At 29.6% G+C, this 72,089-nt stretch overlaps 2 protein-coding genes and 2 pseudogenes across 3 annotated transcripts; all 4 read left to right on the top strand.

The window, feature by feature from the left end:
• The first annotated feature begins 3,920 nt into the window (after window positions 1-3,920).
• LOC108338805 (putative disease resistance protein At3g14460) lies at window positions 3,921-7,661 on the top strand (annotated as a pseudogene).
• A 13,425-nt stretch (window positions 7,662-21,086) lies between these two features.
• Window positions 21,087-24,851, top strand: LOC128196773 (putative disease resistance protein At3g14460; annotated as a pseudogene).
• Window positions 24,852-45,670: 20,819 nt separating this feature from the next.
• Window positions 45,671-52,485, top strand: LOC108340267 (cellulose synthase A catalytic subunit 3 [UDP-forming]). Its single transcript, XM_017577519.2, has 15 exons — window positions 45,671-46,038; window positions 46,558-46,743; window positions 46,865-47,060; window positions 47,567-47,787; window positions 47,881-47,995; window positions 48,111-48,288; window positions 48,435-48,701; window positions 48,809-49,154; window positions 49,262-49,399; window positions 49,648-49,773; window positions 49,872-50,084; window positions 50,196-50,460; window positions 50,594-50,796; window positions 50,969-51,319; window positions 51,686-52,485. Exons 2-15 carry the CDS (start codon window positions 46,720-46,722, stop codon window positions 52,268-52,270), a joined length of 3,228 nt encoding a protein of 1,075 aa, XP_017433008.1. The 5' UTR covers window positions 45,671-46,038; window positions 46,558-46,719; the 3' UTR covers window positions 52,271-52,485.
• A 443-nt stretch (window positions 52,486-52,928) lies between these two features.
• LOC108340118 (uncharacterized) lies at window positions 52,929-54,116 on the top strand. 2 transcript variants are annotated; one of them, XM_017577343.2, is made up of 3 exons: window positions 52,929-53,099; window positions 53,566-53,784; window positions 53,893-54,116. In XM_017577343.2, exons 1-3 carry the CDS (start codon window positions 53,043-53,045, stop codon window positions 54,013-54,015), a joined length of 399 nt encoding a protein of 132 aa, XP_017432832.1. In that variant the 5' UTR covers window positions 52,929-53,042; the 3' UTR covers window positions 54,016-54,116. The 2 variants fall into 2 exon arrangements, with proteins under 2 accessions (XP_017432832.1, XP_017432831.1); XM_017577342.2 differs by having other exon boundaries at window positions 52,939-53,099; window positions 53,881-54,116.
• Window positions 54,117-72,089: the final 17,973 nt, after the last annotated feature.

Below are 72,089 nucleotides of genomic sequence, written 5' to 3'. Positions count from 1 at the left end.
AAAAATTGCACTGATTTTCATAAAGTCAAACTGCACTGCATCACAATTTAAATAAATGCCAAAAGAATTTCAACAAGGACAAACCAAAATATGCGTCCATCAAAGCAATTCATGCACATTAAAAAATACGTGTTAATCATACCATAATTTATAGAGATAAAGACTAAGGTTTAGCTCTCTTTATAGGTTTAATGTCTCCGTAGGTTCTTATTTTGGTAATGAATTTTAAATAGGTCCTCTTTCTTTTCGACGTATCAATTGAGTTTTTGTTTTTGTAAAATTAAATCAATTACAGGCCTGCCGTTAAATTGGACAAACGACCGTTACAGTATTGGTTACGTGGCATGGTCATTGCAGTTACTAAGCAGACGTGGTATTTAAAAACATTTTTGTATTAAATAAAGAAGAAGGAACAGAGGTATAATCACTTTTGGGTAAGGACATACTAGGGAAATTGAAAAACTTTAAGGGCAGCCCCCTTTAATTGAGAAATGCAACTGGGGAAACAAATTGGGGGTTCTTACTAGTAGGGTTCGCGTGAGGGAAAAAATCTCATTCTTTCTTTGATTCAAACTGTCAGTGTTCGTGGGTGAAGATTATGTAGTTGGAAGTGGGAGGATGCGCGTTTTTTCTTCGATTGGAACTGATGGATAATGAAGTGCAGAAGTCCCATTCTTGTTTATCTTCGACATGCAATGGGTGGCGGAATCAAAACTCTGATTTCATTTTTCGTGGTGGTGGAGTATCTACGATTGATGGTGTATCACCCCTTTGCCTGTGTGGAGAGAAAACAGTGGTAAGAACAGCTAAAACTGCTAAGAACAGAGGGAAGCAATTCTGAAGCTGGTCATCCTCCCTCGTCTACCGCTCGTCCAACTACCTCCCTGCTCACTACTGTTCGATCTGGTCGTCCACCCTCCTCTATCGCTCGTCCAACTACCTCCCTGTTCTCGACCGTTCGGTCTGGTCGTCCTCCCTCTACCGTTCGGTCACATAGCTCCCCACCTTCTACCGTTCGGTCCCCCACTTTCCAGCCCCTAACATGTGCTCCCTGCCTTCCAACGTTCGACCTTTACGATCGATACCGTTCGACCTCACTTCCCTCCTACCTTTCTTCTCCTTCTCATTACCTCCCACCTTATACCCTAACATATACAGTATCAGATATAAGACCTGCAAAATTTCTAAACATAACTGTGCCCACCAAACTATTAAAAAACAGTACTTATGCTTTAGTGATACAGCAATGGAAATACAGTTCCTGGTCATTGTAATATATAAGACGTCAAAGAAGGAAATTCTAATATATCCAAAACATTGTAATACATCCAAAACCATACATAGTTGGCATCATTGTCATTCATTAAATTACATAGCAGTAAAACCATAAACATTGTTCCTTAGACTATTACATAATAAGATCCTTAAACTTGGCATCATTGTCATTTATACACACATCTATAGTTGAGCTTCCTAGTCATTCATACACACTTCAGATAACTATGATGATGGCATGATTGGTTCTTGGGTTGCTTTGGGGGACCACCACCGAATATTGTAGTTTCTTATCAATAAAGGACCCACACCTGACCTACCGAGACACGAACCCCTGCATGCACTCTGCCGCTTCCAACTACTTCTTCTTCACCGACGAACCTTGCCGCTTCAGCTCGAACAAAGATCACGATTTTTCTTCCCTCACGCGAACCTTAATAATAAAAACCCCCAATTTGTTTCCCCAATCTCAGTTGCATTCCTCAATTAAAACGTCTTGCCCTTTAATATTTTCTTTTTTCCAAGTATACCCTTACCCAAAACTGATTATACTTCTGTTCCTTCTTCTTTATTTAATACAAAAATGTTTTTAAATGCCACGTCTGCTTAGTAACTGCAATGACCATGCCACGTAACCAATACTGTAACGGCCGTTTGTCCAATTTAACGGTAGGCCTGTAATTGATTTAATTTTACAAAAAACAAGGATTCAATTGATACACCGAAAAGAAAGAGGACCTATTTGAAATTCATGACCAAAATAGGAACCTACGGAGACATTAAACCCTCTTTATATAAACATGTATTATGCACATAATAAAAATCCCCAATCTATAACAATAAATTATAATCATATGTGTTTCATTTCACCTCTACATAACTTATCTTTTTTCTTATTTTAATTAATAACATCTATCCACCGTATTTCTAGATCTTTTCAAGATCTTTCAATCTCTCTACTTTAACATAATGAGCCTGACATCCAAATATAGGGATAACTTGGCATAACAACACTCAAGTACAAAAATTACAAAAAAGAAGAAAGCTCGGGGCTCGACACGCTCGAACGATATAAAAGAAACTCAACAAAGCCGAGCAGACTTTCAATGAAATGACCAATAATGAACTCGACCAAATGGTCAATCCATCTACAAACCACGTAGCTCGACCCAAACCAAACTCCTGGAGTTTATGTTTTTATCGGACCCAATAGACATATTAAGTCTCAACTTACACTTATTTGAATCGTATTTATATATTATAATTAAATCTCAGTAATTTGGCATAATAGTTATTATTTATCTTTTTGTAATTATTTATTAGATTATTATTATTCTGACAGGAACATTGACCCAAAAATATTTCTTAAAGAATACTAACTTCATAATTATTCTCACTCTCATTTATAGATCATTCTTCTCTTATTGATTTGAGTATCCACAAAATCTACTCTTAAAATTCAAATAAATCAAATTATCTTTTAATAAGATAAAATAGATAAATATATAAAAATAAATGAGAGATTGAATATTAATAAGGAATGAGTTTTTCATATAATAAACCTTAATAACACGATTCACTCACGTCTTATCCGAATTGCTTTAACCACTCAAAGATGAATTCTCCATATCACAACATCTGAACTCAAAATTTGAAGGATAATGTTTATGAGTTTAATGTGATATTTTAACATATATTTGCATATTATGGTGTGACTATGCCTTTGTCTAGTACTACACTATGTTAAATATTTGGAATTATTTATTTATGCGTTTGTCATTGAAATTGACGATTATTATTGGTCTAGGTTATCAAAAAATAAAACTCAGCAACTTTAAAATAGAGCAATCATTCAAAAAATTATAATGCATCGCTACCTGCTGCCTCATACTTAATCTACTATTATATAGCTGCATCACACTTTGCAGTTATATTGTATTTTAGTGCAAAGTCAATTTTTTTTTGTCCTATACAATATGGTGTTAGATTATTTGGGTTTATTTATTGATCAGTTAGCCACCGAAATTGACCATTATTTTTAGTTCATTAGAAATCAAGAAAAAACTATTAAATTCAGCAACCTGAACTAAAACAATTATGAGTTGTTCATAAGAGACCAATCAACACTAAACCTAAAGATGTAATGTTTTATAAATATTTATTTATTTTATATCCCACCTAACTTTTTTATTTGTATTCAATACTGTACTTTCAATTTGTATTTTTATTCTTAATAATTTGGACTTATTTTGTTAGAATATATTATTCTGAGTCATTAGAACTATGGAGTACATTGTATTGAGGTGGGTATATGGTTGAAGGAGCTAATGGATGACTAGTTTAAGTGCAATTTATGCAGTAAAAGTTATGTGCAATATCGTAAAATTAACCTATGAATGAAAGTATTACTACCGTCGTAAATGAAAATCAATATGAAAGGAAATTGTTTGAACTTGTTAGACGCGTAAATTCCCGATATAGTAATTTCATAGTAAAGTAGATGCAGTTCAAAGTGTAACTTATAGTCTATTTCGAGATAATGTCTGATAGTTCTAGAAGTGGAATACTAATCTGGTAATCTGATAAGCTTATTTAAGTCTCTTTTATTAGCTGTATTTTTATAATACATCATCTGCAAAAATATATTATCTCATTATCACTTTTGTCTCTTTTACGACTAATGCAAAGACATAGCTTATTGACATTATTTTCATTGCTCAGATAAAGGCACAGTTTCACTCATGGCAGCAGAAATGGTTACCGGTGTTCTTGTTTCTACTTTCCTCGAGAGGACTATCGACACTTTGGCTTCTCGTCTTGTCGACATATTTCATCAAAGAAAGCACAAGAAGCAACTCAGCAACTTGAAGATGAAGCTGCTAGCCATTGATGTTGTGGCTTATGAAGCAGAACAAAAGCAGTTCACAGATCCACGTGTCCGAGATTGGCTTCTCAGGGCCAAAGATGTTGTGATTGATGCAGAAGATCTCTTGGATGAGATAGATTATGAACTCTCCAAAACCCAAGTAGAAGCTGAGTCTCAGAGTGCATCTAAGAAGGTGTGGAATTCCCTCGACTCTTCTTTCTTTGAAATTGAATTTGATTCCATGAGGGAAAAAGTCATTGAGGACCTAGAAAAACTTGCAATCGAAAGCGATCTTCTAGGTTTGAAAAAGGGTGGTGGTGTTGGGGTTGGATCAGGATCCGGTAGTAAATTAACACATACATCTTTGCCAAATGACAGTGTTATCTTTGGCAGAGATGATGACAGAATTTGTCCTTAACTGGCTCACATCGGACACTCACAACAACCTATCTATACTTTCTATTGTGGGCATGGGTGGGATGGGTAAGACCTCTCTTGCCCAACATGTATTCAACGACCCAAGGCTTGAAGAAGCTAACTTTGATACTAAAGTTTGGGTCAGTGTTCCACAGGAATTTGATGTTCTCAAAGTATCAAGAGCAATTCTTGACACAATAACTGGTTCCACTGATCATAGCATACAGCAGGAAGTAATTCAGAAAAGACTGAAAGAAGAACTTATGGGAAAGAAATTTCTTCTCGTTTTGGATGATGTTTGGAACGAAAGACCATCGAGATGGGAAGATGTGCAGAAGCCCCTAGTTTTCGGAGGCCAAGGCAGTAGAATTCTTGTCACTACACGGAGTGAGAAGGTTGCTGTTACCATGCGATCAGAAAAGCGCCTCCTTCAGGTATTAGAAGAAGATTATTGTTGGGACTTGTTCGCAAAGCATGCATTCGAAAATGCTAATCCCCAACCGGACTCAGACTTCATAGAGATTGGTAAGAAGATAGTTGAAAAATGTAATGGACTTCCTTTAGCCTTAAAAACGATGGGAAGTCTATTATACAATAAATCATCCCTTTCGGAATGGAAAAGTATTATGAAAAGTGAGATATGGGATTTTTCAGAAAATGAAAGTGATATACTCCCTGCTTTAAGACTGAGCTATTTCCACCTTCCTTCTCATCTGAAGAAATGCTTTGCTTTTTGTGCCTTATTTCCCAAAGGTTATTGGTTTGACAAGGAATGGTTAATTCAATTGTGGATGGCTGAAAATTTCCTAGAAAACCCTCTACAGAAAAAGAGTCCTAAAGAAGTTGGTGAAGAATATTGCAATGATCTATTATCGTGGTCCTTCTTTCAACAGTCAAGAAACGAAGAGAAAAAGAGTTTTATCATGCATGACCTGCTAAATGATTTAGCAAAATACGTCTGTGAAGACATATGCATCAGGTCAGGAGTTGATGAACCAAAAGGTATACCCAAAACAACCCGTCATTGTTCATTTTCATGCTCTAAATCAGATTTTGATGGGTTTGAGGGTTCGAGTGATACTCAAAAGTTGCATACATTTACTCCAACAGATAGGATTAGGGGTTGGGATTGCAAGATGTCCATAGATGACTTGTTCTCTAGATTTAAGTTAATACGTGTCTTGTCTTTGTATAATTGTCGTAGCCTTACGGAGGTGCCTAAATCTGTAGGAAATCTTAAGCATCTTCGTTCATTAGATCTATCCTTCACTGAAATAGAAAAACTACCCGACTCAATAAGTTTACTCTACAAGTTGCAAATACTGCAGCTGAACTATTGTCGAAAATTAAAGGAGCTTCCCCCATGTTTACATCAACTCCACAATTTGCGTCGTCTTGAATTAGTAGATATTGGAGTGAAAAATGTGGTAGCATATTTGGGAAAGCTGAACAATGTTCAAGTATCGATGAGTTCATTTCATGTTGAGAAAAGTAAGGAAATCAATTTTCCGCAATTAGGAGAACTCGATCTTCTTGGTAGACTAACAATTGATGATCTGCAGAATATTGAGAATCCCTCCTATGCATTGGAAGTAGATTTGAAGAACAAACCACACCTTGTGGAACTACGGTTAGAATGGAATTTCATTGGCAGCTCCTCTGTTGATTCAGAAAAAGCTGAGGATGTAATTGAGAACCTACGTCCTTCAAAATATTTGAAGAGGTTGTCAATAAGTAACTATATTGGTAAACAATTTCCAGATTGGTTACTTCATAATTCATTACCGAATCTGGTGTCCTTAGAGTTGGAGGGATGTGAATCTTGCCAACGTTTACCTCCGCTTGGACTTTTTCTATTTCTCAAGCACTTGAGCATTGCAGGACTTGATGGGATAGTGAGTATTGGTGCTGATTTTCATGGGAACAACTCTTCTTCATTTAAATCCCTTCAAACATTGTATTTCTATGATATGAGGCAATGGGAAAAGTGGGACTGCCAAGCTGTGACAGGTGCTTTTCCATGTCTACAATATTTTTCAATAGAAAAGTGTCCCAAGCTGAAAGGACACCTGCCAAAGTTTGTTGCTTTAAAAACTTTAATAGTGATTCACTGCGAACAACTTGAAGCTTTGATTGTGAGTGCGGTAGAATTACGTCTACAAGACTGCGGAAAGCTGCCGTTGGAGCGGTCTACAATGAAAAATCTCACAATGGATGGGCAGGGCATGGCAGCATCATTGGTGGCAATGGTTGGACATATGCTATTCGACACTTCTCTTGAAAAGTTGTCCATTTGTTCAGAGTCAATAAGTGATGACTGTGTCTCTCTAAGGATCTTTCCACTTGATTTCTTCCCAACACTCAGGACTCTTCAACTCATTGGATTTCCTAATCTACAGATGATTTCACAGAATCATGTTCACAATCATCTCTGGCATCTGAAAATCAAAGAGTGCCCTAAATTTGAATCATTGCCTGCAAACATGCATATGCTGCTTCCATCTCTCATAAGCCTAGAGATAGAAGAGTGTCCAAGACTTGAGTCGTTCTCTGAAGGAGGTTTGCCATTAAATCTAAAAGACATCACACTCAATAATTGCTTTAGACTTGTTGGCTCACTGAAAAGAGCTTTAGGAGACAGTCCTTCGTTGAGAAGTTTAAGGATTGAAAAAGTAAAGGCGAAATGTTTTCCTGATGAAGGTTTGCTTCCACCCTCTCTTACTCAACTAATAATAAGGGATTATCGACATCTAAAAATACTGAACTACAAGGGTCTCTTAGAACTCTCATCTCTTGAAACACTGAAGCTTTTGAAATGTCCCAACCTCCAATGCTTACCAGAAGAGGGTCTTCCCAAATCAATTTCATTTCTTGAAATAATGAACTGTCCTTTGCTGAAACAGCGTTGCCACAAAGAAGGAGGCGAAGACTGGAAAAAGATTTCTCACATTCGAAACCTATTAATACTGTAGTGAGGTTGTTTCTTTTGTTTAATTTTGTTTAATGGTAGGGATACTTTAATATTAGAAACTTAAAACCTATAAATAAATTTTAAGTTTCTAATATTATTTTTGTAAATGAAATACATAATAAATTATTAAAATAAATTTAATTCCTTGAAAAATATTTTTGTTTGTATTTTTTCTTTCACCTTACATTGTGTCTTTAGACTTATTTTTGAAATATTTTCATTTGTCTTTCAATTCTTTGCCTTATTCTTATCATAACATCTACATGTTTTTTTTTATAATGACATATAATAATAGAAGTGATTTAAAATATGTGATTCTTCAATATTCTAGATTTTGTGAAACATGTTTATGGTACAATTTAGATATTACTTTTGTCTTTAAAATTATGTAATTTAGAAGACATTTTTTTTATTTTTAATTACACAGTTCGAAAATACTTTTTATTTCTGAAAATAAGTTCTGAATTGTACCATGCAAAAACAGAACTTTCTTTTATGTGGGTGTGTAAAGAGAATTTTATGGGAGTGTAGGAAAAAAAGGTAAGTTGGATCATACTCACATCCTAGGGTGTTGCTCCCTCCACCACCACACCTTTCTCCCTCCACCTCCCCAATTTTTTTTAATTCTAATTATATCCTTAGATTAAAATTTTTTAATTTTTTAATGTTACTATTTTAATTTATTTTAAACCTAGTTCTCCTACTTTTCTCCCTACACCCAATCTTTCCATCTCCCATTTCCGTTTAACAATTTGTCTTCCGTTTTACTCCGCAACCCCATTTGTCTTCTTCGTTCCACTTCTCCTCTTCCGTATCTTTCTTCTTCATTTTCCTTACATTATTAAAATACATTAAAAATATATTCAAAAATAATAAATCAAAAAATTTAAATTAAATTATTAAAATATCTCCAAAATAAAGAATAAACTAATAAAACAAACCCTAAAATAAAAAACGTAACCTTTAAACGAAGATGACATCCTTCAACGGATGTCAACATCCGTTTAAGGAAAAACGGATGTCAACATCTGTTTAAGAAAAAACGGATGTCACCTCTTAAGTTTTTATTTTAGGGTCTTATTTGAAGATTTATTCGAATATGCACCTAGAGGAAGCACCACATGCACACACTATACCACGAAAGCGACACTGTACCACGAGAGGGAGACTGCTTGATAATTCTTTCCACCACCACCAACCTTTGCAACTTGTATCTCACAGCGACGAAAGAAAGAGAGGAAGAAGTATAATGTTAAAATGAAAGAAAAGTATTTTAGTCATGTACGGGACTAGAATAGGTTATTAGTGGAATAGGTTGTGAATAGGTAAAATTAAAAAATAATAACCTTAAAAATAAAATTTTACTTACAGCAAAATAGTAAAGGAAAGGTAGAGAAAGAAAGGTGTGATGGTGGAGGGAGCAACACCCAAACAAAAATTAAGTAACATTTGCTAACAATTATCAGCCCATAAACATATATGATCTCAAGTAAATTTTTAAATATTTAAAAGAAACTAGTGAAAATACATATATCCCAACCTCCAATGCTATCTTGAAACACTGATGCTTTTGAAATGTCCCAACCTCCAATGCTTACCAGAGGAGGGTCTTCCCAAATCAATTTCATGGCTTGAAATAAGAAACTGTCCTTTGCTCAAACAGCGTTGCAACAAAGAAGTAGGCGAAGACTGGGAAAAGATTTCTCACATTCCAGACGTATTTATACGATAGTGAGGTTGTTTCTTTTGTTTAATGGTAGGCATAGTTTAATAGTGGTGTATGAACGAACTACTTTTCCTGTAGGTAGCCTGTCCTGTAACGAATTACACCTTCATGAAATTTTTTTAACATTATAATTATGAAGCCTCTGTCTCTTTATTGATTATTAGGTTTAGAAGAAATTCTGATATACCAAATGTATTTACTATAAACTTATAAAGTCTGCCTATCACTTTTATTTTAAGCACTCAATTAAATGCAATAATGCTAAAGCTTAAATAAATTTTAAGTTTCTAATATTATTTTTGCAAATGAAATACATAATAAATTATTAAAATATATTTAACTCCTTGAAAAGTATATTTGTTTGTATTTTTTTTTTAAAAATTACATTGTGTCTTTAGACGTATTTTTGAAATATTTTTATTTGTCTGTTAATTTTTACCTTATTGTTATCATAACATCTATATGTTTTTTTTCTTCTAGCATATAATAATAGAAGTGATTTAATGTATGTCTTCAAGAATCTAGATTTTGTGACACATGTTTATGGTATAATTTAGATATTACTTTTGTCTTTTAAATTATATAATTTATAGATGATATTTTTTTTATTTTTAATTACCCAGTTCGAAAATACTTTTTATTTCTGAGAATAAGTTCTGAATTGTACCATACAAAAACAGAACTTTCTTTTATGTGGGTTTAAAGAGAATTTTATGGGAGTGTAGGAAAAAAAGGTAAGTTGGGTCATACTCACAACCAGTCCAAATTTGTCACAGTGAAAACAAAAAATTTGGTAGAGTCATGAAAGCTGGTAAAAGTTTAAAACATTTGCTAACAATTATTGAATGATACTATTTAATTATCAGACTATTAAGAGACATGATCTAAAGTAAATTTTTAAATATTTAAAAGAAACTAGAGAAAATACATACCTTTTCCTTATTTTAACAAAATTTTTATTAAATTTAAAATAATTTTTATAAAAAATATAAAAGAATAATTTGTATAATTTTTTACTATTATATAATTTTTTTATTGGAAAAAAAGATTTAAATTTTGAAAATGTAACTATTAAAAAGATAAAATATTAAAATAGTTATTTTAAATTAAAAAGTAAAATTTATAAAAAAATATATACACGAAAAAATAAATCCACTCTACGGACTTAGATTATTTTTCTTTTACGAATTCTAAATTTTATTCATTTTTATTTATAAACATTATATTCTTTTAAAGATTTTCTTTTTTCTAAATTTTATTCATTTGCATTTATAAACATTATATTCTTTTAAAGATTTTATTTTTTATATATATTTGATCTTTCCTTACAGTGGATATATTAATTCTTTTAAAGATTATATATATACATATATATATATATATATATATATATTTGATCTTTCCATAGAATGATAAAGAGATATGGATAACTATTACCTAATATAAAAGAAATATGCAGTTGTTTACAAATGTACTGTTGAAGACAAATGCGTATCTACTCTTTCTTACAATAAATAATAATAGGAAAATGACACTTGAACAACCATTTTTGACAACATTTAGACACGCGCACACGTGTCTAAATTTGAGTGGTCTATTTTCATTTAATTTTTCCAACTGGACCACTCAAATTTAGACACGTGTGCGCGTGTCTAAATGTTGTCAAAAATGGTTGTTCAAGTATCATTTTCCATAATAATAATATAATAAATTACATTACTATATAATAATTTATTTATTTATTTTAGAAGTAATTATTTTTGTTTATAAAATAATCACTTCAAAGGTAAAATAATAAAAATTTGTGTAAAAAAATATTTATTAATATATAAATTATAGATATGATATGATACACTATATATATATTCAGATAATCAAAAGATTCATAAAGTTCACAAAAGATATATATAATAAGTTTAGCTAATAATTTAAAAGTCAATTTGCTTTTATCATTATCACTTGGAAGAGAGTTTATTTTTTATCAAGTTAAGACCATGGTAACAGTATACACAAAAAAATATATAAGGATAGGCTAATGCAAATAAAAGGTGGTATTACATTCATCTTCATTGTATGATAAACTAAATATATGCATCATGATAAACGTTTCACATAAAATTAACACATGGTATATTTTAAGCCTAAATTTTAATTTTTTTATATTTTTGAGTTGGGTGACGCAAAATATTTACTATAAAACTAAATATAAACTTTGAACTAACACTAATGTAAAAATACAAATCATTAACGACTTATTAGGACTAATTTAGTGTATTTGTAATAATAAGTTGATCAACGATTTTGTAATAAAATATTAAACTTATTATGACGGAAGTTTAAATCATTTGCTAACAATTATTACATGCTAACATGTAACTATTAAGAGATATGATCTAAAGTAAATTTTTAAATATTTAAAAGAAACTAGTGAAAGTACATATATTTTCTAAATATTTTGTTGGCTTATTCTAAATAGGATATGAGTTGTGTTATTGTGTTACTACAATTAAATTTAATTTAAGTGATGATGATTGAGAGCATCTTATTTCTATAGGCACAATTTGATAAAAATGAAAGAAATGAATTTAAAAGAATAGAGAGATACAAGGAGAGATTTAAAAAAAATTATAAAAGCTTGTCATGCGATGGTAAATTAAGAACTATTTTAATTAATAAAAATAAATGATTATTAATTTATTTTTGTAGAGAAATGTAATATAAATTTAAATGTAACTAACAGAAAATATATTAAAATAGAATTTAATTTGTTATTTATAATATAAATAAATAAAATTTTAAAAGTAAAATTAAAATTTATAAAATAGATTTGTAGGAATAAATATTAAATATATTTTCTTAAATAATAATTTATATATTCTTATTTTAATTATTATTAACAGAAAAATATATCAAATAATTATTATGTTGGCAATATATATAATGATATTAAATCATAATAGAAATAAAAATATTATTTTATTATAATTATTATTTATTATATTAATATTGGATTTATTAATATTAACTCTAATTATTATTATTACTATTATTATTATTATTGATATTGTTATTAATATTGGGTTATTAAAATTATTAATATTTATAAATTAAATTTTAATAATTATTTATAATAAAATAGTAATTGAAAATAATAATTCTCTTATTTTATTTAATTATAAATATTAATTAATCAACTAAAGATTTATAAAGTATTTACATAATTGAATATGCATTTAAATTATATATATATTAACAAATAACCCATCTTATTTTTTTAAGCAATGAGTTAAATTGAAAGTATACACTACTCAGTCTTATTAATATACATCTAAACATTTTAGAAAATTAACATAAATTTATGAAAAATAAAAACTACACTAAACTTGTCTCATCTTTTTATCATTGTTTTGTTTTTGTTAACAATTTACTAAAATTCACAACTTGATAATAAACACAAATAAAACTATTAACAACAAAAGTTTTAATAAAACATTATATATATATATATATATATATATATATATATATATATATCACTACAAAAAAATTTAGAATTACCAAAAAAGTTTAAAAGAAAATTGTTGGTAAATTTATATTATCAATAGATTTTAAAATTTTAATTATTAAAAAATTTTAAAATTTTAATTTTCAACAAATATTTTTATCGATATAATCTATCGATAATTATATATCTTAAACCTGTTAATAAAATTTATCTGTAACATTTTAAAATATAACATAAAATAAAACTAAATAATAATCATCACAAGTTTAATATAAAAGATCAGTTAAAAAAAATTATCAAATTTATCATCATCCAAAATTTGAAACTTTATATATACAAACAAACTAAACAAAACTATTTAAAAACTAATTTAAAACAAACTATGCATTTGCAGCACCTCTGTCTAACATATCTGTTCCAAAAAAGACCTCCTTTTCCTATGTTTACACCCACACACACACACACACACACATATATATATATATATATATATATATATATATATATATATATATATATATATTTATTTGTTTGTTCCTTCCCATAGAGAATAAAGACATATGGGTAACTATTATCGTAATATAATAGTGGTAAAAGAAGTATATAACTGTTTACAAATGTACTATTGAAGACAAATGGGTATCTACTCTTTATTATAATATCAAAAGTTTAAAAAGTATTATTTTGAAAATAATAACAATATAATAAATTACATTATTATATTATAATTTTTTTATAAAAAATAATTATAAAATTAAATATAAATTACTTTTATAATTTTATTGTAAATAACTTTTATTTATTTTACAAGTAATTACTTTTGTTTATAAATTAGTTATTTCAAAAATAACATTAGTGAAAAAAAAAATTTATGATTACTTGTTATAATAAATTGAGCAATGACATTTTCATAGTAAAGATTAAAAATATTTAATTAGTATGACTGGTAGAAGGAAATTTGTAATATACAAGTTCTGTTTGGAATTGTGGATATGTTTGATTGTTCTTTTGCATAATTTGTACTGATGCTAAAGCACGTTTCAGCTTCCATTTGGATGAGAATGGTATGTTCGAGTTCAGGGTGGTATGTTTTTGTTTTATCTTTTTCTGATGCATTATTGTAATCCATTATGACTTATGATGGCATGATTTTTTATGAGATGTCAACGTAAAATACTTTGTTTTTTCTAATTAATCATTAAGAGTGAACTACGTTTTAAAATAAAGCACTTGGTTGCATTTTTCATTTATCATACGTACAACCTCTTTTCATGGCTGATGTAACAGCATCACTGCTGCCTATGTGGTATAAGTATGCAATTGTTGATCAATGATTTATTCTAATATATTCTATATATTTATTTTAGATTATATAATTTAGTTTATCTAACATCCCAAAAATCTCATACTTAAAATTTTATAGTTGATATATATTATAACTTACATTTACGATAACATTTCGTAATCTCATCAAAAATTTATAGTTAATATATGTCTATACATGTTATAAAAAAAATCCTAACTTGAGTTCTTTTACTTTATTCTTCTATCTTTCCCTTCCTTGGTACTAAGTCAGACGATATTCCTCCATCTGCTCCCGTATAACGAATTATACGATCATCGCACATACCCAAACACAAACAAGTAGGGGTGAACTAGACATAAAAGCATGTTATACAACCTCACACGACATGCAAAAATAATCACTCAAACATGGTAAAATCACATAACAGGACTTGTTACTTTATAAACCAACTCGACTTGTTACTTTATAAACCGACTCGTCTTGTTACTTTATAAACCGACTCGTCCGGACTAGAATGATAGTCGAGCTATGACGGGTCTTGCACACGTGGTGGCTTATGAAACTTGGGCTCTCCCACCCTACCACACTCACGAGGTTAGTCCGTTATCACTCACCTTGGATCATACTGGAAGCACCCAAGATTAGGACCTCCTGCTACTCCTCACCACATGGTTCAATCCTCTCTACATGAGAAGAAAGACCATTGGAGTTTCAGGATGACCCCCAAGACTGAGCTCCTACTTTCATTCTAAACACTATCAGGGCACCATCATGTATCCTTTCCTTGAGGATCATGGAATTACGTCCATGAACCATACTATCACTTTGAAACTTAACCCAAGACATGAATCCAACATATCTCATACATTCACATACTTCCAACATAAGTCCCATCATTATAGTTCACAACCATATTCAGATGCATAAATTCAAATCCAATAAAATCCAATCATTTCAGAAATCATACAAACTGAATATATTCCAACAAGATATATTACACAATAATTTAACAGTACATAATCTGTTTAATAGGATTTAAGTTAAAAATTTATCGAGTAGACTTCCAGGAAAGAGAGGTGCGTCACAATGGACAACTTAAGTACCGAGTCTTTCCTTAGCCAAAGTGTTCCTCAACTAGTTTTTAACAAATTTCTTATTTACAGATTTAAAACAACATCATATAATATTAACACCGAAATTCAATATAATTTAATTTTCTAATATATAATATATTGTATTACTCATCTTCCAATCTTCAAAATACAACTACACATAAAATTTAAGAATATAATTATTCAAGATCTTACTCAATTCAAATACATTTACTATTTCGTAAAAATATTTCTCTTCACTCATATCATTAATTAAATATCTGAACCCATCAAACTAATTAACAACATGTTTAGATCATGTGGTAAAATTTTCAGTCCAATCCAACGGTTAATAAGGCAGAACTCATAATTTTGTATAAATGGTCCAAATACAGAAATTAAGCAATATTGAGATCTCTGAGAAGATACGAAATTAATATCTCTAAATTTATAACTCCAATTTCAAATCTGAACGGTCAAGATGACTTAATATGTCTTATGAACTACATACTAAAGTTTGGGCTCAATCTAACGGTAAATAAAATATATCTGAAGTTTTTACCATGATAACTTAAGAACAGAAATATAGTGTTAATTAGATTTTTCAAACCTTCAAAATTTATTTTCTCAAAACATAGACTTCCAATTACAAATCTGATCGGTCAAAGTATAGTAATATATCTTAGGGATCATATATCCAATTTTGAGGTTGATCTAACGGTCAAATAGGTTAGAATCTATATTTTACCGAGAGGACTCAGTAACCAAATTATAGGGGTAATTAATTTACTCAAAAATGCAGGATTTATTTCTCCAAGTAGAGACTTCTAATTGATGATCCGAACGGTCAAAGTGAAGAAATAGGTCATATGATTCATATATTAAACTTTTAACTAAATCCAAAAGTAAAAACAATTAAAAGGAAGGTTTTACCACAGTAATTCGAAAATAAGAAAATTATAATCATGAAAACTAAATTTATACAAGTGAATAGATAACTACCCCAAAAAATTTTAACATGTTCATAACTCATATTCATGATCATAACATGTATAAAAATCATATATAAGAAGGATTAGCTCCCCTACCTCTATTCCAGACTTCTCTTGCTCCAAATTCGTTTTCTTCGAAAATCCTCTAGAGCCTCTACTCTTCTTGTAACTAAAAATTTCTTCCTAACTCTTTCTTCTCTATTCTCACTTGATTCTTACTGGCTTCCAGTGGGAGGGGCACATGGACGAATCGAACATACACTGGAATGAGAGGGATCTATATACTGTATAGGTATGGGACTATATAATTGAAGGATAACTTAAAGGGATTGATTTTGCTACTCATATCACCAAAATGCATTTGCTTTTCGGTAGCTTAACCCATAAGAACTCCATAGTTAAGCGTGCTTAGACTGGAGTAATTTAGGGATCGGTGACCTTCTGGGAACTTTTCTCGGAAAGTGCGCGAGTGAGGACAAAACACATTGGAAAACCTCGTGATAATGTGTGCAATGGGACTATATAGTTGAAGATAGCTTGGATTGATTTGGTTACAGTTTACATTTTCAAATATGAAAATATATTCTTGATTTTTTTTTTACATAATTCATAAATATATTTTAGATTGTCCAAACTAAAATAAATTTTTGAATTTTGGATTTATAATTTAAAATATATTCTTAAATTATTGAATCTAAAATATTTTCATTACATGGACAAATTAAATTTTTTTACCCGCATAGAAATTATGGAGGTAGGTACTACAAGAAATTGCCATACCAAAGATTTACAAGGTTTGGCATATAAGGTAATTCAATGGCTGCTGCATTATTTTCAGTGTTCTTTATTCAAGTTTTCAGCTACTAACTTCTGCCTCTTTGTGTTTCCAATTATGTAATATATATTCTAAACATTTTGTTGTCAGTTTGTTTTATTACATTTCTTTTTCTGATAATTAGCTTATTTTTAATTTTTTATTGGATAATGGCTTGATGCAGTTTTTGAACTGTATACCAAAGTCTGTTAAGATAGTAGAAGTTGGTCCAAGGGATGGATTACAAATTGGGAGCGGGATCCAAATAATTTAATTATTCCCAGTTCATTTCAACCAATTAAAGAGTGTATTCGAAAGTGTTATTAGTGTTTCTCTTTTGGGTTATTAAATTAACATGATACAATGAACTAAGACACTTGCACGAAAACTAGCCATGATGCTGAAAATGCATATTTCGACTACACTAATGGATTCAACATTTATATTGATATAGTGTATAATAAAGCAAACATATATTATTCCTAATTAGAAGAGTGTTTATGAACACATTTCTTTCACACTATCATGGGTTGAAATTCATCAGAACCACTATTGTAAGTGGAGTGGAACTAGAGAAATAGGGAAAAGAACGCACAAATGTAATGATCCTCAATAAATTTCAATCAATGATAAAGAGTTTATTTGAGAATGTGTAATTAGTGTTTTTCTTTCTAGTTAGTTAGGATGTTAGGATAGATTGGTGATAACTTTTTGGCAAGTATACCAAATCGTTCCAAGTAATATAGAGTAAGTTCAAAGTATCGTTCTCCCAAGGGACTTTTGCAACATATGACAATTCTTCCTTTTATAACTCAATTAGACATCAAAGTGTACAAAAAAAACACAACAAACTCTTTTTGGCATTTTTATCAAACAGTTGGTGTGCAAGGAATTATATTTAAAAGAAACTTCATTGGAATTGGGTTTCATGAATCATATGAATATAAAACTCTGTTCAATATTTCATTACTTCATTCAAACATTCACATCAAGACATATTAGTCCTAATTCCTTAGCAACTAGTTCTAAATTAATATATTAAAATGATAATCCCTTAGTCAATTTAATATACAATTTGCATTAAGTCCGATGTTAAGAATGATTAAGTTATTGAGTCTATCCCTAGATCCCAAATCACTTAATGCTCTATCTACGTTCGTTCATGTTCAAAGTTACTTTCCAGTAATCAAAGACATTCAAATAACATTATATTTTCATACAATGATAATAAATTCAAGAAAGAGCATATGAACGAACAAGATATATTGAGCAGGAAAATTACAGTGAGTTCATTACATCAAATCCCAACGAAAGAGAAATTTAACTACTCCTAGCATCTAAAACATACACATTTGAAGCAATCCCTTGCAACAATGGTGTCTTGATGCCTTGAAGTAGTCTCCGGAAGTTCCTGAGATGTTTTCATTTCTTTCTTTTGTCCGGAACTTCTTTTAGAAGAAGATATTTTTATCGCTCTGTCACGTCTTTTAAAGCCACTTAAATTCATTAATTCGCTCAGCGCACATGTACTGGTGCGCTATGCGAATTTTCTTAACTGCTGCACTTTAAGTGACGTTATTCGCTCAGCGCACAGGTACTGGTGCGCTATGCGAATTTCCTTCTTCTGGCAGTGCAAATTATGGCTTTCGCTTTGTGAAAATTGGTTGACAGAGTCTAAATAATATATCATTTCCTGTGCAATATTTTACATAAATATCTACTACATATTATAACTTTTCAATGAGAAACAACATGAAAAATTACAAGATTGAGCTCATTTATAAGTATAAAAACAACTCTTTTTCACACTTATCAATTGGGTTGAGGACCGAATGATTAAGGGTGTGGGATGTCGGTTGTAAAAGGGGGAGTGGGTCAGAGCTACTATAAATAGAGCTCTTGTAACTTTGTAGAGGGTATCAAGTATAATTTATTAAGTCAGGCCTTTAGCCTGTAGAGGGAGGTTATGCTCTCAACCAGGGAGGTTATGCTCCCAACCTATCTTTTGTAGAGTGACGATTTTACAGTTTGAATAAGAGAATTCTTTCTTTCATCTCTTTTATCTGCATCGAGTGAGTGTTCTTGTTAGGTTTCAAACCCAGGAACCTAACAAATTGGTTCGACCAACAAACATAGTAAACAGCATAACACAATCCAAAACAAAGACAACAAATAAAATAACAAATCATTTACCTACTAGGTAGGATTAATGGACGCAATTAGACTACCCAAAGCCAATTGTTTAGTTATCAACATAAAATATCAAGTTTGTTCCCCGTCATCTCTTGAATCTATCATGTCTCAGCACTATATGCAACATCATCTGCTCACATATAATACATTATATGATCATCGCCGATAATATCATTCACAACAAACAAACACGTATGAGGTAAGCTACCGTTAAAACAATCATAATAATAAGATATAAACACACTGAATATATCAACTATAAACAACCACCCCATACTCGAATAATAATAACAATAGAAACCTTAATGACGATTCAAACATAGTAAATTACTCAATTCTCAACATATGATCCTCGGTCTTCAATTCTTGATCCTTGATTCCTTGATCCCTATGTCATCACTAACATCTCTCACATAGCTCTTTGTCAATCCACTCATTAGTATCTATGCTAACTACTACTATAACCATTATAGTAACACCACTATTAACATAACATCACCTGGAGCATCTCTAACACCATGATCATCATCATAGATATACCACCATCATGAGCATCATATTACCATAAACACCATAGTGGAAATAGTTAGTCTCACTCTTGTACCCTACCTCAACGACTGTAGCTGCTCCTACAGCCCAATCTGTAGCTTTCCCAAACAGATATGCTCGAGTAGTCTCGCAATCCAACTAAAAAACATGTAATCATGCCACACAAGGACAAGGAAGACACCATTACCTCAACACAAGGAAGGTTCAATACCCGAGACAACCCTTCCTATGCACATAAGGCAAAGGAAGCACCTGTCCGAAGATAGAAAAAATATTTACTAGGCACAACAAGTAAACCTTATCCTCCACTCTCATGCTCATCAATTCACATACTCAGATACACCCCAACACTCACTCATGCTCTAAACTCAACCACAAGTCAAACCTGACTCTAAACATAACCACTAATATCGTTCTCTGATTATCATCACGTTGCTCTTCAGGCTTGCTCCACGTCCATTCTTCATCAAATTCTTCATTTTTGACAAAAATGCACTGAGATAATCGATTATCATAAGTGGTAATCATTATTCCCAAAAAGATTTGCATTCACACAACAATATACTATGATAATTGATTATCACTTAAGATAATCAATTATCTTAATGAAAAATTCCCAGATTTGTCACACAAGAAAGGATAATCGATTATCATCCCAAATAATCGATTATTCCTGAAATCAAACTCAAAATAATTGTGCAAATAATCGATTATAACTAATGATAATCAATTATTGTTAAATCAAAACATATCCTTGAATATTAACTTTAGTAATTCTATCGACAACCATTCAATAAACCATTGTCAAAATTCGGCGAGCTTTGTAAAAGTATTTTTTAGAAATTTGTAATAAATTAAGTTAATATTAGCTTTTAATTATATAGAATGTGTTTAAATAGTTTATATTTGCTTAATAAACAAAAGTAGCACAAGTTTAAGAAAAATAAGAAAAAAAAACGAGGGATTAATACGCCCTTGAGCTTTTTTATCCTATTTTTATTTCATTTTTTTCTTTTTTTTTTTTTACTTTTTCTCATTATATCCTTATCATATATCACTTTTTTTCTCTGTCTCTTTCTTTTTATTTTTTTAATCAGATTATATCATTACATATATCACTGGTTTGTTATCTTTCAATAATTTACAACTATTTTCTCTTTTTTGTCTTTTCTATCTCATTTGTTAACTTTTATTATTATTATTATTATTATTATTATTATTATTATTATTATTATTATCTCATTATTCTCTGTAATCATTCTCTTTTTTCTTGTTTCTACTCCATTCACTCGAAGACATGGAGGATGGGGGTGCATTTCTTTTTCTACTGTTGTACCTAATATTTGACAATTCTTAGATAGTATAGCAAAAGTTGGGAACCTTCACTTTAACACAACCACTCATTCATTCACGGTAGTGGAGTACAGCATGTGAATAACAGTGCTGTCGGAAGACTTAATACTCTTCATTGGTTGTTGACGAAAAAGTTCTACCTTAATTCAAGGCCATCATTCAAAAATTACCTTATTAACATTATTTCCATTGCACTGCACCTAGTCAAAGGCATAAGCTTCACTTCAAATCTCACAGTTTCATTCATCCTCTCTCTTCCCAATTGTTATCATGGCAGCAGAAATGGTTACCGGTGTTCTTGTTTCTACTTTTCTCCGGAGGACAATCGACACTTTGGCTTCTCGTCTTGTCGACATATTTCATCAAAGAAAGCACAAGAAGCAACTCAGCAACTTGAAGATGAAGCTCCTTGCCATTGATGTTGTGGCTCTTGATGCAGAACAAAAGCAGTTCACAGATCCACGTGTCAGAGATTGGCTTCTCAGGGCCAAAGATGTTGTGATTGATGCAGAAGATCTCTTGGATGAAATAGATTATGAACTCTCCAAAACCCAAGTGGCAGCTGAGTCTCAGAGTGCATCTAAGAAGGTGTGGAATTCCCTCGACTCTTCTTTCTTTGAAATTGAATTTGAACCCATGATGGAACAAGTCATTGAGGACCTCGAAGATCTTGCAAACGAAAGCTATATTCTAGGTTTGGAAAAGGGTGGTGGTGTAGGGGTTGGATCAGGATCCGGTAGTAAATTAACACATACATCTTTGCCAAATGAAAGTGTTATCTATGGCAGAGATGATGACAAAGAATTTGTCCTTAACTGGCTCACATCGAACACTCATAACAACCTATCTATACTTTCTATTGTGGGCATGGGTGGGATGGGTAAGACCTCTCTTGCCCAACATGTATTCAACGACCCAAGGCTTGAAGAAGCTAACTTTGGTACTAAAGTTTGGGTCAGTGTTCCACAGGAATTTGATGTTTTCAAAGTATCAAGAGCAATTCTTGACACAATAACTTGTTCCACTGATCATAGTATACAGCATGAAGTAATTCAGAAAAGACTGAAAGAAGAACTTATGGGAAAGAAATTTCTTCTCGTTTTGGATGATGTTTGGAACGAAAGACCATCTAGATGGGAAGATGTGCAGAAGCCTCTAGTTTTCGGAGGCCAAGGCAGTAGAATTCTTGTCACTACACGGAGTGAGAAGGTTGCTGTTACCATGCGATCAGAAAAGCTCCTCCTTCAGGTATTAGAAGAAGATTATTGTTGGGACTTGTTCGCAAAGTATGCATTCGAAAATGGTAATCCCCAACCAGACTCAGACTTCATAGAGATTGGTAAGAAGATAGTTGAAATATGTCATGGACTTCCTTTAGCCTTAAAAACTATGGGAAGTCTATTACAGAATAAATCATCCCTTTTGGAATGGGAAAGTATTATGAAGAGTGGGATATGGGACTTTTCAGAAAATGAAAGTGATATACTCCCTGCTTTAAGACTGAGCTATTTCTACCTTTCTTCTCATCTGAAGAAATGCTTTGCTTTTTGTGCCTTATTTCCCAAAGGTGGTTGGTTTGACCAGGAGTGGTTAATTCGATTGTGGATGGCTGAAAATTTCCTAGAAAACCCTCTACAGAAAAAGAGTCCTAAAGAAGTTGGTGAAGAATATTGCAATGATCTATTATCCTGGTCCTTCTTTCAACAGGCAAGAGTCAACGACAAAAAGTGTTTTATGATGCATGACCTTCTAAATGATTTGGCAAAATACGTCTGTGAAGACATATGCATCAGGTTAGGAGTTGATGAACCAAAAGGTATACCCAAAACAACCCGTCATTGTTCATTTTTAGACACAAGTTTTGATGGGTTTGGGAGTTCCATTGATACTAAAAAGTTACATACATTTACGCCATCAAATTTGATTTGGGGTTGGGATTGCAAGATGTCCATAGATGACTTGTTCTCCAGATTTAAGTTAATACGTGTCTTATCTTTGTATAAATGTAGTAGCCTTACGGAGGTGCCTAAATCTATAGGAAATCTTAAGCATCTTCGTTCATTAGATCTTTCCTTGACTGAAATAGAAAAACTACCTGACTCAATAAGTTTACTCTACAAGTTGCAAATACTGCAGCTGAACTATTGTCTAAAATTAAAGGAGCTGCCCTCATGTTTACATCAACTCTACAATTTGCGTCGTCTTGAATTAGTAGGTATTGAAGTGGAAAATGTGATAGCACATTTGGGAAACTTGAAGAATGTTCAAGTATCGATTAGTTCATTTCATGCTGGGAAAAGTAAGGAAATCAATTTTCAGCAATTAGCAGAACTCGATCTTGATGGAAGTCTAACAATTGATGATCTGCAAGATATTGAGAATCCCTCCTATGCATTAGAACTAGATTTGAAGAACAAATCACACATTGTGAAACTACTGTTAGAATGGAATTTCATTGGCAGCTCCTCTGTTGATTCAAAAAAAGCTGAGGATGTAATTGAGAATCTACGTCCTTCAAAATATTTGAAGGAGTTGTCAATAAGGAACTATATTGGTAAACAATTTCCAGATTGGTTACTTCATAATTCATTACCGAATCTGGTGTCCTTAGAATTGGAGGGATGTGAATCTTGCCAACGTTTACCTCCGCTTGGACTTTTTCTATTTCTCAAGCACTTGGGCATTGCAAGACTTAATGGGATAGTGAGTATTGATTCTGATTTTCATGGGAACAACTCTTCTTCATTTAAATCCCTTGAAACATTGTATTTCTCCCATATGAGGGGGAAAAGTGGGACTGCCAAGCTGTAACAGGTGCTTTTCCATGTCTACAAGATTTTAAAATAGAAAATTGTCCCAAGCTGAAAGGACACCTGCCAAAGTTAGTTGCTTTAGAAACTCTAAGACTGATTCACTGCGAACAACTCGAAGCTTTGATTGTCAGTGCTGTAAGAGTTGAAGAGTTGTCCATTTGTTCAGCTCTGGAGTCAATAAGTGATGATTGTGCGTCTCTAAGGATCTTTCCACTGGATTTCTTCCCAACACTCAGGTCTCTTGAACTCATTGGATTTCCTAATCTACAGATGGTTTCACAGAATCATGTTCACAATCATCTCAAATATATGTTTATCAAAGAGTGTCCTAAATTTGAATCATTGCCTGCAAACATGCATATGCTGCTTCCATCTCTCACAAACCTATACATAAGAGACTGTCCAAGACTTGAGTCGTTCTCTGACCGAGGTTTGCCATTAAATCTAAATCACATCATGCTGACATATTGCTTTAGACTTGTTGGCTCACTGAAAAGAGCTTTAGGAGACAGTCCTTCGTTGAGAAGTTTAACGATTGAAAAAGTAGAGGCGGAAGGTTTTCCTGATGAAGGTTTGCTTCCACTCTCTCTTACTAGAATATTAATATATGATTGTCGAAATCTGAAAAAACTGAACTACAAGGGTCTCTTAGAAGTCTCATCTCTTGAAACACTGAAGCTTTGGAAATGTCCCAACCTCCAATGCTTACCAGAAGAGGGTCTTCCCAAATCAATTGCATTTCTTCTTATAAAGGACTGTCCTTTGCTGGAACAGCGTTGCCACAAAGAAGGAGGCGAAGACTGGGAAAAGATTTCTCACATTCCAAACCTATCAATATGGTAATGAGGTTGTTTCTTTTGTTTAATTTGGTTTAATGGTAGGATACTTTAATAATGGTGTATGAACTACTTTTCCTGTTGATAGTCCTGTGATGTAACAAATTACACCTCCATGAAATTTTTTTAACACTAAAATTATTAAGCTTCTATCTCTTTATTGATTATTAGGTTTAGAAGAAATTCTGATATAACAAATGTATTTACTATAAACTTAAAGTCTGCCTATCACTTTTATTTTAAGCACCCAATTAAATGCAATAATGCTAAAGCTGGTGAAAGTTTAAAACATTTGCTAACAATTATTAAATGATAACATGTATCTATCAGCCTATTAAGAGATACGATCTCAAGTAAATTTTTAAGTATTTAAAAGAAACTAGTGGAAATAAATACATTTTATTTATTTTATCAAAAGTTTTATTAAATTATAAAATAATAATAAAAAATATAAAAGAATAATTTGTATAATTTTTTATTATTATATAATTTTTTATTGTAAATAATTATTTAAATTAAAAATGTAATTATTAAATAGGTAATGTAACATCGCAAAAAATAGTATAACAATATTATAGAGTCATCACATAAAATGATACAATAGATCAGTCATCTACTAAGTAACAAAGTATTGATCAGTCATCTACTAAGTAATAAAGTATTAACAGTAAAGTAATCTAAAATAACCATAAAATTAAAACTTTAAAGAAATATGCCTAAGGAACAAAACTATAAACACAACCGATCGATCCAAACAAAATCTCTACATGATCGATCGGTCCTAGTCTAAACCGCAAGGTCCTCTCCGTCCAGCACCTGCTCCACCGAACACTCACAATCCTCTGTTGACATCCACCAGATGATCATTGCACAGAAGAAATGTCGAACGGGCAACATAGCAAAACAAAAAACAAGAGTAAGTTAATGTAATTTAATAATCATACGAACATACATTACAAATAAACATATCAGATAATCATACTCATAGAAAAACATATAAATACATATTGACCGACCACTACAACTCGACCGTCTGAACTAGTATAAATATGTAGCTTTTGGTCGTTCGTGCACTCGTGGGTGTAGTAACTGGAAACCCATCAGCTGTCACACGATGTTAACCCATTATCACTCACCGTAGGATCCTCCCTCGGCTAGGGCCTCTTGGTATTCTCACGACATGACTTACCCATATCTACTTGAGACTTGGTAATCATTAGAATGCTAGGATGAACGTCGTAGATTTCGCCATCCATATTCATATTATACCATCACCTTGATTAACCAATCACTCATATATGTATTCCTCCTTGGAATTCTCTTTCATACCAGTTGGACCATCATACCTTATTTGAATATTAATCCAATTTCTCATACATAGTATATCAATGCAATTATAATAAGTAATCAGAGCCAAACAGTGAAATCATCATTTAAAGACTAAATAACCTTTCTTAGAAGAAGACTGAATGACAACAACACAACCCCTGAGTACAACCGAACGATCAATGATCGATTAGGCCTAAGCATAAGTCGAACTCAGTTAAGTATCGAACGCTAAAACAATGTTGAACATTTAGACTATCTCGAACTCTTAGAATAACCGAATCACTAGAACTAAACCAAACACTTATAACTTAGACCAAATACTTATGTAAAACCGAGGACTAAGGTTAGACCGAACCCTAGTAGAAAACCAAGTGCTACTAAGAGACCGAGTGCTAGTACAAGACCGAGCACTACTCAAAGACCTAATGTGAATACAAAACCTAACACTTATATGAAACCTAGCACTACTATACCGAATGCTAATACAAAATCGAACATTGCTAAGACCGAACGTGAATACAAAACCTAACACTTATAGGAAACCTAGCACTACTAAACCGAACGCTAATACAAAACCAAGTATGACTAATAACAAACACTAATACCAAACCAAATACTACCAAGGCCGAAAACGAATACTGTTAAAATTGAACGTCAGTACGAAACCAAGCAACACTAAGACCGATTTCTACTATGAAACCGAATACCGCTAAGATCGAACCAAATTGATGACCGAGTACCTGAACCTGGTCGAGCGGTCAACAACTAACGCTCGACTTTTTGCATAATTCTGCAGAACTTCTGTAGAGTGAAAATACACTATAATTTACCAAAAATTGGACATTTTTCTCAACCTAGAATTCACCATAAAGTTTGCATAATCTACAACTCAATAATCACAACATTTAACAGGTCACCCAAACAATGTCTAACACCCAAACATTCAATTTCACCTACATGCAAAACCATCAAACAATGTTTTCATACATCATCAACCAAACAATTAAATTAACTAGCTTCTCTTACCTCTTAACCAAACCTAACAACTTCTACCCTTCCAGAAATTTGATCACTTCCAGAAAATCCTAAGAACACCTATAACTCACTGATTAGTGAGAAAAGACCAACCAAAGTACCAAAAAGGAAGTTAGAAAGAGAAAGAGGAGTCTGATGAACACATGCAAACAAGAATTAAAGGAACGTAACTTACCAACTTTAATCACTACACCGATCGGTGAAATGCAAGCTCTTGACACACAGATTCTTTAGGTATGGTCTGAATGTTGAACAAATGAATTGAGATTGAAGAACTCTAGAGAGAAGGAGAAGAAAAGAAGAAAGTAGCAGAAATTAGAGAGATAAAACTGTATTCAGAGAATGGGACGAGACTATTGAAACTTTTCATTTATATATCAATCTTATTTTGATCTAAACTGTTCGGTCTCATTCTTTGTTTACACCTGTCTACTCCAAACTCTTCTAAACTTCTTGGTTCTTACAGGTAAAATATTAAAATAGTTATTTTAATTTATAAAATAATTTATATTAGTGGTTAATTAAAAAATAAAAATGTAATTATTTTAATTTAAAATAATAATTACTTAAAAAGTAAATTTAAAAAAAAATATATACACGAAAAAATAAATCCTCTCTACGGATATAGATTACTTTTCTTTTAAGAATTCTAAATTTTATTCATTTGCATTTATAAACATTATATTCTTTTAAAATATTTTTATATATATATTTGATCTTTCCATAGGGTGGATAAAGACATATGTGATTGAAGAGAAATGTGTATCTACGCTTTCTTATAATAACAAAAATTTAAAACGTATTATTTTGAAAATAATATATAACAATATAATAAATTACATTACTATATTATAATTGTTTTATAAAAAATAATTATAAAATTAAATATAATAAAGATTTTATATCATTTATATGTGTATTTGTCAAATATGAAAGGGTTAAATATGTTTTTAGTCCCTAAACTATTGGTCGTTTTTGGTTTTCGTCCATCTTTCAAAGTAAGGTACAATTTGGTCCTCATTCTTTTCGAAACGTTCGTTTTAGTCCTCGAAAACTAAACACTGTTTAAAAATTTGGTCCTCATTTAGCAACAAATGAGGACTAAAACCAAAGTTTCGAGGACTAAAACGAACGTTTCGAAAAGAATGAGGACCAAATTGTACCTTACTTTGAAAGAGGGACGAAAACCAGAAACAACCAATAGTTTAGGGACTAAAAACATATTTAACCCAATATGAAATAGAAAAAGATTGTTAAGACAAAATCGTCTATACGTTTAAATACTCCCATGTTTTGAAGTTTAATCAAATAACATTAAACAAAATAATAATCTAAAAATACCATAGGAAGAAACATAAGACTTATGATCAAAATCCCTGACATAGGAAAACTTAAGGAAAACATTTAGGATTTTAGGAAATAAATAAAAAATTAAGTCAAAACACCCAAACGATATGCTAAACGACTATTAAGTTTAAGCGTTTAAGAGAGTTGAAACTAAACGCATAAGCTTACTATATCCAAGGAAAATTCAGTTTAACTATCGAGGAAACAAAACAATGTTAATAAAATGTCCTTAACTAAAACATTCTAAAACACTAAACCTAAAATACCAAGGAAGACATAACATGTTAAACGTTATTGCTCTAAAAAGACAAAATCACAAAAAGCATTTACATCATTTTAAACAATACCATGAGCTAAAATATTATTTCCTCCAACGATGAAGTCTTTACTCAACGCTTTGTCTCTTTAGAAGAAAAGTTAAATTGTTAAATGTTACCTTAACGGTAAAAAATCAAAAAGCACTTTGTTGTTCTGAGCAAGCATTAAATGACATAAAATGTTCTACAAGCACAATCTACTCTACTATTTGTAGATAATCTGCTCTACACGCATCCACAAGCTTCAAATCAAAATATCAAAAGTGGACGTTAGAGACAAAAGAGATATTCACATAATGTTTTTCACTTGAAGCGGTGTCTAAAAAGAAAGTACAACCTAATTCAAGCAAAGTAATGAAAAAACAAGTCTGCTCTCATAAGTTGACTTCAACCAATGGCTGTTATACATGAAGAAAGATAAGACACAAGAATCAAGGCCAAAAGCTTAGTTTAACGGACACTTATCCAAGAGCCTTTAAATATAAGATCATTCAAATGAAGAATCAAGAGTATAGCATACAATAAAAATATTCATTCTTTGAGAAACATTCAAAAGAAAAGCACAGAAAGAGCTCAAGAAAAAGAAAATATCTGAGCAAAAAAAGAGAATAAGATAAAAGAAGAAAATCAATACTCTCGAGCTTCATTGTAATATTTGCTTACTGATTGTAGAAAAGAGAGAAAGATAAAAGAGAGAAATACCTTCGAGTGTTTAGACTGTATTGTATTGTAATTTCATCCTCTTTAAAAGAGTAATAGTCTGAACGACTTGTAAGCAATCGTAAATCGCAGTTCTGAAGAAAATTAAAACACTTGTTGAAGTGAGTTGAGTTAAGAAAATCCAGGCAAGGTTGCTTAGTACTAGGAGTGGTGCGAATACTCATCCAGTCTAGGGTAACTGATAAGGATGAAAAATACATGTTTTCAGACTTATTAATTAGCTCAAATTCGTATTTAGTCATGAAATAATATGTTTTCTCATAGAAAAAGTTGTAATTAGAAGTAGGAAAGTTGTGTAATAAATTGTACAAGAATTTATACATCAAGTAGAGTGTTGTCAGACGTTTCTCGCTAAGCCAACATTAAATCACTTAGCTGAAAAAAGTTTTATTCTCTCAGCACATCAACATAACTCGCTGAGCGAATAAAGGACATTTAAAGTTATGTTGTAGTTGAATATTCACTTAGCGCATGAAGAGTTGTGCGCTTAGTGAATTAGTTACTTTCAATTGACTTTAAAAGTGGGAAATAGACAGAAAGTTGGTAACTTCTGACAGAGAGCAAAGAACCGTAAAAGATTGCATACTTCAGGAGACTACTTCAAGGCATCAAGACACCATTCTTGCAAGGGATTAATTCAAATGTGTACATTCTGGATGACTAGGAGTAGTTAAGTTTCACTTTCGTTGGAATTGAATGTAATGAACTCACTGTGATGTAATTTTCTTGTTCAATATATCGTTGTTCGTTCATATGCTCTTTCTTGAATTTACTATCATTATATGGAAATATAATGTTATTTGAATGTCTTTGTTTACTGGGAAGTAACTTTGAACATGGACATATATAGAGCACCTAAGTGATTTGGGATCTAGGAATAGACTCAAAAACTTGGTCATTCTTAGCATCGGACTTAATGCAAATCGTATGTTGAATTGACTAAGGGATTAGCAGTTTGATATATTAATTTAGAACTAGTTACTAAGGGATTAGGACTAGTATGCCTTGATGTGAATGTTTGAATGAAATAATCAAATATGGAACAGAGTTTTATCTTCATATGATTCATGAAACCCAATTCCAACAAAGCTTTTCTTAAATTTTCAACCATAATATTTCAAATTCTTGTTATTACAATTTATTTCAGTAATTATGAATTCAATCATTATCATTTCTAATTGATTTTGGTAAATAATCTCAATTAGATAACATAACTCAATTCCCTTGGGAGAATGATACTCTGAACTTACTCTTTATTACTTGGAACAATTTGATATACTTGCCAAAAGGTTATCAGTAACAAGAGGTTATTCACTGACTCAGGAGATTAGGAGTGGTGAGAATACTCATCCAGTCTAGGGTAACAAGAGGTTACTTGCTGAATAGGAAGACCAAAAGTGATGCAAATACTCAGTTGTAATCTTGTTGAAGATTATAATGGAACTTTCTATGAAGGAAATTGTACGTAGCTCAGTTGGAGTGAACTAGTATAAAAATATTTGTTCAATTGTCATTTCTCTCTTGTCTAAACACTTCTCTTATAAAACTTGCAGCTATGTTTTTATTTCTAAATACAAGAACTTTCTGCACTAAACGATTATTTTCAACTAAGGAAGTTCTTACAAACATTTTATTTAACTATATCAATAAATATCAAAAGATAATATTTTCCAAATCTTTTTGAATCTAGCAAAGATCTTCTCAAATATTTTTAGATCTCTACAATAATCAAATATATCTTGAAGATATTGGATTATTTAGAAGATAATTGGAAAAAATTACATTATCATAAAGAAGATTACAACAACATAAAATCCTAAAACAAAGCCTAAAACACATTAGTGGAGCAGAGGAACCCTTTGGGGTTCTAATTTCATCATCTCTCTTCTCTCATGTTATCCATCCTCTCTCTTCTTATATTTTTATGTTATTTTCACATTCCATGGAATGTTAAGTGTTTGGGTTGATTCTGCAGTAATTTCTTAATTGGATTATGAGGTTAGATGAATAAATTTATTTGTTCTTCTATTCTTGTTGTGATTTATTTTTTTCTGTCCTTTTCTTCTTAATCATGTAAAAGTAATGCTTTTACATTATAACAAGTTAGCATGATGTTAAATCTACATAACATATCAATCATATGAGTCCAAGACTTTTTAATTTTAATTGAGAATTTACTTTGATTAAAGTTAGAAATTTTCATGTGATTGCATTGATTTTTGTCAATAATTGAGAATGTACTTTGATTAAAGGTGAAAACTTTAACAAGAATTAATCAATAATGTACTTTGGTCAATTAAATTTTTACTTGATACAAGAGGTAAAAGAATATACATGATTAAGCATAGTAATATTTAGGTTTAATTGTTTTCTTTGTTCCCGGTTTGGCTGTAGTGTGTCAAGTTCATCTATCCTTTTAAAAAAAATTCAATTTCATCCAAACATGGTAAAATTTGCCTCAATCATAACTTCTTTTTTTCTCTCTCTTGTACTCCTTTGAATACAACAGTGTTTTACCAGTACACTCTTCAATATTTTAAATTCGTATATGTGTCAATCACGCAATTATAAGCAATAAATTTTAAATAATTTATTAAAAAATAATATATTATACTATCCATGGATAAAATAGGTTTAATCATTCAATTATTAAAAAGTGCTCATTCTTCTCTCTTACTCTATTCAACGTCAAACAATTATTGAAAATTGTTAATCCCACCATCATAAAAATTATTTTTATCTTTATTTTTTTTGTTTTAAAAGAAAAACATGATTAAACAGTTATCTCATTACACCATAATCATATCTTTTCCTAAAAAATAAATACTAAATCTATTTATCTTACAAACAAATAAATTAACTGAAGTTCTTTTAATTTATATTAGCAATATAATTTTTAATTTTTGTAAATTAAAAAATCTAGAAGAAACATTTACAGACAATAAACTTCAATTAACATATTTCAAAGACAAACATTTTTATGTTTAAACTAGAAAAGAAAATAGAGAAATTTTAAATGAACTTTGAATTGAAACTGTCTGACAAATGTAGATGGTACAATATTGTAAATTGTAAGTATTTTTGTTGAATACCTTAGATTTTTCAAATGATATATTTCAATATATTGAATTTAAATTTATATTAGTTTAAATTATTTTATTTTTCATTATTTATTTGATAAGTAAATTCAAATTTAAATATTTTTATCCGGATGAAATATTTCAATTACTAATACATATAATTATTTAAATGTAAAACAATCATAATTAATGTTGTTGAAATTTTTTTCAGTCAATATTTACGAAAATTGAAACAAATTATTGATAAATAATAATATTTGTGTTGATAGCAAAAAAAAAATCACTATAGATATTAAAAAAAATGAAAACTGCCAACTAACAATTCATAAAAAAATTAACTTTTTTATTCATAAGCTCTTGTTTTTTCTCTCTTCGTTTATGCTTTATTTTTATTTACTAAATTTATTTAAATACTAGTATTTCCTTTTCTTTTCCTCTAAGCATGATTATTTTATATATTTTTACTCTAAGTTGAAACATGACTATATGTACTTTCATGATGGATATGTATTCTTATCAAACTGAATTCTAGTAAGCCGAGCAATTTAGGCTGTTACCTTCTGCATAAATGGTTCTCAATGACTATTTAAAAATGTCATTTTATAGCACAAGTAGTTATGTTTTTTGGCTAGTGATTAGAGTAACTCTGCTGAGAAGATCGAAACTGAGTGATGTTACACGAACATCACTTAAGGAGATAAGACAATAAATGTGAAGAACCATTAAGTTTCATGATGACTTGTGCAGAAAATACGTTTTTAGCTGACATAACACAGATACGAAGATAAGTCTAATGGTTCAAAAAAATGTATTTTTTCATAGGTAAACAGTTGTTGCAGCATGACCCTGAGAAAATTCTCTCTCTCACTCTTGCTGCTTGTATGTGTTTTTGTCTGTAAATGATTCAACGGTCTATCTGGATAAATTTTTCATAAGAACTTATAGGAGAAAAATTTAGAAAGTAAAATGAAGTAAACTTTTCTATAAGTTATAATTAGCTTGCCTACTAGTTAAAAACAAGCTCTTTGAGGAGCTAATGTGAGAAAACTTCTACAATTCAAATTATCTGCCTAAGCTAATTTCATCGTTCTTTCTTATTTTATTCTTTTAAAAGTGTTAATCTAGCTTCTGTATGCCACTTTCTTACTTCCATCTGCTTCATTGGTATTGTTTATTCACGATAAAGTTTAGAACGATTTCCTCTTATCATTGTTATAAAAAAGAAGTCTTAGTTTACAACGTTTAGCATGGGATGTGATGTATATCTGGTATTTGCAACCTAATCTTACTTTTTATTATGAAGTCTGTCAAAAGTCTGTAACTGAGATTTTCTAGAGTGTCCATAGAGAAAGGAATTGAGAATGCAACCTCAAGTTCTATTAGATCTAGATTCTTGCTTTATATACTTTTATCCCCATGGATTATTTTGTTGTTCTTTAGTTTGATATTGGAGATACATTCCTATAAACAGTGTTTTTTAGCAAAAAGTATATGTACTAAACTACTAATATTATGATTAATGTGCAGGAAATCAAGATTGATTACTACATAACACACAATTTGCCATTTGATGACATCAACAAAGCTTTCAATCTCATGAAGGAAGGAAAGTGTCTGCGTTGTGTTATCCACATGCAAAGATAATACCTACAGGCAAGTGTCTACGGAAGAGGGGGAAGCAAAATCCCGAGAGCTGAACGTTATGTTTATTAAAGCTAGTGCAAAAGCTGATTCAATATAAAGGTAAACATATCCCTTCTTTGCCATAAATATTTAACAAGTATCAGCTTGAAATTATCCAGAAAAAAAAAGTTATGCTCACCACTCGATAGTGAGAAGTGTGTATTTTGTTTTTATTTTTAGTAATTGTTTTGTGTAGAGACAATGTTGCTTTGGATGAGATGTTTTAAATTGGTCAATCCTATATAATAGTTTTTAGAGAAGTTGACTATTAATTTCAACTTCATGATTCTTTTGGTTTTAGTAATTAGGAACTTTTATTGGACATAATACATGATATCGGACCTAATTCCTTTCAAATGTCGTTGACTCATGAAATTTGGTAACATGAACATTTTATAACTAAGATCTTAAATCATTAATATTATAACTTGATTCTAAATATTCATTGTGTAGATATTTGATGACATGTCTCCAATGGAGCAACATGTCATAAAGGATGTTCAGGAGCGAGATGTTCAGGAGCGGGATGTTCAGGACCAGTGGGCTACATTTTTTTTAACTATATATATGTAAATGATTAGATGTTTTAATGTTACATTTTGAGTTTAAAAACTATTTTATGTGTAATTGTGTTAAGTATGTTAGGTAAATATATTTAGGAACTTTGTTAGGTAAATATTACATTTTGATGTGGTAATAGAAACAATATTGTTAAGTAAATCTAAGATTGAATTTTTTGCAGGATATGGATAGTAGCACATACAAATCAAATATTTTTTTTAAAAAAAGTCAATTTTTACACCGGTTAAAGCCACATTAGATATAAAAAGTCTTGTTTTTTCATACCTGTTATAACATCATCAGGTATAAAAGTGAGTTTCTTTTATACTTGTTCTGTTACCAACAGATATAAAAGTGAGTTTTTTGTGTGAAAGAGACGACTTTTTTATATCTAATATCAAAATATCAAGTATAAATATCAACCTTCTATACTTGTTATAGAAATAAGCGATGTAAAAAATTAAACAGGTATAAAAAGTCTTTTTTTAAACAAGTATAAAAAACCTTTTTTGCACTAGTGACTAATGAGTTTTTACAAATTCTATTTCTATTTAACTTTATTATAATAGTTTTATTAATTTAATATTCTTTTGAAACTGTTTGCCAAACAAAAAATATATATACTTTGTTTAGATATATTTACACAAGTTTTTGTCCTTTTATATTATTAAAACATTGTTTTTTATTTAAAAAAAGATATATATCTACACGTAATAGTTAAGTCGATAAAAAGTGGAATGAAATATAGTGTTATCTTTTTCTTTGTACAGAGGTTTAATTGCTTCTTTGAAATAAAAAAGGTTTAATCGCTTTATTGGGAAAGTAATCATTTTATGCTGCAAACACTGACAAAGAGGCTGCATTGTGTAGAAAAGTAGAATTGAGAAAAAAAAAAGTTATCGTCGTTTCTGCCTATTTAACGGAAAGGACTTGATTGAGACAAATTTTATCACATTTGGACGAAATAGACACTTTTAAACCACGTTTGGACGAAATTGAAACTTTTTTAAAATTGTGGACGAAGTTGACAGCTGCAGCCAAATCGGGGACAAAGAAAACAATTAAACCTAATATTTAATTGAGAATGCACTTTGGTTAAATTTACTATGATTAATCTACAAAATTTTTGCTCTTAATTGAGAATGTATTTTGGTTGATATTTAGAATATATACCAACAAATTAATTGAAAATTTATATAGATTAATTTAAAACTCTAAGAGAATAATTAATTAAACAATAATATTTAGATAATTAATGATGAATTCTATTTCGAAAAAGTAATAAAATCAACCTATTTTTCTTATCATTGTTTTTATCTTTTTAAATATTTTTATAAATTTATTTTTTTTTATCTTCTGTTATTTTGTTTTTTAATCTTTTATTTATCTTTATCTTATTTATTATGTTTATTTTACTAATCATTTTTATAAAAACTAATTTACTAAGAATCAATTTTATGTTCGTTGGGAAATGACTTAGGGGTGAATTTATCCTTTATATTTTGTTGGCTATTATTTTCGTAATACTGAAGTTTCTTTAGTATAATAGTATTACTTTCACCGTGTTAACAACAATGTTATCAGGGGGAGTTCGAGGTGGTGGGGCACTCATCATTCAAGAGCTAATGTAGTGGAAGAATGTTGAAGAGGCTAGTGTCGATTCAATGCAAGTGGTTCCAAAGTGAAGAAGAAAGAAAGGAGTGGTTGAAGAGTATCAAGAGTGTCACAAGCTTCGTCGAGAACAAGGATCGACAGAGCTACGATGGGAGGGACACCTTATCGAAGATGGAAATTGGTGGTTCAGCTCCACCACCGACGATAGCCAAGACGTGGCATTTCACGGTTCAAAGAGGGTGATGACACTTTATAAGAGCCAAGAGATTCAAGCCCACAGTGGGTTTGTTTGGAGCATTAAGTTTTGATAGGATGGGAAGTATTAGCAAGTGTTGTTGAGATTGTATGATTCATGTATGACAGTTGGTGCATTAATAGAGAGAAAGGAGACTTACTATGTTAGGTCTATCAGCACATGTCGTAGTAATAATGTTTTGATAATTTAAAATGAGACTTATTTGAAGATAAAAAGATATATTAGATAGAGATTAAACTGTACATATTTATCTTTATCTTTATATTCACTTTAAAAATTTGAGTATAATTCATACCTATACACAATCAATATGAAAATTTAGCGTCAAAATTATAACTGGTTTGAACAATATTCATGAAGATGAATTCATTTATCATCCTTATTTATATTTCAACCCACCCCATTATTGTAAATATCAATACATTATATCACCTTCATTTTCCCCCTTAAATATTGATATGTCACACTCTAATATGCACAAATTACTAACCAAAAACAGTTCTTCAAACTCCGCACATGTTTCTCCTAATATATTTAATGAAGGTAGAGTGAGAAGTAAGAAAACTTAACCCGTATTTATACACTTAAGAATAATTTTATAAAACTCAACTCAAGTCTAATTTCTTTCCTCTCTTTTGCATTCAACATTAACAAATACTTTTATTGTATTCTACCCAATTAAATAATTTTATAAAGTTAAAAAATAATTATATTATATTTTTTATTTTAAAAAAATGTTGCATTCTATACATAAGAAACAATATATATCACTGTAATTTTAGTATCCTAATTGAACATCCTAAATAAATTAGGTACATTTATACTCAAATTCATTATCGTGATCTTAACAAGAAAAAATTGTTAAAATAAAAAATGTGAAATAATATAAATATTAATTAATACTGAACATAATTGTTGGGATTGAGTTTGATCCTATTAATGAGCATGCGCAACCATTCACGTAGAAACATACATGATCTTAAAATCACTTAATATAATTGCACTAAAATAAGTATTCTTTTATTAACATTTATTTTGTAGTGATTAAATAAATTGCTAAAAAAGTTTTCAATTTTTGATAATTTATATTATCCGTCACAATTTAATTTTATATTTATAAATAATTATATAAGCTGAATAATTTTCACGGACGTTGAGAAGCAAGAATCACTGTTAATCAGGTTAGAGATATTTAATGAAATAAAATGCAAGAATCTATATTATCATGAAAAGTAATAGTTATCATACACAAATGAGATGTCGAACGAAATGGATGTCACGATTAAAGAACAAGATCTTGAGGAGTTTTGCCTCTAGCACTGCAGTGGCAACGACCAACTACATCGCCTCGAATGAAGTCATGCACAATGAGCTTCTAAACAACGTCAATGCCTAAATTGGTGAATTTGAGGATGCTAAAGCCAACAACATTTGATGAGAGGCACAAGGATTGACTCAGACTCTCTGCCAAAAAGAACTGCAACGAATCATCGTCATAGAATGTGATATGATGACACATTGTCACGATGCATGACTTGTTTTGCATTCAATGTGAAGGTAGATGATGCATGGAGATTGAGAATTGCAAATAATAGTGATGAAAGCCTCAAATAGAGAAAAAAAATTTCACTTTGAAACAAGATGTAATGCAATGTCATTATTTGTTTCTTGTCCTTATGACTTTGTGGTTTATTGATGAAATCTCTCTCTCCAGATCTACACTAGTAAGTGCATTGGTTTAATTATAGTAAAAAATGTCTTATTCATAGGAATTTGATCAATTTTTATCAAAAACTATACTTTAATTTAGATTTGTAATTCATATAATTTTGTTTTGAAACAAAGAATGATCTAAAACTCACGATCAATATTTAAGAACTTAATAAGATAAAATGTGTTGGAATTGGATTTCATAACCATGATTATTGTTTCATTAAATTAAAAAGTCATTGTTCCTGAAAGTACACTAAAGTAATCCTAGACTCATGTTCGCATTCTATGACCTAAAAGCATTCTAACTTAGGGTGAATTCTCCAAGTCTTGATGATGAGACTTTTGCGTTGAGATTAAAACTGTTATATAGATACATGTCTGTCACCTAACAACATTAGATTATTCAATTGGATCAATTCGACAAATTAGTGTTTTGTCTAATTTGAGTTATATGTGCAAAGGATAAGTGATCAGTTCATCACACATATAAAGAAAATTGAGTCACTAACATATGAAAGAACACTTATATAAAGAAATAAAACAATAACAAGAAAGAAATTTAGAATTTTACATCTAATCCTAACACAAAGAGATTCATCAACTCATGTTGATTCTAACATCCAATCCTAGGAGTTGTTGTAACCCACTCATGTCTTTTATATTCTAAAATATTACAAGTGAAATGACAGAGAGAGATTCTAGACAAAAGTCTAAGAATTTGATTGTGGAAATTTGCCTTTAAAACAGGGGGTCTGCTCTTAATTTATAGATTTTAGGATGTTGGTTGTAGGTCCAAACATGGTGGTTAATCTTTTGAGCTTTCCTTCCATGGAGGGTTTTTTAATAGCTCAAACACTTTTCGTGTTGTCCAACCAAAGAGCTTCTTTTAATAGTGGGTTTTTTTTGCATGGTTGAGCTTCAAAACTCAGTGTTACTCCATGGTGAAGTTTTACTTGTGTGACTCAAGTACCATATGCTCTGTTTGGGTTGTGAAAGCAAAAAATGCTGTAAAAAATGGGTTAAAATCTATAGGCCAATCTGGCCCACCATGAGTTCGGGCCGAGTTGAGTTTGAAAAAAATAAAATTTTTCTATATGGGTCAACTTTCAACCCAGCCCACTTAAAACCCGGCTTACCCAACAGGTTGAACCCGTGGTGAGTTGGGTTGACTCACCAACCCACCTATTTTAATTTGATTATTTATTATTTTGTGTTTCAATATTATTTGTTAAAAAAAAATTTATTGTATTGTAAATGAGAATAAAGAAAAAGATGTTTCAAGAGAGTAAAATTTTATAAATTGATCATTCAAGACTCTGATATTATAAATGGATAAGTGACACAAAAATTATCAATATTATAAACTTATTTATTCATTTTTTGAGTATACTTTTGAATTACATTGGAGTTGTATGTTACATTTTTTTATTTTGAATTGTATTTAGAGTTTAACATCATTTTAAAGTAAAATTTATTTAAATTTGAATTACAAAAATATTGTATTTTTTTTTGGATTTAAAAGTGAGCAAATGAGCCAACCAGTTTAACCCACCAACCCGTGGTGGGCTGGGCCTGGTTCAAATTTTTATAGCTAGCTACAAATGAGCCGGGTTGGGTTAGGTCACTAAGTGACCAACTCGTCATGGACTAGGTCGGGTGAGCTATTTTGACAACACTACTTAAAACCACCTTTTAGTGCTCAAACTATGATTTTGAGACTTAAGTTATTGAACTTTGTTTATTCTGAAATTGTTGAAATTCGTAAGAAATAGCATTAGTTTGTCACACATGTTCATATCTAAATGTTTTTACTAAATTCTTAAGTAACATTAGGTAAAAATATTTTATTTAACAACATAAAACAAGATAAGTAATAATATATATATATATATATATATATATAAATTATGAGTAAAATAAGCACGACGGTTTTTTGCCATTATCGAAAAATTTCGATCATTACCGAAGGATTTCGGTTGTGGGTAAGTTGTTTCTTTTTTTTAGTGATGGAAACTAAGATAAATTCCCTAACTTTTGAGGTGGATAGGTTGAAGAAGCTTAAATATAAAGCATCAAAGAGGGCTTTCAACATGTCATTAGGAGATTTGCCTCGTCTTCCTCCATATCTTCCTACAAACGTTATAACATATGAGTTGCTCCACTCTCCTTTTTCTCCAACTTTTCAAAGTGGATAGATTGAAGAAGAAGCTTAGACATGACGAGAATATTAATAGAGCATCAGAAAAGGCTTTCAATATGTCATTGGGAGATTTGCCTCGTCTTCCTTTATATCTCCCTCCATACGTTAGTATATGAATTTCTCAAGTTTTTTTTAACACAAAAGTATTGTGAGATGCTTATCAAGCATTCTATTAAGAACGAGTATTATAGTTTTTGTCATTTTGACTCTTGATTAATTTATATATTACAGTTGTTTTATAATGTACATTGTTGTGTGGTATATAAAAAAATTATCATAGGTTAAATGAAAATTTGATTATTAATACTACTTTATCATCTTAAAAAATAATTTTAAATAAAATAGATAGTTTAATTATTTATTATAAAACTAGAGAAAAAAAATTAATAATTAAAAATTTTAAAATTTTAAAACTATTTTAAATAATTTGTGATAGTTCTAAAACCTTTAATAAATGTAAAATGATAATAAAATATGTGACAGTTTTTAATTGTCAGAATATAATAAGAGATTATAAAAAAGTGCAAATTTTGTAACAATTTTAATCCGCTAGATTTTTTTCCCTTTTTCTAACAAATATATAAGCAACTAAAATATTTCTGTTGTAATTTTGATGGTTATTTTAACCATTTTGTAATTTTAATTGTCATAAATATCATTTTTTTTTAGTGTTGAATTCTATATTTCATTACAAGTTAATTTAAAAATTATAAGGATCTCAATTTGACACGAATTCCATAATGATCAAATTAACACTTTTGCATCAAGATCCTCTATAATTAAACTAACACTCGTACATCAAGAACTATAATTTTAACAACATTAGTATGTGTTAAATATGAGATCATCATTCGTTATTTTATCAATATCATATATTCATATGTGCAACTTTAGATTTTTATCTCACAATTCACTTTATTTTCTTTTTCATAGTAAACCATGTGTTTTTAATTTTTAAGTTTTTCAATTGTTATAATTGTAGTAAAACTTTCTTTTTTATGAAATACTCACATTTGAAATTAAAAAATTATAAAAAAATATTTTTTATATTTTTTAATGAGTTAAATATGTTTGTAGTCTTTAAACTTAAACATGAAATTAGAATATGTTTATGTTTCAAATTTTGATACATTTTTGTTTTTAAACTTTAAAAATGAATAGATATAATTCTCTTGATCCAATGACATTAACTATTTTTTGTGTTAAATATTGTTTTAGACTAGCATTTGAGTTATTTATACAATTTGACACGTTTTACTTCAGATGTCAACCTAGAATACTATTTAACAGTTAACATTGTCGAGTTAAAAGGATTATACGTATTTATTTTTATTGGGGACAAAATTTATCAAATAAATTTTGGAATATGGACGAATTCTAATTTTAAGTTCAAATTTAAGGACGGAAACATATTTAACCATTTTTAAACCCATAGTTATGGGAGTGGAACAAAACTCAATAACTTACAAGTCTTATATGGACCAACCATTATCACAAAACAAGTTTTTACATTGAATATTTATGACTTTCTACATTAGTTAATAATATGACGTGAATACGAGTGATGCAAAATTACCTTAGACAAAATACGTGACATAGATTCTTTTTGTTTTTTTAATTTAATAAGTTTAGGCTTGCCTAAACCTAAAATGCATAAAAAAATATAAATGCTAATTTACATGCAATAAACTATATTATTGTGAGAATCATAATTTGAATTACATAACAAAATTTTAGGTACAATAAACTAAACAGTAAACAACAACAAATTATAAATACAAAATTAATCAAGACATTCATGCCTTATTGTGAATAAGATTTCTAAAAATATCATGTTTTCTTTTTAATAGTACAATAGAGATATGATTATTGATCTCAATGATACACTAATACTCACAAAACTTCAATGCATTCACATAAAAGTGTTCTCTATGGCAAAAAAACCTACAACCTCAAATTCATGCAATAAAATTAACCTCCAAAATGATCACAAACACCAGTCGTCGTTGTCACTTCAAAGAAAGAAACTATAGAAGAGAATTGGGAAGAAATAACGAGATGAAGAAGTTGTGAGCTCTAATTTAAATAGTTTTACGTTAGATTGTTAGGAGTATGATGTAAAACTCATCATTTACGTTGAATTGTATGTTAGTCTAATGTAAATGTCATAATAATTTTATTTCGAACCTTTAATAGTCTAACATAAATAAGTTTAAATTATTTATAAAAATTTTATCACAGTTTTTATCATTTTTCTTTAAATATGCTATAAATTGTGTGACATGAAAGACTAATTTTGTACAAATCAATTCACTTATATATAAAATTTTTGCAAGCCAAATATAGAATAAGGTAAATAAAAATTCCTTGAGTTGACTCATTGTTATTCCTTGTGTCAAATATTCTCATGTGATGAAAAACAATAAATAAAAAGATAAAAAAGGAGCACAAATAATCAAGTGTCTTAAAAACTCTTTGATTAAGTGAAACTAGAGTTTGTAAGCAATACACCATTTGAATGGAACTACATTGAAGAAAAAAAAAATGTGTAATCAATATTTGTAACAAGAGAAGAAATACCTTAAAGGTCTAAGTAAATTTTGTGAATTTTAAATAAGTAACAATTGAGAGAATAAACTAATAATAACAATCAATATAAGTGTTCTTAAGAGACAAATACGTACTAGAACTTCTTATCTCTTCTTAGTCTTCAAGTCAATATCCTTCTCTTACAACTTTGGGTATTTCGAAATGTACCGAGTCCAAAATATTGCTAATATTCGAGATGTGGGATGCATACAAAAGATACTCGAATACTTAAGTCATCTATGTGCGTCTGATGATAATAAATGTTATAATGAATGTGTAGTATTTACTAGTGAAAGATGTTATTTATAATAGATTTACAGGTTTATACTTAGTTGGACCAAGGTTTTCTAAGTGATACATTTCTTAAGCTTTTTAGGATTTTGTTAATTTTGTTTATGTTTAAATCTCTTTGTTAATTATATTGATCCTTACTAACGATTATCGAAATGGTGTTACATTATGATGATCTCACACTATTTTGTCTGAGATGATGTCAAACATATATAATAAAATAAGATTGTTAATTATTTAATAAACTATCTTGTAGTAATTTAAGATAAAAGTGAATACAAAAGTAAAGTACATAACGAGAAAATAATGAGTGTTGGGATAATATTGATCAAATTTTTTTCATTAAAATGGAAATGAATTTAGGCCATATATCTGAAAACAAGTTTATTGACACTTTGAATTGTCTTTAAATTAATTTGTTCTCATGTATTTAGTTATGTAAATATTTTCTTATATTTATTATGTAAATATTTTATTAATATATCTAATTGAATAAATTAAAAAAGATGTTAAATTTTATACATTACATTAATTTTTTATAATTAACATTTAACTAAAATTTAATTTATAAGCATTAATTATTTAAGTCATAATAATATTATTATATAGTTATATGTTTAATCAATATCATTAAAATTAAATTTTAAATTATTATTTTTATTTTGATTTTTAAGAAAACTTATCTCATATTTTTCTGATTCTCAACTTAATACGATAAAATAAACTAGACATTAAAAATACTAAACTTTTGTTATGAAATTTTAGTTCCGCTAGTCATATTTAAAAATGATAACGCGTATACGAATGATATCTATTTGCTATCCGGTTTACAATAAAAAATTTATTTATTATTTATTTCGTTATTCACAAATATCTTTCAAAAAAATATCAACAAATATTTTAAAATATGTAAATATCTAAAAATATATTTTATAAATTTTAAAATAAAATTTAAATAAAATTAAAAAATATAAAATATAATATAATTTTTTATTTATTTTTTGTTAATAATGAATATTCGGAAATATAAAATAAATACTTATTATTTATTACTCACATATAAAAATATCTACTACTTATCCATTGCAAATTTTATCTAAAATTATCCATGAATACAAATATTTTTACCATTACTAATTATATCTAACGTGTTAGACCTCATACACTTTAGCTTCCCTTAATTAAAATAAAAATCCTTTAAGATAAAGTTTTAACCCTTTACTTACAAAATTTCATAGTCTCACGTAAACATAACGCATACTTACAAAATTTCTTAGTCTCACGTAAACATAACGCAAGATAGTCAAACAAATACTAAAGTATATTTCTTCCAAACCATATCGTTAATACAGTCAAAAACCAAAGTATACTTCTTATGTCAGAAACTTACAATTTCTCATGGATAAGTTTTTTCTTTCCGTAATTTAAATTTCCACCTTTAAAAAAAAACTGTAACTTCAACTAAATCACTTTAGGTTTTTTTTTTTCATTTAAGGTAGATTAAAAAACTAAAGCAAAATTTTAAAATCTGAAACAAAAATGGTGAAAAAAAAGGACTAAGCAAGTAGTAAAGAATTCAAAGGAAACTGAAATTTTAATTTAGTTTAAGGTTTAATATGCTTTTGCAAAAGTAGTAAATTTATTATACACATTATTTTATTAAATCGCAACATAATTTTTATATTTTCTTTTCTCTTTCACATTTTGCATTTCATATAATTGCCTTTTACACGAGAAGAAAAATAAATAAGTTTTAACATTTAAAAAAAAACTTTGAAGAGTGAAACTTTTAATGCTTTTTTTATTTCTGACCAAATAAAAATAAACAGGCCAACACATTTTCCTTTTCTATTTTCTGTCGCCTTTGTTAACATTAAAAAGAACATTTTCTGACAACAAAAAAACCTTCTGTGTCAGTTTTCCATTTGTACTAGAAGAACTTGGCTTTCAAGAAAAAAAAAACCATTAAAAGGTTCCTTAATCACATTAATATATAATTGTTACTGTTCATATCATTATATCTAATGTTATTTTTTTTTTGTCAAAGAAGAAACTATTTTTTTTATTAGACTCGTCCACGATCTGTTATATTTTATTTGATGAGAGTACATAATTACAAATATTAAGATTTTTGTGGAATGGATGTTGGGATAAATGTTTGTGTGTCTATGATTTCAGGTTACAGGTGTCGGTGGTACTATACTAGTTGTAGTGTGGTTGTCTTTTTCCTCTGTTTAAAGCCTTTCCTTTTCTTTCTATTCATTTACAGCTATACACATATTCATTCATACATAGAGACACTGTCACTCAATTGACAAAATCGAACGCTTGGGAGAGAGAAAGGGAGAGGGAGTTATCCATTGTTTTCATCACCTTTTCTTTGCTCCCACTCAATTCTCGATCTGGGTTTCTCTCTTTTTATCATTTTGTTGGGGATTTGCTCAACTGGGGTGTTTCCTTTTGTCTCTTGGAAGCTACAAGGTTGGGAGATTTCGGGGTGATTTGGCTTCATTGCCTGAAAATTCATCTGGGGTTCTGAGATTCTCTTTGATCCGTTTGTTTTCAGTGGAAGTGGTGCAAAATATTGTTTTTTTAGGTGAGTTTGGTGTGAATGCGCAGTTTTAATTACATAGTTTTTGTTTCTGCAACGAATGGTGGAAATCTGTTGTTTACTGTTGATCATGCGAGAATCTTAAGGAAAAATGACTTTTTTTTGTTCTTTTTTGTTGTCTGTGATGAGGAAAGTGCTTTGTTTTCTCAGCCATGTACATAAAGGAGATTTCATTGTTCAGAATTTCCTTTTTCATCTTGCACCCAGCCTTTTTTCTCATCCACCAAACAAAATTTGACGTTACAGGTTTTTTTGTCCCCTCTTTGCAAACTGCTCAGAATGCTTGATAAAAGCTAGATTTTTTGGTGATTATAATATCAATTTGTGACAAAAAGTGTTTTTATTTCCATTTTGCCACCTGTTGAGAATGCTTGTCATAAACTAAGTTTTGTTTTTGTGATTATAACTTCAATTTGTGATAGAAGTTCTATAGTTTTTTTATTTTCAACTTTCCAACCGTTGAGAATGCTTGTTAAAAACTATAATTTATTTTTGTAATTATAGGTTTAACTTCTTAAGAGAAAAACAGGGAGCTGTTTCAGAAGAGGTGAATCTTCCAAATCGATCTTCTCAGGTATCTGAAAGTGTTGAAATTAAGGAGTGTGGCTTGAAATACTACCCTTTGGTCCCTTATTTTCATTTGAGAAGTGTTGTGTAGAGGGAACTATGGAGTCTGAAGGCGAAGCTGGGGTGAGTATATATATACTAAGTTTTCTGTTTGATTTCCTCCAATATTTTGTGATGCTGTTGCGGTGAAATGGTTGTTAGTTGATGCTTTATGAAGTTTTTTTATGACATTTCAATTGTTCAGGCAAAGCCAGTGACAGCATTGAGTGCCCAAGTGTGCCAGATATGTGGTGATGGTGTTGGGAAGAATGTGGATGGTGAACCATTCATTGCGTGCGATGTTTGTGCTTTCCCTGTATGCAGACCCTGCTATGAGTATGAAAGGAAGGATGGGAATCAGTCTTGTCCCCAGTGCAAAACCCGGTACAAGAGGCACAAAGGTAAATGAAGCTAATCGACCACTTTCCAGGGAAACAATGAGAGTTAGACCCTTTTTCTTCAAGAACATTTATTCAATCAACTTCTGAATTAGACCGTTTATAACTGTTACAAACTGGATAAGTTAGATTAAACTAAGCATGTAAACTTAGTAAACTCTAGGAGGTTATTTTCATTTTCATCAAGCCAAATCAAATCTGCTGAGTGGATTGATAATTTATCGGAGATTACATATATACTTTGTAAACTTTTCCATATGTTGAGAATACTCAGTAATTGGCTTTGATTATCTTTGTGTGTGATGCCTAGATAGAGAACATTGTTTTCCCTTCCCTTTTTTTTTGTCGTTAGGATTTTGTAGTTGCAAGGTGTGTATTATTCTTGCACACTACTTAATTTTTTATGCTTTTACACCTTCTGTTTTGATCTTTAATCTTCAGCCATATTTAAAGAACTTATATTTTCTGGTTGTATGTATTGATCATACTACTTGTTTGAATGATTCCAGGGAGTCCTGCAATTCTTGGAGACACGGAAGAGGATGGTGCTGCTACTGATGGTGCCAGTGACTTTAATTACGACTCAGACACTCAACACCAAAAGCAGAAGATTTCAGAGCGCATGTTAAGCTGGCAATTGACTTATGCACGAGGAGAGGAGGTCGGTGCTCCAAATTATGATAAGGAAGTTTCTCACAACCATATTCCTCTGTTGACCAGTGGACAAGAGGTCTTTCACTTCGCTTTTGGCATTTTAGTTTTCTCCACCTTGTAGCTTCAATTTCAGGAGTCTGAATGAAAATTGGTGTATCTTTGATTGCAGGTGTCTGGAGAGTTGTCTGCAGCCTCACCTGAGAGGCTCTCAATGGCATCTCCTGCAGCTGGTGGAGGAAAACGTGTTCATAATATTCCATATTCATCTGATATTAATCAATCTCGTATCTTTCTCACCCCTTCTCTCCATGCACATTCTCATCTATGATTTATGAAATTATGATTGCTACTTTTCTTTATCTAGCAAACTGATTGTGATTTGAATGTATTCTTGTGCAGCTAATGTCAGGGCTGGGGATCCAGGTTTGGGTAATGTTGCATGGAAAGAAAGAGTTGATGGCTGGAAGATGAAGCAAGAAAAGAATGTTGTTCCTATGAGCACCGGCCAAGCTGCTTCTGAGAGAGGAGCTGGAGATATTGATGCTACTACTGATGTGCTTGTGGATGATTCCTTGTTGTGAGTAATTAAGATATCTATTTTGTAGTAGTCATTACTGTTTGATAATTAACACTGTTGTAAAATACTTTGTATTTTTTGTCTGTTGGACATGCAAAATGTTCTGAATAAGTATAGCATATGAATGCTGTCTTCTTCTTATGCAGGAACGACGAAGCTCGACAACCTCTTTCTAGGAAGGTTTCGATTCCATCATCTAGGATAAATCCATATCGTATGGTCATTATGTTGCGGCTGGTTATCCTTTGCATTTTCTTGCATTATCGGATAACGAATCCAGTGCCGAATGCATATCCATTGTGGTTGGTATCAGTTATATGTGAGATTTGGTTTGCCATGTCTTGGATATTGGATCAATTCCCCAAGTGGCTTCCTGTCAACCGTGAAACATATCTTGACAGGCTTGCATTGAGGTAACTCTTGAACTTTACCGTGCTTCTGTACTGAAAATTGTGGCATGTGGCATGCTGTTTTTCTTTTTCAATCTTCATTCTCTTAATACCAAATTCCTGAGTTGCAGGTATGATAGGGAAGGAGAACCTTCACAACTAGCTGCCGTTGACATTTTTGTCAGTACTGTTGATCCATTAAAGGAACCTCCTCTTGTGACTGCCAATACTGTACTGTCTATTCTGGCAGTTGACTACCCTGTGGATAAGGTCTCCTGCTATGTGTCTGATGATGGTGCTGCTATGTTGACTTTTGAAGCCCTTGCCGAGACATCAGAATTCGCGAGGAAATGGGTTCCCTTTTCCAAGAAGTATAGCATTGAACCCCGTGCACCTGAGTGGTACTTTGCACAAAAGATTGACTACTTGAAAGATAAGGTTCATCCATCATTTGTCAAGGATCGTAGAGCAATGAAGGTAAGATATTGGTTTACAAATGCATTATGCGTTTGCTCTATTTGCATGAGTTTGGTATTTCACAGGGGCATCTTTTAATAGTACCTCCTCTCATTTATGTTTCACAGAGAGAATATGAGGAATTCAAAGTTCGTATCAATGGATTAGTTGCAAAGGCACAGAAAATTCCCGAAGAAGGATGGGTGATGCAAGATGGTACACCATGGCCTGGAAATAACACCAGAGACCATCCAGGAATGATCCAGGTTGGTTGAATACTTTTGATGATGACATTTTAGAAGCTGTTGTTCATCTATTATCGTTGGAGTCATTTATCGAAGTTTTACTTAATACACATTACCCTTATGGACTATACTCAAGTATTTTTCTAAATTTCTATTACTAATTACATTTGAGCAAGTCTTACTCTGTGAAGATGTTAAATTTTGGTTGGAATGTTGCATAATTGCTAGCATGTCATTCACTAAGACAATATTACATTTTATATCTGCAGGTTTTCTTGGGCCAAAGTGGAGGACTTGACACTGAGGGCAATGAACTTCCCCGTTTAGTCTATGTGTCTCGTGAAAAGCGCCCAGGTTTCCAACATCACAAGAAAGCTGGTGCCATGAATGCACTTGTGAGTACCATTTACAATATAAAATGTGAAAGTTATCTTTTTTCCTTACATATTCCAAACATAGTCATCTCACTGGTGGTGATTTATTTAACTTGTAGGTAAGAGTATCTGCAGTCCTTACTAATGGACCTTTCTTATTGAATCTTGATTGTGATCACTACATAAACAACAGCAAGGCCTTGAGGGAAGCTATGTGCTTTATGATGGATCCCAACCTTGGTAAACATGTTTGTTATGTCCAGTTTCCACAGAGGTTTGATGGTATTGATAGAAATGATCGTTATGCCAATCGTAATACAGTGTTCTTTGATGTAAGTACCTCATGCCATGTTCATCCGATCTGTGTTCATTTCTGCTACTGTTTTTTATTCTTTTGTACATGAGATTCAATCTCTTTGTTATACTTTTTTGTTCTGGAACAGATAAACTTGAGAGGCTTGGATGGCATTCAGGGTCCTGTTTATGTTGGTACTGGATGTGTCTTCAATAGGACAGCTTTATATGGTTATGAACCTCCTCTAAAACCCAAGCATAAAAAGCCTGGGTTTTTATCATCACTTTGTGGTGGAAATCGGAAGAAGAGTTCAAAGTCTAGTAAGAAAGGATCAGACAAGAAAAAATCTAGCAAGAATGTTGATCCAACTGTACCTATTTTCAGTCTAGAGGATATAGAAGAAGGAGTAGAAGGTAGAACTCTTGAAATTGCGTTTACTTCGGGAAATGTGTGCAATTTTCACGCTCTTTTAAAACAACTCTTTTTTAGTAACTCTTTTAGTCTCTTCCAATTAATCATACCTTTACTTCTGACTTATGTTTTAAGGTACTGGATTTGATGATGAGAAATCACTACTTATGTCACAAATGAGCCTTGAGAAAAGGTTTGGTCAGTCTGCAGTTTTTGTAGCCTCCACTCTAATGGAGAATGGTGGTGTTCCTCAGTCTGCTACTCCAGAAACTCTTCTTAAGGAGGCTATTCATGTTATCAGCTGTGGTTATGAGGATAAATCAGAATGGGGATCGGAGGTGTGGTGTCATCTTATGCTTAACGTTCTTTGATTTTCAACTTTCTTTTCTTCCTAAGTTGCACTCTGATCTTATCAACTGAGCACATTATTTCTAACAAATGAACTATAAACTAGGCTTAAAAATATAGTTATCTTGAAAGATCATTCACAATTTGTCTTCTGTTCCACAGATAGGATGGATCTATGGTTCTGTCACAGAAGATATTCTTACCGGATTTAAGATGCATGCTCGCGGTTGGCGGTCAATATACTGCATGCCTAAGCGGCCGGCGTTTAAAGGTTCTGCTCCCATCAATCTTTCCGACCGTCTAAACCAAGTGCTTCGATGGGCTTTAGGTTCTGTGGAAATTCTTTTCAGCAGACATTGTCCCATCTGGTATGGTTATGGTGGAAGGCTAAAGTGGCTTGAAAGGTTTGCTTATGTGAACACCACAATCTATCCAGTCACAGCCATTCCCCTTCTCATTTATTGTATCTTGCCTGCTGTCTGTCTGCTCACCAACAAGTTCATCATTCCGCAGGTTTGTGATTTCTTCGTACAACTTTGAATTGAACTAATCATTTGTCATGTGTGATGAATAAATCATGATGTTGTACATAAAAAATGATGTTTTAGGGTTCATGGAAGAATGACAAGAAAATTTAGGATGTTGTGCTGACACACTTCCCATTTAGGATTTTTAGAATGATTAGCTAAAGTTAATGATGAAGAACATCCATAGATGGTTTCACATTTGACTCTGATGATTTACCATTGTTTTGGTTAATTCATCAAAAATGGGAAATGCATTTGGTAGGATCAGAAACAGTCTCGTTTTCTCAAATGGCAAAGCTCACCATCTTGTGCCATTGTGATATTCTAACTCAGTTTTTTGCTGTGCTTGCAGATCAGTAACCTTGCAAGCATATGGTTCATCTCTCTCTTTCTTTCCATCTTTGCCACCGGAATCCTGGAGATGAGATGGAGCGGCGTAGGAATCGACGAGTGGTGGAGGAATGAACAGTTCTGGGTCATCGGCGGTGTCTCGGCCCATCTCTTTGCCGTTTTCCAGGGCCTTCTGAAAGTGCTGGCTGGAATTGACACCAACTTCACTGTGACCTCGAAGGCCTCAGATGAAGATGGAGATTTTGCTGAGCTCTACATGTTCAAATGGACCACCCTTCTGATCCCCCCCACAACCCTTCTCATAATAAACATTGTAGGAGTTGTTGCCGGCATCTCCTACGCCATCAACAGTGGCTACCAATCCTGGGGACCCCTCTTTGGGAAGCTTTTCTTTGCATTCTGGGTCATCATCCATCTCTACCCTTTCCTCAAAGGTCTCATGGGCCGCCAGAACAGAACACCAACCATTGTGGTGGTGTGGTCGATTCTGCTTGCATCCATTTTCTCTCTGTTGTGGGTCAGAATTGATCCTTTCACCACAAGAGTCACTGGCCCTGATGTTGAAGAGTGTGGTATTAACTGCTAGACCAAAAGACAAGTATGTCTGTGTTGTGTTCTGGGCTTTTGTAATTATAGCTATTGTTTGTAGTAACCATGGATGTTTGTTCTGTCTTTTATGTTATGTGCAGTTCATAGAAGATACATAAGAAAACAACCTAGTATTAGATCTTGAACTCTCTGGCATTGTTTTGTTTCTCAAACGTGCCTTCCAGTTTTGTATGTACACACATCTTTCTCGGTGTTTTTGTGATCAGAAACTCACTACTTTTTACATTTATAAACACTTAGCAATTCTAATAACTCTCATAATTCTTATAATACATATAGATATATGAATTTGAAAAAAATATAAAAAAATAAATTAAGCTCCGTGTGGATAAACATATAGATATATCTGCGATCTTCGAGAAGCTTTGTTCATTGGGCAGAGAAACATCTTCACGTGAAAGGACACGTGTCCTTGGCTATTTCATGCATGGCATGCACGTGTCCTTGGAGTGCGTGATGTTAAGCCAATGGATCAGCGTTGAAAGCCGTCTCAAACGGTAACACGTCATCTTTACACGTGGCAGAGGATGCGAGTAGGAGGTGGCAGCCCACAGTAAGAGCTGAACGCGTGGCACCACGGAATTATGAACACATACTTTCACTCTTTCTTCTTCGTTATTTATATGAATGAAAGTAGCATGAAAATTGAAACTGAAAAAAAAAGTGTTATAACTTGAAGAAGAAGACATTCATAAATTTCAAGGAAGAACAAGAAATTTTCTTTTTCTTTTCTGGGAAAGTGACAGAAAATGGCTTCCGCAACTCAGGAACCAATTCTCTCAAGGATTGATCGTTTGGATAATTTGGTATGTTTATAGTGAATTTATTTTGCTTAGTTAGCTTAATATAGTTTATTTAATTAATTATTAGGTTATGCAATTCTTCTTTGAAAACTATAATAAATATTTTTAAATAGATTTTAGTATTTAAATTGCTTATATAGTTTGATATCTTATTAAAATAGTTATCTTTATTTATTTTTAAAATTTAGAACAAAATGTATTAAATTTTTAGAAAGAACGAATTACTATTTTGTTTTCAAGTTAAAGATTAAAAATATATTTAATTTTTTTAAAATTGTTATTTTAGGTCCCTTTTGTTTTAATTGAATTAATTTTTTTTCTACTATTTTTAACATGATTTTAGATTATTATTAGACAAGTAATCATGATTTTATAAAAATAAAGTATGTTTTTTATAAGATTTTTTATCAGAGTAAAAAATTTAAGTGGTTTTAAAGGACAAATTTTTATGTTTAAAAAAAAAACTCAGTTGAGGCAATTGGAGGAAATTAGAGGGTGCAATCTATCACCAAAGAGCTCGTGCGCATCCACACCAACAAGCGGATGTGATGGACGCGTGTCCTCCGTCGATTTCTCCCCGAGGAGCTTGGAGAAGCAGTGCCGTCCGATGGAGAACGTGATGATGGAGACGGAAGCGAAGGGAACGGTGATAGAGAGGCTGAATCAGGTGGAGGATCGAGTGCTGAAGGTATCTCCACCGTGTGATCTGGGTTAACGATGATTAACACGTAGAGGATAATTATAGTTGTAACCTAATAATAGTGCTTAATGTGTTGTGTGAAAGCTTTGTTTGCAGGTGGAGGAAGTGTGGTTAACAAAGGGGAGTGCAATAAGTAAAAGTCCAAAGAAAGGTTTCAAACAGCTTGTGAAGCAATGTGTGAGAGCTAAAGGAAGAAAACATTACAATAAAGAACAATAAATTAATATATTATTAGGATTTGTGCCCATGTTTTTCAATTTTAATGTACATTTATTCTTCCTTTTGTGGAATGCAAAGTTAAAATACTTTTCATTTTTCTATTTCCACTTTCATTTTATTCTTAAAAACAATATCACTAACTTTATAATATTTTTTACCTTCAATTAACTTTCAAGTTTTCATATTTATATGTACTCCTATTCAATTCACTACTGGAAATACATAACGATATCATAAAATAGTAAAGTATAATTAGAATATATAATTTTACTCTAAATAATTTTTATTTATTTTGTAGATAGTTTTTTATTATAAATAGTTATTTTAATTTTAAAAAGTAGTTAAATAAAAATATCAAAACGATTAAGTTTGAAAATATTTGGATAAATTTGATAAAATTAATTTTAAAAAATTATTATTTAAAGAACAAAAAGAGAGAGTAGAATGTGTATATCAGAAAGAGAATCTCTTTTATATAATGATATAATAATTTTTTATTAAATTTGTTTTATTTATTAAATATTCAAAAAATTATATCAATTTCTATTAATTTTTTATTATATTATTTTTTATTACATATTAAAAAAATTTACATTTAAGTCTTTTTTTAATATTTTTGTTAAGATTTTTATAACATTTATAATTGAGTGTAATTATTATTTTGTTTATAAAATTTTGTGATTAATTAAAAATAATATAATTGAGATAATAAAATAAATTATTTTTATTATTTTAATACATTTTATATTAACTACACTTATAATATATAATTATTAACAAACAAATTATTAAAAAAAACAAATTACATCATATTTTAAAAAATATAATCCAAATAAAAACAATCAAAATCTAAGGATGTAATTGAAATTTTTAAATAAATACATAACCAAGTGTATAAACAAAAATAATTAACAAAACCTCGATGAAAAATACACAAATTTATAAAAATTTAAAATTTAAATAGGCCATTAGATTTATGTTTAAAATTAAAATATTTCAGTAAAGGTAAAATCATTCATGAGTGTGAAAATTTCTCTCTCTCTTTTGTCTCTTTTAATTGTTTTATGTTTAAAGTAAAGGTAAAATTAATTCATTACTGTAAAAGTTCCTTTTTTTTTAGGGTTCGAGAATGAGGAGAAAATGGGAAGCAGATTTTTTAATTTGTCTAAGATTACAACGTTCAAAACAACACACTCTCTCCTCTTATCAAAACCCATCTTCCTTTTAAACTTGAAACCTCACCATTCCACTGTTACCATTTTCTTTTCTCTTCCTCTTACAAAAACTCACACACCACACTCAGTACTCTCTTTTCCCTTTTTCTATTTTCTTCTTTTCTCCTTTCTCCTTTCTCCCTTTTATTTAATCAAATTATTGTTATTAATTTAATTACAATCAATTGATTCTGTTTTGAAGAATCACAGCAAAGAAGAATCACAGTAGAGTAGAAGAAAATGGAGAGCAATTTAATTTCCATGGAAGTGATGGAGTGTGAGTGTATTCATACAGTGGTGGGAACCATTAATGAGATTTAATAAAATAATTAGATATTGGTGAAAGTAAAAACAAAAATAAAAAATTTTGCAGAAAGACAAAAGAGGAATGGGAGGTGCTGGTGGTGGAGGAAGCAATTCTCGATCTAAATTGAGTACATTTTTAGATTATTGATGATTAGAAAGAGGATTTTTATTTTTACTTTCTATTGTATCACATAATTTCTAACTGCACTCTTATTATTTTTAAAATAATTAATTTTGTTAAATTCTGACACAATATATATCAACCACGAGGAGTTAATTAGTTTTAAAACTCGTTTAACTTTCTTTAAAAAAAATTGGTGTATAAGGTCATTTTCAATTAATCTTTTAACACTTCACTCACATATTTAGAAAGGATAGTGAAAGAAAATAACACAAGATTTATATTGGTTCAACTCTTCAGAGTTTATATCCAGTCTTCTTCCAACAACCTTAGTTGGAAGAAAATTCACTAATATCAAGTGTTAAGATTTATAGAGTACAAGACTTATCTATGTACTCTTACTCTCTCAATCACAACAAAAGACGATCCTAAAGATAAGGCTATACACACTCCCTTTAAGAGTTTTGCCTACACATCAAAGGCAACAACAATACACAAATAATTTACAAAAAGAGAAAACTTAATGCACCATAAGTGTAGGTATTACAAAGAACTCATGCAAATTCTTGCTTGATATTCCTCTCACTCTTGGAAGCTTAGAACTTTTGAATTTTCTCAATCAATGTTGGCTTCTCCAAGAATGTTCCAAGACCACTCAAGACAATGTTCTTGTTTCACTAGTTCTTCAAATGTTTTCATGCGTGCAAAGAATTGAAACAAATATATATAACAAAAGCACATATCTATCAATTTCAATCAATTAGATTATTTTCTTAATTGATTAAGTGTTTTTTTAATCAATTAAAACAGAAAGCAATCTTTTTAGTATGGAACAAACCATTTTAATCAATTGGATTATTTTCTTAATCGATTAACATGTACACATAGTTTTAATCGATCAGTTGTTTTTCTTAATCAATTAAAACAGTGAGTGAAACCCATTTTTTACAATTTTAGCACTCATCACATATCACTATTTAATCAATTATAGATTTATAACATATAGAATTTAACATAGTTTCATAACTTATTTAACAAAGAAAGGAACATTAATTATCATCATAAAAAACACTTATATATGTATTATCAAACTATTTTGAGTTACTTGGTTTGAAGGGCTTAAAGGGCTCCCTTTTCGACAATTTTACTCTTTAAAAAATGATTTTTAGATTATTTATTCCAAAGTCTTTCAAAATAAGTTTTTTGAAATTGTCATAATAGGATTTTTGAAAGAGGATTTATGTGAACAAGAATGAGATTTGTGGATAAAACTTTCTAAAATAAAAGTTAAATTTTCTGAAATAAACTTTTAACATGTTACATCTTCCAATATAAGCTTTTTGAAACAAGCTTTTCTGCACATTCAAAATGAATTTTTTGAAACAATTTTTAGAGTAAATTTTTCATAAAATAAATTATATCTTCCAAACATTAGTGCAAATTTGGCTTTTGAAATTGTCTTATATGTTTTAGTTTTATAACAAATAAAACATATATGGTGATATTTTTGTAATTTTTGCAAACTTTTAAGGCTCGGTTGTTAAGGGAAGTGAAACCTATATTGCATTTGTGCTTTGATTGGCATTTTTAAAAAATATCTAAACAAAAAGGTATATGGGCTTTAGCTTTTATATGCTTCGGTTGTTAAAGAACCGAGGCCTAAAGTTTTCTTAAAATTTCAAAAATTGTCATTAAGCGCAAACCTCTTAGGCTTGGTTTATTAGTAAAGTCAAAGCATATTAGCTTTTAGGCTTCAATTTTTCTAATAACCAAAACCTAATGATTTGTCTAGGGTTAATTTTCATGAAAGTTGGAGAGGTGTCAACTCCATTTTTGTAGTTTTCTTTTTCTTTCCTCCAGATGTAATGCACACCCTCCACAGCCACTGAACTTTCTTCTTTTCGTTGAAATCCTCTAGTGAAATCCATTACACTTTCGCGAACTCCATAACCTCAATTGTAGCTTCCTCCGCCTTTGTTTGTGTCATTGAAGGAGTTCTCACGGACCTCCATTTTTGCCGATGAAGTCCACTTGTTGAGCACCTCCATTCTCGCTATCGATCAACATCGTTTGTGAGTGGTTTTTTGTTCTTTTTGTTTTGTTTTTGGTTTTTTGTTATTTTTTATTATTTGTTAATAGTTTTATGCATCGATTCTTGTAGAACTAAGGCCTAATAGTGAATTTTATGCTTTGGTTCATAACTAAGGCAAAAAAACCATCCTTTTTTACATTGTCTGAATATGCTTTGATTGTTGAACCGATGTACAATATCCAAAATTACCAATACCAAAACCTTTTCTTGTCCTGGTGAAAATGAATTTTTTAGGCTGTTTCGTTTTTTCCCTATAAAAAACTCTATCTTTTCTTTTTTGGTTTTTCCGTAGAGTACAATGGAGAAAAAAGGTACAATAATGATAATAAAATAGAATAATGAGAGCAAAGAAATAAAGTACAACAACAGTAATAACAATGACACCATGGTACAAGGAGAATGAAGAAAGAAGGTCCAACGATAATGATTATAGGATTAAGTGTTTTATTAAATTTTTTGGTATAATCTTCTACTTAGTATAAAAAAAACACTTAAGTAGTTATATTATAATTCTTTTTAATATATTTTAAAACATTAAAATCAGCTATTTTGAATGCACAACAAAGACAACACAAAATTTCCAACAAAGTTTTTTATTAGTATGGAGGTGCATTTAGCAATGATTGGGTGCATGAAAGAAAAAATAACAAAGTTGTTTTTTTTTAATACAAATGAAGTTGACTTTTTTTAAAAAGAATCTTTCTTGTTAGAATTAAAAACAAATGGAACAGTACAAGAAATCTATGGAAGAAGACTTATAATCTAATCTACTTGTGTTTGTGGATATCTATGTTAGCTCAAATACCATTTTTAATGACGAAAGTGTGTGTAGATAAGTTCTTATGCAAAAGCAAGTGTTTATGCCTATAATGGTAGTGCATGTACATGTTGATGCCACCAAGACCCAATTTTGGTGAATGATATCTTCTACTTGTCTTTTCTTTATCTTTTAAAAGAAAATTAAAAATAAAATAAAAAATAAATGAAGTGCATATTTTTCTTTACACGTATAATTCTTCTATCTTTAATCAAGTTGAAGGGAAACAAAACAAACCTTAACAGCTGTCTACCCATGTCTTGTGATTTTTTTTTTTACTTTTCTTGGTTCAACAAATGGTGTTCTTCAAAATTAGATACAAAACCCTAATTCATGTAATGCCTTATCTTTTCTTTTTCTTCCCAAACCGTGACACAAACCAAGAATCCACAAAAGATAAATCACACAACTAGCTATTGCCATTTTAGTGGTGTTTCTATTGTGGTGAGCTTACAGCCACATGTTCCAATGAAATAAAAAATTTATATTTATTTTAATATGTAAAAGGGTGCCCTAATAAAGTTCATATGTGTGTGTAAGTGAGTGAATGAGTTGATTTTATGATGGAGAAATGTGTGGTTAAATGCACTTAAATATTATATATATATATATATATATATATATATATATATATATATATATAAGTTTAAACCTTAGAAATTGAAAAAAGAAAAAAAAAACTTATCTTTCACTTTCAAAATAGGTTTAAGTATTTTTTTTTCTTGAATTATATTTTGTTTAAAAAAATTTATCATTTGGTTCTATAAAGTTTTAATCTTTATTGTGATCTACCTCATTAATTTTGTATTTATATACTTTTACTTTAATCCGTATCACATGGGTATCATTTACTTAGGCTCTTTTAAACCTTTTGAAGATATATATTTAAAACCAACGAACTATAAGAACTGAAAGAAAAAAAAATGTGTTGAAGGGATTGAAACTAAATAACAAAGATCACTTACAATGATGAAAAATTTTAAAGGTAGAAGTAAAAAACAATTATATTTCAGAAATAAAAGACTTAAATTTATTTTTGGGTTTCAAATAATTGGAATAAAATAAATAGATTTACTTAAAAAGACAACACATGTATTTTATCATGAACATCTTCGTTTGTGCTAATTATTATTGATAGAAATCTAACAGAAAAATTCTATAATTTTTATATTTTATATAAAAAACAATTCCTTTGAGAAAATAAATAAAAAAATAAAGTATACAACTTTGTATTCAACTTTTGCAATACATTCAAATACAACTTTTTTATAAACATTTCAGACTTATATACATTAAAATAACTTTCTATAAATATTTTAGAAAAATACATATAAATAAAATTTTATACTTAAAAGAAATTAACTGTTTTTTTTTTAAATGATCTCATCAATAACAATACTGTCTTCAACAATTAATTTTCGATGATCAAACTTCATAAACTTTGATTTCGATATTAATCATTAGACGAAACACTTATTATTAAGTTAAAAAATTATAATTTATAGTTAAAATTAAATTCTTCATACTTAAAAGTATAGAAAATTAAACACAATAATTAACTTAAATCAACTAAGTTATTTAATAGGGCAAATTAATGTGATGATAGAATATATTAAAGCAATATAGTGAAGAAGATTTGTAAAGGCAATTAATAGAAAATGATGATTGAAAATGGGTTATCCTTATCCTTTTAGTTGAAATATGGGTATGATTTTATCTTGTTTATTTTTTGGTACATTGGTTGGAGTCAGTCTTTGCTCTAAAGTCAAACACAAGTGTTTTGTTTGTCCCCTTTTTAGGAGTTATCACCATCTTCAAACCTTAAATAATTTCTCTTTTTTCTTTTTCCTTCACCAAGATCTCTTGCATTAAATTTTGTATCCCACCAACCATATTCATCCACTGACAATATTTAATGGTGAATGAATAAATCCATACAAGAAATTTGTATCCACACAAAATAACCAAGAGATAATACTAGGTGTGATAAACGGGCTAGTTACTCATCTTTTACATACTGTTCATTTATTAAACTTAGTAGAATAAATTTTAATAATTATTATCATGTTAAATTACTTTATTATAATTAATAATTACAATTTGATTTATAAATATTAATAATTTAAGTTATAATATTATTATATATTTTTATCTTTTACGAAATGTAACAAAAAAATCTTTTTCAAATTAGTTTTTGTTTACAAAAATAGTTGACGGGTTAGATCCGTCAAATTTTGATAGATTCTAGGCCGGTGAATCAACCCAAACTTTCTTTTGTCACTCGTATTAAAGTTTAAAAAAATATTAATTGAAACTAAAGGTCATCTAAAAAATATTATACTAATCGGATAAATTAAACTGTAGAAGTTTATATTAAATTATGTAGATTTAGTTAGTTCTTCAAATTTAACAGGTTAATTTAGTTATATAAGAACTCTTAATTTGTTTTCTTGGTTTGAATATTATATAATTTTGAATATTATATAATTAAGATGCTAGTATATACAAGTACAACTGTTAAAACGGGTAATCCAGCTTGATCCGATCTTACTACGAGTTAGTCACTTAGTGAGCCAACTCAACTCGGCTCACTTGTTAGCAAGCTGAAAAAATTCGAACCTGGCTCGATCCACCACAAGTTGATGGGTTAAACGGGTTGATTCACTAGCTCATTTAATTATAATTTTTTTTTAAATAATTTTTTTTTAATTCAAATATAAATAAATGTCACACTAAAATGATGTTAAACTCCAAAATCCAAAAAATGTGCAAAAGGCGAACACATAAGTTTTTAATATTGATAATTTTTGTATCACTTGTCTATTTATAATATTAGAGTCTTGAATAGATAAATCTATAATATTTTTCTCTCTTGAAACATCTTCTTCTTTATCACCACAGGTTTAACCCGTTGAACCGGTATTGGAAGTCCCACATCGACTAGAGATAAGGTCAATTCATAGTTTATAAGTGGGTGCAAACCTCACCCTTCAAGCCAGTTTTGTGGGGTTGAGTTGGGTTTAAAGTTCACTTCTAACATGGTACCGTTAGAGCCTATCCTAGCGATGTGTCTATTTCCTTTAATTAAGAAGATTATAAAGATATTATCTCAAATTACAACAATCGGGTTGAAAACTAACCCGCATAAAAAATAATATTTTTTTTCAAACTCAACTTAATTCAAATCTGTGGTGAGCTGGGTTGGCCCACGGGTTACAACTTGAGAATACTATAAGTGACCTATTAATAAATAACCTAGTAACAAATTTGGAAATGACCTTTTAATAAATGTCAACCATAAGTCTTGTGTTGTGTAAAAGGTAACAAATATGAACTTTCATGTTTATTGATGGGTTTAGATTTATTGTTATTATTAGTTTTGAATTTTGTATTATTTATTTAAGGGTTAATTATGCTTTTACTTTCTATATTATAATATAATCTTTGACTTTTATCCTTATCTAAAACTTTATTCTTGTTAAGTCTTCGTACTTAATAAATGCATGAATATAGTCATTTTCACTCAAGTGTGTTAATTATTTTTTGGTGTGACAAATGGTAAATCATACTAACATTTTAAAACGTTGACAGGAATAAAACTTATGCATTGTATTGAATGTGATTTTTTTCGTTTGTCATGACAAAAAATGTTAATATCGTTGGACAAAAAGAATTACATTCATAAATCTTGTAACATTCCAAAAATTATAGTTTTAATGCTATTGGGGAATCATCACATCTTCAATAAATAAGAACAATTAACTAAAGGAAACATATAAAATATGATTATAGTTATCTAAAAATATAACCATAATTCAAACTTTATATACAAGTTTATCATAAAAATAAACTAAAGGTTCTTTAAAACAGTGAAATTAAAACAAGTTACTCTATCTATCTAAGCATCAAAACCCTCATCACCCAACACCTACTCCATTGAAATATCTCTCTTTGCTCACACCAAATAGGTGATCGTTGTCAAAAAGAAAGATTCAAACAAAACAAACAAACATAAGTAACATGTAAGCTAATTTTAAAAGACTCAAACACGCAATTCAATCAATTAAGAATATAACAATTCCATTCTCCAATTCCATCCAAAACCAATTTGTATACATATATCTAGACTCTAGAATTAACCATCCGGATACATGTATTGATGTCGAACTCTTGGGGGACCTGTGCATGTGTGGTGACCCTATCCTAAGGTCAGTTTGATCATACGTGTTTAACGAATTAACCTTGATGTATGACATTGTTGTTGTATTGAGCAAGTTGCTCCACCATACACTAGTACAGGTCCCCACTAGTACAGGTCCCCAAAAATCTGATATCAATACATGTATTTGTTGGTCGAAGTCTAGAGTGAATATGGATATTTTTTTTTGGTTTGATTTGAATTATGTTTGCATTATAAATTGATTTAAAATTTTATGAAAGTTCTTTAGTACTTTAGCTTATCATTGCTTTTGTGTTGTCTGTTTGTGTGTATTATAATCTTTTTGACGATGATCACCTTAATAATATGTGCAGATGAAAATATGTCTCAAGCGAGCATGTACTAGTTCGCGAAGTTGAAATCTAGAATAGGACTTATAATTTTCCATATTGTTTAATAAATATTATATTACACTTTTAATTCAGTGTAGTATATCTTTTGATAGCGTGGGATATGTATATAACTTGCAATTATATTTCATATCCATAATAAATTTATATGTATTCTTCGAGTCAATTGTTTTGTAATATTAAAAATGTGATGAATCCTATAATAGTTGAATATAATAAAAATTTGGATGTTACACAAAATATATTTAAAATTTATTCCTACACATCTATTTTATAAATTTTAATTTTGCTTTTAGAATTTTATTTATTTAAATTATAAATAACAAATTCAATTCTATTTTAATATAATTTTTATCAATTACATTTAAATTTATATCACTTTTTAACAAAAAAATAAATTAATAATTATTATTTTTTAATTAAAATATTTTTTTAATTTATCTTAATCACCGTATTATTCACAAAATTTTATAAGTTTTTTTTTTAAATCTCTCCATCTATTTCTCTATTCTTTTATATTCATTCCTTAATTTTTATCAAATTTTGTGCCTATAAAAATAAGATGCTCTCAATCTCAGGGTCATGCAAATCCACACACGTGTCGATGGCAAAGATGGGTCCCACCTCAATTGCAACATCTCTATGGTACAACAGTGACTCACCATATATATGCTTGCACTTGCGTAATCAATTTGTCAATTTCGAATCAACGGTTCACGTTGGTTGTCCTGTGTAATCCACTCACACTATCTACAAAGAACAATCCAAGAAAGAATAAATAATCACTATCTTGTTAATTTAGTGTTCCAAGAAAAAAAAAACGAAAAACTTAATTTTAAAAACATTAAAAAAATATATAGATAAGTTCGCTAACATTATTACAATTCTACAAATTGAAAACTAAAATAATAGGATAAAAATACTTACGTTACACACTTAACTCAAAAAATTAAATAAAGGAATTGAATAGAAAAATATAAAAATTAATTAGAACTAAATCTTAAAAAAGTAAAAAGTTTATAAAAATGAAATGAATTTTATGTGAGAAAAATTCAAAAAGTATGACCCACCAAAGAGCACCGTCCCTTAGCCACAGCACATTGTGATTTTGTTTTTGTTCGTGGATGGATGATATGATATGATAGCATGACATGTATGTGAATGAATGAAGGAGGTTCCTTGATCCACAAGAAGAAGAGAAAGAAAATCCTGTCGGTTCATTTTGCTCCCACACCTCAATGTGGTTCCCCTTCTGATGTCACCTTGAACGCGCCAGGTGTACGATGATTAAGACATCCCTCAATAATGCATAAATAATGGATACTCAAATTATTATTCAAATATAAATTTTTTATTCTTTTTTTTTCTTTTAGAAGTTTTACTCGATCATAAATAAATAAAATTTATAATATATATAAACATAAATTTTATCTTACAAATCAATTTTATAAAATTGAATTAGACTTAAAATTTATTACTTATATAAAAATTAATAATTTTTCAATTATATTTCTTTAAATTAGCTGTTCGAACTCTATCATTTTAGTGTTTAATATTTTAATCTCTTCAATTTTCGTTGGTTAAATTTAATTTTGTAAGAATTAAGATAAAGTTTGTTTATTGAATTTAAAACTGAGACACTTTGCTTAATCTAATCAAGATTATTAAATAATAATAGTAATTTAAATCGTTATATGAACGATACAATTTTTTTTTATAATTGTTTTTTTTATGTTCTTTTTAGGTAAACAATTTAATTCTTTGTTAAATTAAAATTATACATAACGGTGTAAAAGTATTTCTATAATCAACTAAAAGGATAATTGACTACTCAATTTACTTTTACAAAATTATTTATATTTTATTTTTTAAATTATATGTTTTAATTTATAAAAAGTGTAAAAACACTAGTAATGATGATAAAAATATTATTCAACATACTCCTTTATTCTTTAGTTAAATTATTTTTGAAATATTGAATTATTTGATTATTCAAATATTAAATAATATAAAATACGTTTGGTTTTTCTTTTTAAATTTAATACAAGAAGTAAAGAAAATCAACCTTTCCAACTCAATCAACCTACCATAGTGCAAAATTAGTAAATAATGATTTGAATTGAATACAATAGAAATATAAGAGTATGAAATTGAGCTTTTTCAGTTGGGTAGAATGGTAGATTTTTATTTTTTATTTTTCAAACCCAACTTCACTTGTATATATATCCTTAATTAATTTGTTGTAAACTCCATTACTTAAAATACAAAATGAATAAAGTTCCACCACAATAATATAAAAAAAATGACATAAACTTTTCAAACACTAAAATCACACAATTAATAAAAAATGCAACAAACCTTTTTACACATACTGCCAAAGTGAGTTTTTTCTTTCTCAAAAAAAAAATGTTCTTTCCTAGTTTTTTAATTGAATTCCCATTACAAATATATATTATGAGAAACTATCTTACTTAATCCAGAGAAAAAATAACTATTATGATAATAAATATTTATTTTCATTTATTTAATACAATAATATATCAAAAACTTAAATTCCACTGTTATAATGAAAATAATATCAATGAATATTCCTTAATTTTATTAACAAATATATACATGCATACATAGATTTTATTTGACTTAAATAATATCTTGTTAACCTAACAATTTCTCAGTCTAAGAAGTATTGAAAAACTAAAAATATTCACATTGAACAATAATTTTAATATCAAGTCTACATTCTTATTACAAGAAAAATTAAGGTACATTAAGACGATGTCATCACATAGACAAATAAAATGATTAATGAAAAACTAAAATCATAAGTGAATAGAAAGTAATCTTTTTAGATTGAGTGAAATCATGTTATATTATTGTTAAGGAGAACTTACTAAACCACTTTTTAAGAGTTTGTCTAAATCCATGTATAGACTTATTTGTTATATAGACTTATTTAACTTACAAATTAATTCTTTTATTGTTGTTTTACAATCTTATTTTCTCAAATAATTCATCATGTAAGAATGTATTAATGGTGAACACGAATTATTATAATTTAACATAACTTATTTAAAACAAAATTTATTATTTATTTATTTTTAAATTATATCTTTAATGAAAATTTAACTCTCTCATTTTTTCTTTAAAGAAAAGTTCAACTTATTTGGTGAACAAAAACTTTTTTCTATTTGATGAGTTGAGAAATTATTTGTTTTTGTGTGTGTTGTACGGTGATATATAAATTGTTGTTGTTGTTATTGTGGTGTTGTTGTATTTTGTCCTTTTTGTTACAAAAGTTTAAGTTGATCACTAAAGTCTGACTTTAATATTATTGATGAGTCTGTTCTTTTTTATATTCATTAAGGAAACATTATATATGAGTTTTTTTTTCTTATATGATATTTAACTTTATTATTTTTACTCAATATGAAAATTAGATTTACATTTGACTTTTTCTTATTAATCTTTCACGGATGAACTTATTCTAGTACATCTAACAATTTTACATTGTTTAGAAGTCGAGATCAATAACAATTTATATACACATTCTTCTCTTAACTATTTAAAATGTTTTTTAAGAACAAAATTGTAAAGAATCCCAAGTTTTAAAATAAACATTACTTTAAATATGATGTTAACTCTAACTATATTATTTCAAAAATACTTAAAATCAAATAATTCATTATATTTCTACATATTCACACTATATCATGAAATATCTCTAAAATACACAACTCTCTTATGGTATAATAACTTATTATATATTTTCAAGATATTATAATATAATAATTGATTATATAATATTTAATTATCTTCAAATAATTGAATATGTTTATTATATTATATTTGTTTACTTATAACTTAGAAAACTTATATAAAGACGAATTCTTATACAATTCTTTCATTATTAATGTATTATACATATCATTTTAACTCTTAATGATTTAAGCATTAAAAAAATATTTTATATCTGAATATTTCTCTTTTTAAATAGAACTCGTGCTCTCTCATCGTGAGACAATAATGTAACTCTTAAGAATCTCATAATTTATCTTAGAAACATCTCTACCAAATGAATAATATGTAATAAAATTTAAATATCTATATTTGAGATAAAGCAATAGTTGATAAAATTAAATAAATAGAAAATTGCATGAATTATTTTGTTTATATTTTTTCCTGTTCGATAATGTTTTAATGTTATTTGTTCTATATCATGCTGATAACATTCATGATTTTCTTTATTTATTTGTTCGTTATTATTATTTTATTATTTCAAACACAAAAATGTCGAAACAAAGTCGCTTGCAAAGTATAGTCGGTACATATTTTTTTGTTTTAGACGGTGGTACTAAGGTGGACATGAATGTTATGATTTTGTTCATCTTTTGGACCTTATACTAGGATGCCCTAATTTCTCACTAGATCATTATAATAATAACTATAGGGAGCTTTAATTTTCTACTAGACTACTAGGATGCTATTTTCTTTTTCAAACTTGTTTATTTGTTTGTCTTCTACGTACACTGCTTTCAACCAAAGTTATTCCTTTATTAACAAAAGTCAATTCATGACTTTCTATGGTGGATGAGAGTACAACGTCTCCAATAATATTAACTTTATCTTATAAAAAAAACTCTTTAAATTTTTAATTCTAATAATAATAATACATAAGTTCATAAAAAGCAAAAAAAAGTTTATAAATATAATTAGAGTTGTACACACCCGTCCTAATTTGACCAATGCCATTTATAGGTCAAAAATAATAATAAACTCGTTGTTATTTAAGATGTATGTGTATTTTAATTATTATTTAATAAAATATCAATAAAATTTGTTAATATATCTTTTATAAATTAAAAAGGTCTATAAATATTCATTCTTACATCTGAGAGTGAATATTTCATATTGATCAACTATTATATTCATTTTTTTTATTACATGTTATTTAGATTTTTAAACTCTTATTAGTTTTAATGTTGACAATTTTATTATGAGTGAACCTTTCCTATTTATCTTTAGAATGTAATTGTTTTCTTATCTAAAAACAGAACTAAATTATTGAAAAGTGTATACTTTATTTCAAAGATATCTAGATTAAATTCGATAAAAATAAGAGTTTATAAATAATGAAACATTAATCTATAATAAATATTAACTAAAAAATTAGCATATAACAATTGAAGCATATGAAAAATAAGTTGAATTTTGTGAAGAAGACATGATAAAGAAAGGAATAATTATTTTAAAGTTTTACTTGGTTAACATCATGATATACTTTAAATTAAATGCAACATATGATGAGAAAATAGGCATGTGAGATGGGTACTTTAGAGGAATATATATGATAACAATCAATTGACATAAAACCCTAATATATTTTGATGAGTATGATTAAGCTATTTAATTGTTAATTGTGAAAAGGACTTTGAAGGATAAGAATAGAGGCAAAAATGGTTGTGGGGTCCCACTTAGGAATGGTAGCCTTTAGGGGGAGCTGAATAGAAAGTTTGAAAGAGTCCAAAAGAAAAGACATTGGTTTGCATTGACATTGAATACAAAGAAGGTTTCATTTTCATGGGAGAACAAAGGTGGGACCATGTTTGGTTAGGTATTGTCTATTTATGAAGCATTAACCTAACCAAACCTCAAACGCAGAATCGATTTCCCGCCTTCATTTATCTAAGGTTAACACCAACTACGATATTTCCTTTCTTGTTTGGCCTCTAGTTACTTTGGACTCATCAATACATTTTCAGACAAATCAATTATTTCATCTCAAAAAGAAAACTATGATAATATCATGTGATGTGAGAATGTTAAACACATTCACTAAAATGGTGTTTTTTTTCTTCTTTTTCTATAATGATTTATGAGTGATAGTTGATTTATGAAAAATATATTATTATGTTGATGTGATTACGTACAAATATTAAAGTGGTTTAAGATTTGGTGTCACTGTTATGCCTTTTTGAAGTATTTGGGTATTAGATTGTTAGTTAAGAAAATAACTTTTTAATGGTGATATTTTATATTTAATGTTGCCTAATATTTTTCTATGCAGTTTGTGATGAGCGTATAAATGAATGAAAAATTTCAAGTAGCGTTACTAAGTGCAAGTCAGATTGCGATATATATAATTTTGTAGTCATAATTTATATAATTTAAATTTTTTAATCTTATTTTTAAATTTAAGTGTAGTTTGGGATAAACATTGGATTTAATTGAAATCTTCTCAGTACGTATTATCATCAAACTTTTCTCATTTGAAGAATTACAAATTTTTCTTCCTTCACGCCTTCACATGATAGTTATAGGATTTTAGAATACTAAACTATTTATAGGATAAATAGTATAGTGATTATATGTGCTTACTGATAGGTTGTTTAATGATGAAGAGTTATATCATTTGATCACGATAGATTTTTTTATACGAATGATTTATTTAGGATTTTATTTGTAACTCTAGCTAATTCTTATTATACCTTATACTCTTCATATATGCGAGTTATTCAATGGAACGAGATTGAGATGCAACTTAAAGTTGATCGTCCACAATACAGGATTCAATTTATCTATTTCTAACTTTTTGCTTGTTTTTTTTATAAGTCTTTATTAGATTTGATTCACACTATCATTTTGCACAATTCATATGTTCTTTGACTTAATTTAAAACTTCGTGCACAACAAATCGACATCAAAGTAAATTTTGATCTCTTTTTCGCATTTGTTGTCACAAGGTCTAACAAGAGAATGAGTATCGCTTTTAAGATTGAGAAGTTTAATGAGAAGAACAAATTTAGTCTATGAAGAATTAAGATGATGAAGGTTTTCCTCAAGCGTCAAGACATGTGGGCATTACTTTCCAAAATTATATCTCACATGCAAATTCTTTAGCAGTAAGAAGAAAATGCTCGATCCTTTTACTATATTAAAATGATATTCTTTATGAGATTACAAAGGATAAGTCTTCAATAGTGTAGTTTGACTAAAGTTAGAGAAGTTATTTATAATAAAGTTTATTTGTATATCCTGTTGAGATGAATCTTCATACTAAATGTAAAGGAGAATACACTACCAAAAGCTCATCTCAAGTTCAATTTTGTTTTTATGCAACACTAAGACATCAATGTGAAACTAAAAAAAATTGAGGATCCATCTATGATTTTGGTAACCTTTCTCAACAACTTACGAGAACTCAATAAGTTATTTGGGTGTTGTTAAATATTGTATCACACTTGAAGAGATTAAATTGATCCTCTATGCAATGGAACTACAACTTAATGCATTATGAATAATGATGACACATCGTCATCTAGGTTGTTAGTCTTCATGAATGGCAAGAAATATAAGAAGACAAAAGCTAACCTAAAAGACATTTGTAGATATTTCTAGTTCCATCAAAGGAAAAATGATTTTGTTAACTCGAGAACTTATCACTATGTCAAAAGTTAAAACTAATAGTTATGACACAACTCTTTTTACTTAAGAACATAATAGTCCAAATGTTATTATCCAATTGAGACTTGGCCCATCTAGCCTGCGCCATAGGACAATTAATGACATATGCAAAATGCCTCATGCAAGATGATTTATATAGGTTTTATTGAGATAAATATGCATGATGGCATGACTTGAACATTGAATAACATTCAATATGTCACGAAGTTGAAAAATAACCTTATATCCACCAAATTCTTAGATATGATGAGTTATAAATGTTATGTTGAAGAATATCAAGAGGAAGATTGATGTTGTTGTGATTGTGAATGACAAAAATATCCATACCCATGAATATCCTGGATAAAATTCGTTGAGTAGTAAATGGATACATAAAACGAGAATCGCAGATAATGGACAATGGATAATTTAAAACCTTATTAATGGGTCGCGGACTAGTATCATTCTATCCGTACCTACGGGTATCTATTACTCATTAAAAATTAAAATTAATATTTATCCCAAATTTTAAGTTTCTTTTATTAGGTTTATTAGTGTTGACCATCACTCCTTATTGTCGTTAATTAGGTTTTTCTCTTGTTGTTTCTCTTCAAATTTTTTCTTTTCATCTCCAGATTTTTGTTTTCCGTCTCCAAATTTTTATAAATCCTAATCAAGATTCAGATTTCCAAATTCATCGAGAACTCTGTAAAATATTGTTTATACTATTAATAACATTTTAAAAAATATTTGTTTTAAAAAATGTATGGATATCCATGAATATCCGTGGATTTAAAAAAATTGTATTAAATTTTAGCGTGAATCTGGTAATGAATAACCATTATCTTTGTTTGTCGTAACTTGTTATCGTCCTTAATTATAATACATAAATTTGTATTTCCTCCATACATAATTTGTGTAATTTGTAGTTGTATATAGTATTGCAGTTATATTAACATAATCTTAACTTACTACAAGAATAATATATATATATATATATATATATATATATATATATATATATATATAATAAAAGAAACACAAATTTATAGACTTAAAACACCTTAAACTCAAAGAAAGAATATTAGTTCTTCTTATCACTTAAGCAATTCGTCTTATTTCTTCTTTTTTGTTTTGTTTTTGTTAGAGTAAAAAAAAACAGAGCATTCACTTTAAGTTTCATGCATATAAAAGCTGTAATCTCATACTTTTCACACACACGAAATACACATAGGTTTATTCAGTACCTTGTTTGTGTACTCTTGTGCTCTCTCTTTTTCCGTTGCTTCCATCATCATCTTCTTCACCGGCTTGTGCGTGTGGACGAACCCTAGCGAGTCGCTTTTCTCTGCCTTCTCTCTAGAGGCTCATCAGCAGAGATATTTGTTTCTCTTTCTTGCCAGTACATGTTTTCATATAATAACATTTAAATGTTGTATGTTTTTCCTCTTATGCCCTTACGTCTAATATGGTATCAAGAGCATAGGTTGTGTGGTTCCTAGTGTGTACAGTGGG

Source organism: Vigna angularis, chromosome 5 (assembly GCF_016808095.1).
Source record: "Vigna angularis cultivar LongXiaoDou No.4 chromosome 5, ASM1680809v1, whole genome shotgun sequence".
NCBI classification, from domain to species: Eukaryota; Viridiplantae; Streptophyta; class Magnoliopsida; order Fabales; family Fabaceae; genus Vigna; species Vigna angularis.
This window is presented reverse-complemented; position numbering and strand designations above follow the sequence as displayed.

Bases quoted from the DNA above. Each gene is read 5' to 3' on its own strand.
- LOC108340267 (XM_017577519.2), top strand. From the start codon at position 46,720: ATGGAGTCTGAAGGCGAAGCTGGG. The intron at 46,744-46,864 runs GTGAGTATATAT...TCAATTGTTCAG, and splicing joins AGTCTGAAGGCGAAGCTGGG to GCAAAGCCAGTGACAGCATT. The intron at 50,085-50,195 runs GTAAGTACCTCA...GTTCTGGAACAG, and splicing joins GTAATACAGTGTTCTTTGAT to ATAAACTTGAGAGGCTTGGA.
- LOC108340118 (XM_017577342.2), top strand. From the start codon at position 53,043: ATGGCTTCCGCAACTCAGGAACCAATTCTCTCAAGGATTGATCGTTTG. The intron at 53,100-53,565 runs GTATGTTTATAG...AAAAAAACTCAG, and splicing joins TTGATCGTTTGGATAATTTG to TTGAGGCAATTGGAGGAAAT. The intron at 53,785-53,880 runs GTATCTCCACCG...GTTGTGTGAAAG, and splicing joins TGGAGGATCGAGTGCTGAAG to CTTTGTTTGCAGGTGGAGGA.